The sequence below is a fragment of the Oncorhynchus masou genome, chromosome 16, assembly GCF_036934945.1.
Source record: "Oncorhynchus masou masou isolate Uvic2021 chromosome 16, UVic_Omas_1.1, whole genome shotgun sequence".
NCBI classification, from domain to species: Eukaryota; Metazoa; Chordata; class Actinopteri; order Salmoniformes; family Salmonidae; genus Oncorhynchus; species Oncorhynchus masou.
The window spans coordinates 5,497,237-5,569,325 of record NC_088227.1 but is presented as its reverse complement, the minus strand read 5'-3'; the positions used below and the strand labels follow the sequence as shown (position 1 = coordinate 5,569,325).

Genomic DNA, 72,089 nt, shown 5'->3' with positions numbered 1-72,089 from the left:
CTTAACCTAGGCCAGCCGATTGCAGGTGGACTCTCCCGCCAACATGAGCTTCCTGCTGCTCTCACCCCAAATACACACACACCTACACACACACACTATGTTTGTTATGTGTGTTGTGTGTTTGAGAAGAGGCCTTCTGGTGTGAGTGGATGACATGTAGATGACCTCCCAAGTTCTTGGACAGAAAGATCACATGTTAGTGGTTTAAGCTTTACTCTTAAAACCACAAGCCCTGAGTTTCCAACATGACCTGACGTGTGTGTGTTACAGGCGGAGTTGAAGGCAGAACTTGTAACAGCGGCAACATCTGGAGCAGTGGGTGACTTCTGACTTCCTGTCACTACGAGGAACGAGAAACGTCTTCATGTTCTCCCCATTTGCCTCCCACCGACCCCTGGGGGTCAACCCTCAACCTTCAACCCTCGTCACCTTGAGGACACACACTGGGGCTGCATCTCAATAGTCTAGAAGCGTCCTCTCATAGGCACTTTAGTGAGGACTTCTTCTGGTAAGCACTTGTCACTAATATGTAGAGGCCCTTGAATGTGTTCATCAAATATGAATGCTTTTATGGATGTTTATTTTACAATATTGTTTTTGCTGTCTAATGTTTTTGTTTGTATTAGCTTCCAATCAACTTTGTTGAAATGGTAATCGCAAGAATTGCAGTTATGTGAGCTTGTGTGAATTAAAGAACATTTATTATTTAATGTCTTGTATATTTCCATGTTTTATTTATATTGAGAACTTTATCCTCAAGTGTAATAATTCCAGTAACTGTAATTTTGCTTTGACTGATGTGCCCACCCCATCATTTCTAAGATTGAAGTGATTCATTAAATTAGGCTCATGGTTCTCTGACTCAACAAGTAATGCTATTGTTGCTTTCCTGACTTCCTACAGCTTGAATTATTTTCACCACAATTGAACAGCATTGTGTACATGTTCCTGTGGTTTGCATACATCTGTAATGCCCCCCCATCTGTAATGCCTCCCCATCTGTAATGCCTCCCCATCTGTAATGCCTCCCCATCTGTAATGCCTCCCCATCTGTAATGCCTCCCCATCTGTAATGCCTCCCCATCTGTAATGCCTCCCCATCTGTAATGCCTCCCCATCTGTAATGCCTTCCCATCTGTAATGCCTCCCCATCTGTAATGCCTCCCCATCTGTAATGCCTCCCCATCTGTAATGCCTCCCCATCTGTAATGCCTCCCCATCTTTAATGTCTCCTCATCTGTAATGCCTCCCCATCTGTAATGCCTTCCCATCTGTAATGCCTCCCCATCTGTAATGCCTCCCCATCTGTAATGCCTCCCCATCTGTAATGCCTCCCCATCTGTAATGCCTCCCCATCTGTAATGCCTCCCTTGAACTACTGGGGGAGTCAGTCACAGTGACATCTCAGTAAATTTACTCAATGCATATGTCTGTGAAGGTGTTGTTTTTTTATTTATTATTATTCTTCATTTTTTTGGACTGACTTCTTGCACTGGATCTATGCACACACACTAGACTCTACCCACAAACTCATGCATACTACACTGACTGACACACACACACACACACACACACACACACACACACACACACACACACACACACACACACACACACACACACACACACACACACACTCTTCACATACAGTGCATAGATAAATGATTCAGACCCCTTCCCTTTTTCCACATTTAGTTACTTTACAGCATTATTCTAAAATTGATTTTTTTATTAAATCATTTCCTCAATCTACACACAATACCCCATAAAGACAAAGTGAAAACAGTTTTTTGACATTTCTGCAAATATATAAAAAATGTAAAACATAAAAACCTTATTTACATAAGTATTCAGACCCTTTGCTATGAGACTCGTTGAGATGTTTCTACAACTTGATTGGTCCACCTGTGGTAAATTCAATTGAATGGACAAAATTTGGAGAGGCACACGCCTGTCTATATAAGCTCCCACAGTTGAGTCCCACAGTTCCTGTTTGGCCCTGTCTGGGGGTGTCCTCGGATGGGGCCACAGTTCTCCTGACCCCTCCTGTCTCAGCCTCCAGTATTTATGCTGCAGTAGTTTGTGTCGGGGGGCTAGGGTCATTTTGTTATATCTGGAGTACTTCTCCTGTCCTATTCGGTGTCCTGTGTGAATCTAAGTGTGCGTTCTCTAATTCTCTCCTTCTCTCTTTATTTCTCTCTCTCGGAGGACCTGAGCCCTAGGACCATGCCCCAGGACTACCTGACATGATGACTCCTTGCTGTCCCCAGTCCACCTGGCCGTGCTGCTGCTCCAGTTTCAACTGTTCTGCCTTATTATTATTCGACCATGCTGGTCATTTATGAACATTTGAACATCTTGGCCATGTTCTGTTATAATCTCCACCCGGCACAGCCAGAAGAGGACTGGCCACCCCACATAGCCTGGTTCCTCTCTAGGTTTCTTCCTAGGTTTTGGCCTTTCTAGGGAGTTTTTCCGAGCCCCCGTGCTTCTACACCTGCATTGCTTGCTGTTTGGGGTTTTAGGCTGGGTTTCTGTACAGCACTTTGAGATATCAGCTGATGTACGAAGGGCTATATAAATAAATTTGATTTGATTTGAGTTGACAGTGCACTTCAGAGGAAAAACCAAGACATAAGGTCGAAAGAGACAGGATTATGTTGAGGATCAGATCTGGGGAAGGGTACCTACAAATTTCTGCAGCATTGAAGGTCCCCAAGAACACAGTGGTCTCCATCATTCTTAAATGGAAGAAGTTTAAACCACAAAGACTCTTCATAGAGTTGGCCGCCCAGACAAACTGAGCAATCGGGGAGAAGGGCCTTGGTCAGGGTGGTGACCAAGAACCCAATGGTCACTCTGACAGAGCTCCAGAGTTTGTCTGTGGAGATGGGTCAACCTTACAAAAGGACAACCATCTCTTCAGCATTCCACCAATCACACCTTTATGGTAGAGTGGTCAGACGGAAGCCACTCCTCAGTAAAAAGCACATGATAGTCCACTTGGAGTTTGGCAAAAGGCACCTAAGGGACTTTCAGACCATGAGACACAAGATTCTCTGGTCTAATGAAACCAAGATTGAACTCTTTGGCCTGAATGCCAAGAGTCATATCTGGAGGAAACCTGGCACCACCCCTATGGTGAAGCATGGTGGTGGCAGCATTATGCTGTGGGGATGTTTTTCAGTGGCAATGAGACTAGTCAGCAATGAAGAAAATTGAACTGAGCAAAGTACAAAGAGATTCTCCATGAAAACCTGCTCCAGAGCACTCTGGAGAGACCTGAAAATAGCTGTACAGCGACTCTCCCCATCCAACCTGATAAAGCTTGAAAGGATCTGCAGAGAAGAATGAGAGAAACTCCCCAAATACAGGTGTGCCAACCTTGTACCTTTACACCCAAGAAGACTCAAGGCTGTAATCGCTGCCAAAGTACTGAGTAAAGGTTCTGAATATTTATGTAAATTATTCATTAATTTGCTAAAATATCTAAAACTAGTTTTTGCTTTGTAATTATGGGGTATTTTGTGTAGATTGATGAGGGACATTTGTTTTTAATGCATTTTAGAATAAGGTAACGTAACAAAATGTGGAAATGGTCAAGTGGTCTGAATACTTTCTGAATGCACTTCATACTATTGATACTCTGCTTATTATATATCCTAATTGCCTGGTCACTGTTACTGTCATGTTCTGACCATAGTTCCTTTGTTTTGTCTTTTGTTTTGGTATGGTCAGGGCGTGAGTTAGTTTTTCTATGATTTTCTATTTCTTTGTTTGACCTGGTATGGTCCTCAATCAGAGGCAGCTGTCAATCGTTGTCCCTGATTGAGAACCATATTTAGGTAGCCTGTTTTCGATTGTGTTTTGTGGGTGGTTGTTTTCAGTCTTTGTGTGTCTACACCAGACGGAACTCTTCCGGTTGTTTCTTTGTTTTGTTATTCAGTATTCAGTTTACTTTATTAAAAAGATAAACACATACCACGCTGCGCATTGGTCCTCACCTTATTCCACCGACGACGGCCGTTACAGTTACCCCTACCTACAAGTACATGTGTATATACAATACCAGTCAAAAGTTTGGACACACCTACCCATTTAAGGGTTTTTATTTATTTTTACTATTTTCTGAGCACTATATGCTGAACACTTTTTGGATGCTTTTCCTTCACTCTGTGGTACAAATAATCTCAAACCATAGTTGGGTGATAGTGGAGGTAAGGTCATCTGATGCAGCACTCCATCACTCTTCTTCTTGGTCAAATAGCCCTTACACAGCCTGGGGGTGTGTTGGGTCATTGTCCTGGTGAAAAACAAATGATTGTCCCACTAAGCCCAAACCAGATGGGATGGCGTCGCGCTGCAGAATGCTGTGGTAGCTATGCTGTTTAAGCGTGCCTTGAATTCTAAATAAATCACTGACAGTGCAACCAGCAATGCACCCACACAACATCACACCTCTTCCTCCATGCTTCACGGTGGGAACCACACATGCAGAGATCATCCGTTCATCTACTCTGTGACCCAAAACACACCTTCTGGCTGTGTAAGGGCTATTTGACCAAGAAGAAGAGTGATAAGTGAGGCATCAGATGACCTGGCCTCCACAATCAACTGGCCTCAACCCAATTGAGATGGTTTGGGATTCCACAATGTAGATAATAGTACGAATGAAGAAAAACCCTGGAATGAGTAGGTGTGTCCAAACTTTTGACTGGTACTACATATATATTATTATTTTTATTTATTTTTAAATATATTCTCCTTCATTATTTTCCATTAAAACTACCACCCCTCCCCTAATGGAGTAAACTAATGGACAACAACAGTTACACGGAACCTAAATCGTGCGCTATCGTGCATAAATTTATTTTGTCCCCCTACACCAAACTTGATCACGACACGCAGGTTAAAATATCAAACGAACTCTGAAGCAATGACATTAATTTGGGGACAGATCGAAAAGCATTAAACATGTATGGCTATTTAGCTAGTTAGCTTGCACTTGCTAGCTAATTTGTCCTGGGATATAAACATTTTGTTGTTATTTTACCTGAAATGCACAAGGTCCTCTACTCTGACAATTAATCCACACATAAAACGGCCAACCAAATTCGTTTCTAGTCATCTCTCCTCCTTCCATGCTTTTTTCATCTTTGAACTTATATGGTGATTGGCATCTACACTTTTACCACTACAACCGGCAAAACATTTGTCTTTCAATCACCCACATGGGTATAACCAATGAGGAGAAGGCATGTGGGTACCTGCTTCTATAAACCAATGAGGAGATGGGAGAGGCAGGACTTGCAGCGCGATCTGCGTCAGAAATAGAAACGACTTCTATTTTAGCCCTTGGCAACGCAGACGCTCATAGGGGCGCGCGAGCTGTGTGGGTGCAATAATTGAATAACATCGACTTCTAAATGTATTTTGCGAAGCTCGCGCACGCAACGTGTCTGGTCCGTTATGTTTCTACTTCGAGCTTATACATACAATATACATTTTACGGACAATGTATTTTACAATAGTTACCTTTTGTTTGTTTTTAATCCCATCCTTCAGCTACCCTGACCCCCTCCTATCTATCTTTGAAGACCATCCAGTTTGATTTCTATTTGCCACATTTTTTTAACTGTGCTGTTTCACATAAGTTCTGAACCTATATACATTTCACTGACACAGTATAGTTGTCGCCCTACTTTATATACTTCTTCTTATTATTATTATTCCGCCGGCTACTCCTCCTACAGCATTTATGCTAGAAACGCCGTTCCAACTTCAGAATGTGCAGAATGGTCTGGATCGGGTTGCTTGTATACAACTTCTTGATACCTGCTATACTTTTTACGTTATTCATTTTTTTGTCTGCTTTTTGTCCCCCCATCCGCTAACATGGGATTTCTCAAGATTTGAATCCTCCCCATTGTGACATCACTTCAAACTGTCATTTTCTCATGCAACTTTTGACGCAAATCATTGCATTTGGCAACCACTTAGACAGAAAATTAAAGGCCTATCAGCTTTGTGCACTTCTCTGCTACTCACACCAGGCGTGTGGACACAAGTAATATTTGCATCAACAATACTTTCTGTAAGATTTTTGCAAACAATGTCCATTTTGACCAATACGCAACAAGTTAGACGAAAAGTTAGAGTGTATGGGATATTCGCCTACTTCTCTGCTATTCAAAGCTGTTTGCGGAATTAAAATATTCACTACGGAACTTATGGTACAGCTGTTTTTGTAACTGCCTTACCACATAAAAAAAAAAATAAAAAAAATATATCCCATTTAGCAGACGCTTTTGTCCAAAGCGACTTACAAGTCGGCTGGGGCCACTACTTTTACATATGGGTGGCCCCAGCGGGAATCGAACCCACGACGCTTGGCGTTGCAAGCGCCATGCTCTACCGACTGAGCCACACAGGACCCTGTTTTTCAAACGTTCCCAAACAGCTGCCATTTTGACCACAGTCGCAACATTTTGTTTGAAATCTTCGCCCACTTCTCTGCTTTTCAAATCGAAGTCGGATTTCAAATCGGGGCTACCAATCTGTAACTAGAGCTGTTTTCGTAACCCATCGCCTGTCTTTCAAGCATCTGTAAATCATGTCAGAAGCAAGGAAGTCCCTTACTTTCCAAACAACTATCGTTTTGACCACTAAAACAAACAGTTAGACAAAAGTATTTCAGACTAAAATCGTCCTCTTCCGATTTGTAAATCCGGTGTACCGTTGGAGGGAGAGCGATTTAAGTAACCCCTCTCCTGTACTTTGCTCAAGGCTCTCTGTGTCAATACTGAGATCCCAAAACGGAACCGTTGCTAGGATACTCGCAGACAATGTGGGTCAAATGATGAGGAGAGAGAATAGAGGCTCCTCCTACACAGTTTAAGCAATAAACGTCTTTACAACTTCAAAAATTCCGGAACGGTTGCTTGTATACAACTTTTTGATATCTCTTATCCACTGCGACCTGTCTGCTCTCGTTGGCTGGCCCTCGCTTCATATTCGTCGCCAAACCCACTGTCTCCAGGTCATCTATAAGTCTTTGCTAGGTAAAGCCCCGCCTTATCTCAGCTCACTGGTCACCATAGCAGCACTCACCCTTAGCACGCACTCCAGCAGGTATATTTTACTGGTCACCCCCAAAGCCAATTCCTCCTTTGACCATCTTTCCATCCAGTTCTTTGCTGCCAGTGACTGGAACAAAGTGCAAAAAAATATAAATAAATAAATAAATAAAATAAAAATCACTGAAGCTGGAGACCCATATCTCCCTCACTAACTTTAAGCACCAGCTGTCAGAGCAGCTCACAGATCACTGCACCTGTGCATAGCCCATATGTAAATAGCCCATCCAACTACCTCATCCCCATACTGTTATTTATTTATTTGTTTGTTTATTTATTTGCTCCTTTGCACCCCGGTATCTCTACTTGCACATCCATTTTCTTGCACATTTATCACTCCAGTGTTTAATTGCTAAATTGTAATTATTTTGTCACTATGGCCTATTTATTGCCTACCTCCCTTATCTCACCTCATTTGCACTCACTGTATATAGACTTTTTCTCTGTTGTGTTATTGACTGTTTGTTTATTCCATGTGTAACTCTGTGTTGTTGTTTGTGACGCCCTGCTTTGCTTTATCTTGGCCAGGTTGCAGTTGTGAATGAGAACTGGTTCTCAACTAGTTTACCTGGTTAAATAAAGGTGAAATAAAAAATAAATAATTTAAAATCCACAAGTTTCCCATGTCCCATGATGCCTTGCGCGAATTATGGGTGTTATTTCCAGTTCGAAGTAAACAAACTGTTTCTTCATTCATTCATGCCAAACTAATAATGATGTGAGAACACAACCTGACGGAGATCAAAAAGGCCTACCTTTACCGTAATTGTTGGTTGTAAATTAATGTGAATAAGTGGCCTTGTATCAAACGGTAGCATATTTACTTACTTTGTCAAATCAGTAGCTTGCGATGGTAAGGCGATGAGCAACTTAAAAAGTTTGGAGGCGTACCAATACCGACACAGTAACAAAGTCGGTCGGGTGTTATTGAAGGATGTTGGAGATGACCTTGTCTACCTAAAAGCAGACAGAGCCGAGTCAGAGCCTGAGTTATTTTCGTCAATGTAGGTTGAGAGTGAGGTCAGGCCAGGCGAAACAGGAATGGCATGCATCAATGTGCAAAGAAAGTGGAACTCAGGTGTGAGGAAGAATGTAGGGCTGCAGAAGGCAGGTGTAACAGTACTCTTCTTGCGTTGTGTACAATCAATCATCGATACGAACTCCAACTTGTAGCACCAGTCATCGAGATTTATTCTGATAGAAACAGCACAAAATTGCACGTCATGCAAGGCACGGCTCACCATCCAACTCTGCACTCGTGCACTGTACACGATATACGAACCCACCCACCAAATACAGTAAGTTGCTAGCTAGTATTTGCTGGAATTCTCTAGAACTAAATGCACAACAAATATGCACCAAAAAAACCACTGCATCTTATGTGTGATGTTCAAATAACATTTACAAACTAATTGATAGAAATTGTACATTTAAATCATCACTTGGGAGTGCTTTGCAACCAACAACTTACCGCTGGTTTGGTGCTTGTTCACTGGGACGATTCCAACTGGAACATCCCCCCTCGTAAGCAATCTACGCAAACCAGCCAATAAGATGCTGAGTAGGTGAAGGCAAGACAAAACTAAAACCAAAAACCCATTGGCTTAACATTAAAGTGGCATTGGGAATCACCAATATAACCCTGTTACACTCCCCATACTGAATTCCACTTGCAAACAAAAATAATAAAAATACAAAAAACTGCACTGTGCAAACATATCAGGAACAAAAGTCACTATATCTACAGAATATCTACAGAATAATCCAGAGAGAGAAAAAAAAAGTATAGGCGCTCGTCTTTGCCGGCCTACTAGCTGCCACCGATCCCCTTTTCTGTTTCATTTAGTTGTGTCTGATTAGTTGCACCTGTTTTGTGTTTAGGTTTTGATTCTGGGCTATTTAATAAACCCAGTAATAAGCCCGCCGGCTTTTGTGCGGGTTGGTTTCTCGTTTTGTGGCTGTGATATTTTTTGTATTTCTCCGGACTGTTTGTGTCCAGTCATTGTATGCGCCTGGTGTTTTGGCGTGACCTACTTTTCTTCAGGAAATAAATACAGTTGTCCTTTACTCTCTGCGCCTGACTCCGCACCCACTACTCCTAGAAGTCGTAACAGATATATTAGATAAAAAAATATAGATATATTTTTATACCTAATAGGGAAAAATAAAAGGTAAAGCTGTGTATATCGAGGATGCTTTAAATCAGTCACTAAATATTCCAGTCACAGTCAGACTATTCTCCTTGAGAATTAGAGTGAAAAGCGGTTGATCAATCCCCTTAGCCCTCATAGGTAAACATGCCTGTCACATGTTAAGTACACTCAGTGACTTTAAAACATCCAAGTAATAAAATAAACCACCATAAGAGACTTTATCATATGTCACATTACCATCCTGCAACCTCTAATCATGGTCACAATGATGTAAAAGCAAAACAATTCAAAGATGTCAATACCATTGACCCTCTATTCACATATTTAACCTTCAAGAGCTAACTTTCTGCTGATTCATAATCTCAATCAGTCTTGACACTGGTTTAAATAGCCTTCCTGCCCTTGACCTAATATGACCCCGACTACCTTCAACTGCATAAGGGGTAACAGTGTTGTGTACTGTTGCAATAGTGTGTCCGTCAACACAGTCAGTACGTAACTGATCAGGTAAGGAATGGTCCGCGTTTGGTAGGTCAGTACGGATATGGTAAGCAGACTGGTCAATTAGCTCACTCACTACACTGTTACAGTCTCGGTCAGACTCTTGAAGACTCTCTGATCGAGGCAGACCTTCCAGCTGCAGTATATCATCCACGGAATCCAAAGGTGGAATATCCTGAGCATCCACGGATCGCACATCACCCTCCAGGCTTGTGTCACCTGTTCCTTCAGAAGACAACTCTGACACCCACACTCTGGTTCTGTACTCAACACCATCATCCACTGCAGTGTCCATGGCTGCTGAGACCACAAGGCTGTCATTCATGTCCTCAGGGAAGAGGAAGAAAGTTGACTGGCATTTTCAGGTTGTGATGTACTGTCTTCTCCTGTCCAGTGGAGCTGTTCTGAATCTTAAAAGTGTGACTGTCAGCATTCAATCCAGTGACAAGGTAGACCGTATCCTTCCAACGGTCAGCGAGCTTCCGCTTTCCTCGCTCCCCCTTGTTGGACAGCAACATACAATCCCCAATCTCCACTTGTGCTCCTCTGACTCTTCTGTTATAAAGGTCAGCATGCCTCTTCAACTGCTTCGCGGCAGATGCCTGAGCTGTATTCATGGCTTCTTTCAGATCTCTCCTCAAAGACTGAACAAACTGGTCATAGTCGACAACTTCTGGGTTCTCTATGACAGAGCCAAAGACTATGTCAACAGGCAGTCTTGGCGTCCTCCCAAACATTAGCAGGAAAGGGGCAAACGCCTGTGGTCTCGTGGATTGTACAATTGTACGCAAACCTGAGGGACTTCAGCGACTGAGGCCATCTGTGCGTTGCTCTCGTAGGCAGGGCCCGGATCATGTTTCCCAAAGTCCTATTCATCCTTTCCTTTCGCAGGACCCGTTCCCCATCGGATGGTACGGCGTGGTGTGAGACTTCTGAACACCTGCAACACTCAGCAGTTTGGTTATTAAAGCGCTCTCAAAGTTGGCTCCCTGGTCTGAGTGTATACGGCGAGGCATCCCGTAGACAGAGAAATAGTTGTTCCACAACTGATGAGCTACAGACTTAGCACACTGGTTCGGACACGAGAAGGCATGAGCCAATTTGGTAAAGTGGTCAGTAACAACAAGCACATCCAAGGACTTGTTTGAAGAATCTTCTGCAGACCAGAAGTCTATGCACACTAGTTCAAGAAGCTCAGTTGTTATTATGCTCTCAAGAGGAGCTCTTGCTTCCAGATCAGGAGTCTTGCTCACCACACAACTCCTGCAGCACTTCACATAAGCTTTTACCTCCCTCTCCAGGCCATGCCAGAAGAACTGTCTTGTCAGGTAGACTGTCCTCTGTTGGCCCTGGTGGCCAGCTTCATCATGGACACCCTTCAACACCATTGCTTTCATGGAGGCTGGAACCACATACAGATAAGTTTCTCTTTGTAACCACATTCTTCGAAACACGATACCGTACACCCATCTTCATGGTCAACTTGTCCCAACTTCTGAGAAGACACAAAACCTCAACACTCTCATGGGCACGCTCTCTCCGGGATAGTCTTCTCCCCCTCTCCACAAAGAAGATCACTCTGCTGATCATGTCGTCATCACGCTGCTTACTCATCAGTAGGTCTTGTGGCAGAACATCGACATCGGTCTGCTCTGATGGCATAACAGCCTGTGGAAGCTGTGGCAACAGCAGTGCATGTGAGCCTACTTCACCCACCCAGCACCTGTGTGAATGAAGAACAGCTGCTACTTCATGTCTTGATTAAGCACCAGATGGGGGGGTCAACAGTAGCCTGACAGCTAATGACCACTTCATTGGAGTCAGAGGCTTTGTCAAAGGGGTGGCTGGACCAGCGAAACACATCTTGCACTCTGTCTGTGCGCACAGTGTTAGCTTCAGCTAGTAAAGTTTCGTACCGGACCCTTGTCAGGCGATGGAGTGCACTAGGTCGTACGAAGGGCTCTCTGCTCAAAGCATCTGCAACAACATTTATTTTTCCAGGGATGTACTTGATGTCAAACTCGTACGCTGCCAGCTTGGCGACCCATCTCTGTTCACAAGCATCAAGCTTTGCTTTGGTCAGAATGTATGTCAGGGGATTATTATCCGTCCATACCGTGAACTGCTGTCCCCGTAGCCAGTGGTGGAACTTGTCACAGAGCCCATTTCATGGCAAAGAACTCGAGCCTGTGGGCAGGATACCTCGACTGTGCATAACTGAGGGACTTGCTCGCGAAGGCTATGGGTCTCGCTGTAGCTCCCTGCTCCTGCATCTGGGACAGCACAGCACCTAAACCGTTGCTGGACGCATCCACTGAGAGTAGAAAGGGTTTGTCGAAGTTGGGGTGGGCCAACAAAAGCTGGTCCAGTAAGGCTTGCTTTAGCTGGAATAAGGCCTGTCTGCATTCTGTTGTCCAGTAGGCAGCCGTCAACTTCCTGACAGGTGAGCGTCACTTATTTTTCCAGCGTGGAGTCTTGTGTCTAGTAGTCAATCCAAAGAGAGGATTTGCGATGGTCGAGCAACCTTCATTGAGCTGTCGATGATACACCACCATCCCAAGGAATGACCTCAATTTCTTCTGAGATGGAATGTCATCTTTCATCAGATCAGCTTCTGTTACTCCTGTAATTGCCCTCACCTTCTCAGGGTCTGTAGCTACACCATCCGCACTAATGATATGCCCCAGAAACTTCACAGACCTCTGCAGAAAGTTACACTTTTTTGGCGCCAACTTCAGGTTGTGAGCCTTGAGACGCTCAAAAAACATTTCCAGGCGCTGTATAGCCAGATCTTCAGTGGGTGCATAGACCAAGACATCGTCAAGGTAACCCAGCAGGCTAAGAAAGTTCTGATCCCCAAAGATGTTTAGCATCATCCTCATAAAGGTTGCAGAACTATTATATAACCCCTGTGGCATACAAAAGCCAGAGATAAGGTCCATTGTCGAGAAAAAGGCATTTCCACCTAAAGCAGCCAGCGCGTCAGCCTGGTGAGGGAGTGGGTGGGCATCTTTGATGGTGCGAGCTTTGATCAAACGAAAATCAGTACAGAGTCTCAGGTCTCCAGACTTCTTCCATACAAGGACAAGGGGAGAGGCGAACTCACTACTGGACTTCCTTATGATATCACGTTCTTCCATCTCATTCAATGCTTGTTTGAGCTTCTCATAATGATTTGGTGAAAGGCATCCGAAAGGGTTTCTCATCACTCAGTTGAAAGACATCCGGAAGCTTTTCAACAATCCAACTTTTGCCTGAAAAAATGGACTGGTACTCAGCTATGAGCTGGATGTGTTTCTTCTTACCAGCAGGAGACACTTGACAGGAGGAGACATCAGTATCAGTCAAACCTAAGTCACGTAAGACCGCAGAACTGCTTGAACTGTTTGGTCCGTCAGTATCGTGAAGTTGGCTGGAACCGTCATCAGTCAGTGTCAAGTCATCTTGGCAGTCAGTGAGTATATCAGCCGTTCTCTGCACTTGCTGCTGGAAAGCTGCTGATGAGTCATCATTCACACACGAACAGTCAAAGTCCTCTAGAGCCATGCAAGGAAAGAGTGCCGTTTCGTCTCAATGTCACTGTCTTCTGAGAAGGGTTTATCACTCTAACGGGGAGCCACCCATCCCCCCGCAATAGAGCTACTGTCCTCCCTACCAGGATTGGCCTTGATGTTGACCTTGAACTGCTGGGCAAAATCAAAACAGCACTGCCCACTGATAGATTCTGAGTGTTTCGTAGTCTGCCCCAGACTAAGTGCTCCTGCGTAGGCTCTAGGGTCACAGCCCCTTTTAGTCTCACAGTTCCAACTTTGTCAGGTACTTCACTGTCTCTCCATCTCTCCACATTAGCCATCATATCGATTAGCTTGCTCTCCTCACCCCCGTCACACACAGGAGTATAAACCCTCTTCCAGAGATCTCCATCCGTCTTCAGGTGGCGAATCAAGTGCTTTAGGAGATTGCTGCCCAAGGTCATCACTCTGGCCTTCAACCACCAGTGTAGGCACGGCAACACTACAGCCATCTCAGCTCACATACTCCCAAAGACCTCATCTTCAACCCACCACAACCAACCAAGACTACGTCTGTAGGACTCAATGATGGACTTTTCAACACTCCTGCATGCAACAGTTCAGCTAAGACCCTAGAGCTCAAGGTACAAGCCATGGATCCACTGTCAAGCATAGATCTCACTTCTACTTCTCCTCCTATTAACACCTTGTTATAGAATAAATCCTCATACGAGGAAAGTCTGTGTTCTGCATTATGATACTCTTCTCAGTCTCCATTTCGTCACAAACACTTTTATATATAGACTCCAAATCAACAGCTCTCACCGATGGGGACTCTACAAAAGGCCCAACACTCTCCCCTTCTACATGCAGGCCTACTAGTTTTCCGGGAGCTGAGCAGTGGTTACTGTAGGGACTCCACCAGCTGTGCTCAGAGCTGCGGCCCTGGGGCACTGAGAGTGTGCCTGGCCAGCTACATGACAAAGAAAGCAGAGTTGATTGGCCCTGCAGTGAAAGTAAGTATCATGTCCGTACACGTTACATGGCCCATTTCAGACTGTTGTGGCCTCTGCTCCAGCACACGCTCCAGCATTGCAAGGATACGCTCCATCGGCTCAGCTGAGCCCTGAATAGTCTGGGCTGGGTAAGGCAACGCCTTAAGTACTTCCATGTGGGGACTCACAGCAGGCATGGTGATTGGCATGACATCACCAACTTCCTGCTTCATTGTTGCGATGGCTGGGGTCACCTTAGATAAGTGGGAGTACCTCTGCTCCCTCCTGTATTCATCCAACCTCATGAACATCTGCAGCGGTCCTTTGCTGTAATGGCTTGCACTTAAAGATAAGGGACAGTTCAGCGTTAGGGCAATGTCTGATGAACATGACTGTGAGCTCACGAGATGGGTCTTCAACACTTTTTTCCTGTCTCTTTAGACAATCTTCAGCAACCTCCATAGCCCTGTTCAGTCTGAGCCAATATTCAAATGGTTGTTCATCAGTCAGAGGTAATGTGGCATAAAAGTCAGCGAGGGGCATGCTTGAAAAAGCAGCATCACTAAAATGTTGTTTCAGTATGTCAAATAGATAAATCAACGCAGGGATTGCTGCGGTTGCCCACTTTAACAACATCGCGGGCCCTTCCCATAAGCCTACCCAAAACCTCAACTGCTTGGTATATCACAGATACGCCCCTCTTACGCATGTAAACCATGACCATATCCTCCCACTCATGCACTGTGCACTTTTCAGAGCCATCCCCCCAAAAGTACACCGGCTCCCTGATAGACTTCAAAACCAGGTTCAGGCCTGACACATCCATACCCCTAAATCTGCATGCATTCCCCATAACATTGTCCCCAACATGTCCAACAATTGCCTTTGACTCCAAACAGGAGGAAATGTTCTCCCCAGACAATGGGAAATCAACACACTAATAAAACTGTAAATAGCAAAAGAAAATGTTTTAACCTCACTTCAAAATCTAACGTAAATCTAGTACACTGGTAAAACTCACCCTACTTACATCAGATACATGTTAGAATTGCAAATAAACAAGTGATACAAAAGTTATATCGTTTATCTGTGAAGAGAGTCTCAGCCAGAGAAATCATCAATTCTTGATAATAAAACGTTGCAAATGTGATATCGCCATAAACTGCACCGGCAAAGTCTTATCTGATTCTTCAACGGCGAAGTTCTGAGATGGAAATCCAGCGACGGATGATCCGATCCAGGAGAACGGTCACGGAACCACTGTAACAGTACTCTTCTTGCGTTGTGTACAATCAATCATCTACACGAACTCAAAATTGGACAGAACCTACTTCACCCCAATGGAACAGATGGATACTACCGTCAGGTGGGTAAAATGGACAGCACCTAATTCACCCCAATGGAAGAGATGGATACTACCGTCAGGTGGGTAAAATGGACAGCACCTAATTCACCCCAATGGAAGAGATGGATACTACCTTCAGGTGGGTAAAATGGACAGCACCTAATTCACCCCAATGGAAGAGATGGATACTACCTTCAGGTGGGTAAAAATGGACAGCACCTAATTCACCCCAATGGAAGAGATGGATACTACCTTCAGGTGGGTAAAATGGACAGCACCTAATTCACCCCAATGGAAGAGATGGATACTACCTTCAGGTGGGTAAAAATGTTTCCAAGAAAATAGATGATTAGCTGTATTATTTCAAGTATTGAACATTGTAAACTCATACTAATCAGAATTCTTAGTCCTTCATTCAGACACAAGTGACCATGATGTCACAACTTGTGGACTTGTTACGTGCTGCTGTTGTGGTTTGTTACTAACGTTACTTTGTTACCTGCCAACTTTTCGGTTTTTACTTTTTAATTACCGTTTTATATTTTTATTTTTTCCCCCTCGCTCAACTTTTTTCTTTCAACTTTTTCACCCTGGATGCTTTATCCGGACATGGTTCTATACAACCTTCACCAGCCGAAGCTAAGTAGTAACATTAGTATTATGCCTTCTAATTGCAGTCGTTGTACTCATAATATACAGGAGAACGATCGCCTTATGGTGAAGATAGCTGTGCTGCAAGCCCAGCTTCAGACGTAATCGTTAGGCAGGGTAACTTCAGTGTAGGAAAGGATGAAACAGCGTCTGTGCCACCAGTAAGTACAGATAGTAGTATGAATCCCATCGCAAGGCGGACAACTTTCTCGTGGCTTCTGGAGCGAAATGCTGTAGGAATATTCAACCAGTGTCATTCATTCAGCCGATAGAAACTTTCAACCGGTTTTCCCCATTAAGCAACTGGTCGGAGTCAAAGGCCAAGCCTTCTCTGGTCTCTCCTCCACCTGTTACGGAGTCTGGAACACTGAAGCCTCCGACCATTAGCTCTGACAAATTGAAAACCCTACTAATTGGTGACCCCATTACCCGCAGTATTAGACTTAAAATTAATCATCCAGCGATCATACACTGTTTACCAGGAGGCAGGGCTACTGACGTTAAGGCTAATCTGAAGATGGTGCTGGCTAAGGCTAAAACTGGCGAGTGTAGAGAGTATAGGGATATTGTTATCGACGTTGGCACCATCAATGTTAGGATGAAACAGTCAGAGGTCACCAAGCGCAACATAGCTTCAGCGTGTAAATCAGCTAGAAAGATGGGTCGGCATCGAGTAATTGTCTCTGGCCCCCTCCCAGTTATGTGGAGTGATGAGCTCTACAGCAGTCTCATAACTCAATCTCTTGTTGAAAACGGTTTTCCCAAAAGATAGAATTTGTAGATAATTGGCCCTCTTTCTGGGACTCACCCACAAACAGGAACATGCCTGGCCTGATGAGGAGTGACGGACTCCATCCTAGCTGGAGGGGTGCTCTCATTTTATCTATGAACATAGGAGTTAGAGCCCGGTCTCTTGTTCCACTATGAGATAGGGTGCAGGCCAGGGTGCAGGCCAGGCAGCAGGCTGTTAGCAAGGCCTGCCAGCTTAGTGGAGTTTGACACTAGCACAGTCAGTGTAGTCAGCTCAGCTATCCCCATTGTGTCTGTGCCTCGATCTAGGTTGGGCAAAACTACACATGGCGGTGTTTGCTCTAGCAATCTCACTGGAATAAAGACCTCCATTCCTGTCCTTATTGAAAGAGATTTTGATATCTCACATCTCCAAATAGGGCTACTTAATGTTAGATCCCTCACGTCCAAGGCAGTTATGGTCAATGAACTAATCACGGATTATAATCTTGATGTGATTGGCCTGACTGAAAAATGGCTTAATTAAGCCTGATGAATTTACTGTGCTTAATGAGGCCTCTCGTCCTGGTTAAACTAGTGACCATATCCACCACTCATCGCGCAAAGGTGGAGGTGTTGCTAACATTTACGATAGCAAATTTCTTCATTTTATTTTTCAAATTTACAAAAATAAATGATAGCATTTTCGTCTTTTGAGCTTCCAGTCATGAAATCTATGCTCACTGCCACAGTCATACTCTGGACCTAGTTTTGTCCTGTGGAATAAATATTGTGGATGTTAATGTTTACACAAGCCCTGAAGCAAGCTTCCAGAAAATTGGAATGGAAATGGCACTACACCAAACTGGAAGTCTTCCGATTAGCTTGGAAAGGCCGTACAATGCAGTATCAAAGAGCCCTCACTGCTGCTCGGTCGTCCCGTTTTTCCAACCTAATTGAGGCGAATAAGAACAATCCAAAATGTGTTTTTGAAACTGCCGCAAAGCTAACTAAAAAGCAGCATTCCCCAAGGGAGGATGGCTTTCACTTCAGCAGTAATAAATTCATGAACTTCTTTGACGAAAAGATCATGATCATTTGAAAGCAAATGACAGACTCCTCTTTAAATATGCATATTTCTCCAATGCTCAGCTGTCCTGAGTCTGCACACCACTGCCAGGACCTAGGATCAAGGGAGACACTCAAGTTTTTTAAAATTAAGACACAAGGTTTTTTTTTATTAATACTATACCTCTTGACACATTAATGAAAATAGTAATGGCCTCTAAACTTTCAAGCTGCATACTGGACCTTATTCCATCTAAACTACTGAAAGAGCTGCTTCCTGTGCTTGGCCCTCCTATGTTGAACATAATAAAACATCTCTCTGTCAACCGGATGTGTACCAAACTCACTAGAAGAGGCAGTAATAAAGCCTCTCTTGAAAAAGCCAAACCTTGACCCAGAAAATATAAAAAACTATTGGCCTATATCTAATCTCCCATTCCTCTCAAAAAAGTTTGAAAAACAATGTATATGAAATGCTTCAGTCTTGTTTTAGACCCAATCATAGCTCTGAGACTGCAATTGTGAAAATTACCTTTTAATTGATGGTGTCAGACCAAGGCTCTGCATCTGTTCTCGTGCTCCAAGACCTTGGTGCTGCTTTTGATACCATCCATCACGACATTCTTTTGGAGAGATTGGAAACCAAATTTGGTCTACACGGACAACTTCTGACCTGGTTTAGATCTTATCTGTCGGAAAGATGTCAGTTTGTGGATGGTTTGTCCTCTAACAAATCAACTGTACATTTCGGTGTTCCTCAAGGCTCTGTTTTAGGACCAGTATTGTTTTCACCATATAGCTTACCTCTTGGTGATGTCATTCAGAAACATAATGTTAACTTTCACTGCTATGTGGATGATACACAGCTGTACATTTCGATGAAACATAGTGAAGCTCCAAAATTGCCCCCCCTGGAAGCCTGTGTTTCAGACATAAGGAAGTGGATGGCAGGAAATGTTTTATTTTTAAACTCACAAAACAGAGATGCTAGTTCTAGGTCCTAAGAAACAAATATATCTTCTGTTGGATCTGACAATTAATCTTGATGGTTGTACAGTTGTCTCATATAAAACTGTGAAGGACCTCGGCGTTACTCTGGAAGCTGATCTCTCATTTGACGAACATATCAAGACGTTTTCAAAGAAAGCTTTTTTCCATCTACGTAACATTGCATAAATCAGACATTTTTTGTCCAAAAGTGATGCAGACAAATTAATCCATGCTTTTGTCACTTCTAGGTTCGACTACTGCAATGCTCTACTTTCCAGTTACCTGGATAAAGCACCAAATAAACTTCAGTTAGTGCTAAACACGGCTGCTAGAATTTTGACTCAAACCCAAAAATGTGATCATATTACTCCAGTGCAAGCCTACCTACGCTGGCTTCCTGTTAAGGCTAGGGCTGATTTCAAGGTTTTACTTCTAACCTACAAAGCATTATATGGGCTTGCTCCTACCTATTTTTCTGATTTGGTCCTGCCATACATTCCTACACGTACACTACAGTCACAAGATATCGGCCTCCTTATTGTCCCTGGAATTTCTAAGCAAACAGCTAGAGGCAGGGCTTTCTCCTGTAGAGCTCTATTTGTATGGAATGGTCTGCCTATCCATGTGAGAGACGCAGACTAGGTCTCGACCTTTAAGTCTTTATTGAAGACTCATCTCTTCAGTAGGTCCTATGATTGAGTGTAGTCTGACCCAGGAGTGTTAAGGTGAACGGAAAGGCACTGGAGCAACGAACCACCCTTGCTGTCTCTGCCTGGCCGGTTCCACTCTCTCCACTGGGATTCTCTGCCTCTAACCCTATTACGGGGGCTAAGTCACTGGCTTAATGGTGCTCTTCCATGCCGTCCCTAGCAGGGGTGATTCACTGAGTAGGTTGAGTCACTAACGTGATCTTCCTGTCCAGGTTGGCGCCCCCCTCGGGTTCGTGCCGTGGGGGACATCTTTGTGGGCTATACTCTGCCCTGTCTCAGGATAGTAATTTGGTGGTTTGAAGATACCCCGCTAGTGGTGTGGGGGCTGTGCTTTGGCAAAGTGGCGGGGTTATATCCTGCCTGTTTGACCCTGTCCGGGTGTATCGTCAGACAGGGCCACGGTGTCTCCCAATCCCTCCTGTCTCAGCCTCAAGTATTTATGCTGCAATAATGTTTCGGGGGCTAGGATCAGTCTGTTATATCTGGAGTATTTCTCCTGTCTTATCCGGTGTCCTGTGTAAATTTAAGTATTCTCTCTCTAATTCTCTCTCTTCTCTCGGAGGACCTGAGCCCTATTTTCTTTATTTCACTAGGCAAGTCAGTTAAGAACAAATTCTTATTTTCAATGACGGCCTAGGAACAGTGGGTTAACTGCCTATTCAGGGGCAGAACGACAGATTTGTACCTTGTCAGCTCGGGGATTTGAACTTGCAACTTGCAAGTCCAACGCTCTAACCACTAGGCTACCCTGCCACCCATGTTATTTTTCATATATCATTTATAAAATAGCCTCCAACACTACTCAACAAACTGGATGCTGTCTATCACAGTGCCATCCGTTTTGTCACCAAAGCCCCATACACTACCCACCATTGCGACCTGTACGCTCTCATTGATTGGCACTCACTTCATATTCGTCGCCAAACCCACTGGCTACAGGTTATCTACAAGACTCTGCTAGGTAAAGCCCCGCCTCACCTCAGCTCACTGGTCACCATACCAACACCCACTCGTAGCACGTGCTCCAGCAGGTATATCTCACTGGTCACCCCCAAAGCCAATTCCTCCTTTGGTCGTCTTTCCTTCCAGTCCTCTGCTGCCAATGACTGGAACGAACTGCAAAAATCTCTGAAGCTGGAAACACTTATCTCCCTCACTAGCTGTCAGAGCAGCTCAGAGATCACTGCACCTGTACTTAGCCCATCTATAATTTAGCCCAAATAACTACCTCTTCCCCTACTGTATTTATTTAATTTATTTTGCTCCTTTGCACCCCATTATTTATATTTCTACTTTGCACATTCTTCCACTGCAAATCTACCATTCCAGTGTTTTACTTGCTATATTATATTTACCTCTCCACCATTTTTTGCCTTACCTCCCTTATCTCACCTCATTTGCTCACATTGTATATAGACTTACTTTTCTACTGTATTATTGACTGTATGTTTTTTCCATGTGTAACTCTGTTGTTGTATGTGTCGAATTGCTTTGCTTTATCTTGGCCAGGTCGCATTTGAAAATGAGGACTTGTTCAACAACCCTACCTGGTTAAATAAAGGTTAAAAAAAATCAAGGTCAAGGATCGGTAGGATGGTCAGTTTTACGAGGGTATGTTTGACAGCATGAGTGAAGAATGCTTTGTTGCGATATAGGAAGCCGATTCTAGATTTCATTTTGGATTGGAGATGCTTAATGTAAGTCTGGAAGTAGAGGTTACAGTCCAATCATACACCTCGGTATTTGTAGTTGTCCACGTATCCTAGGACAATGCCTCAGGGCTTCCTGGCATGATGATTCCTTGCTGTCCCCAGTCCACCTGGTCGTGCTGCTGCTCCAGTTTCAACTGCTCTGCCTGCGGCTATGGAACCCTGACCTGTTCACCGGACGTGCTACCTTGTCCCGGACCTGTTGTTTTTGACTTTCTCTCTCTACACACCTGCTGTCTCTAACTTTTAGGTCTGGCCACAGCACTGTTTCAGCAACATTGAAGGTTTTAAATGACATCCACTGTGCTCTTGATAAGAAGTTGCATTGTGTGTCTGTTTTTATTGATTTGTCGAAGGCTTTTGACACCGTGGACCATGCTGTGCTAGTGCAAAGGTTAAAATGTTGTGGAATTACTGGTCAGGCTCTAGATTGGTTTATAAATTACCTATCAAATCGTACACAATGTGTAATGGCGGATGGTTGTAAATCTGAGTCCATAGAGGTGTGCTCAGGTGTTCCGCAAGGTTCTGTGTTATGAACCTATCACTACATTTTCTACCATAAGCCTCTGAAATCAACAACCATTCCTGATGGAGCAGTTAGATATTTTACTGGCATAGTAGTGACTAAGATTCAGTTCTTGAGTTCAGATTTTTTGCCATCTGCAAAACACTTTGGTGCAGTCAATAACACAGATTGTGTTTTTTTAAATTCTCCTGAAAAACCTGCAGCATAGTAGCCTTTATCATCTCACGAGGCAGCCATGGAATGAGATCCTTGGTGTGCTCAGCAATGACATCTTTCCAGAATTTCAATGTTTTACTGACCTGACCGGAAGACCTTTTGAAGTGTCTTGCTAAATCAGCTATAACAAAGTTGGGTTTCATTAGTGTCAACAGAATTTGGTCTACAACCAGCATTGTTGATGATGTGGGGGCAAAAGCCTGTAAGCAAGACACAAGAGTGTCGAATTCTAATAGTGGAATCCCTGTGTACAGCAGACAGTCTGCATCATCTTTCAATGTAACATCTGCAACAGACAGTGACCTCTCAGGGGCTGGTGCAGGTGTCATGCCACATGTGAGGATAGGTCCTTTGGAGTAGGTGGCGTCCACCTCTGCTGGATCTGACCACTGTGTTTGGGCATCATGGAAGGTCTTTGAAATAGGACCTGGCTCCTCAGAAACCTCCACCACACCAGGCTCATCTGAAGGTGGTGATTAGTTGAATATGAATACAGATGATTAGTTAATGAGATTGGGTAAGGATCTGGAAAAGCAAATTAGGGATACATAGACTAGGTTTAATATTTTCTAAATAGGTTATTCGTCTATTAATATTACTATAAATTGAGAATCATGGATTAAGGTTCCACAAAATGTACCGTATTTATAATGTCAGGTAGCCTACCACTGACTCAGTGTTTACAATTAGAAAGCGTTAAACAAAGATTTCATAAGTGGCAGATTTTTTTAAAAAGTGGCTGGTATAAGTTATATTCATTTCAGACCCTGACTAGAAGCTTTCGTAGTCAGATTCTAGTAACAAAAATTGAAGACAACCAGGCGACAACTAGTCAACATACCTGTTCTTGTGGCATGTCTGTCAACCCTCCCGTTGAGGCGGTGTCTCTTCCCTGGTGGCCTCAACCCAGAAAGAGTGTCCATTTTTCACCTGTTGTGCTGTTAGCTTTTTATTGTATTTTATTTCACCTTTATCTAACCAGGTCGGCAAGTTGAGAACAAGTTCTCATTTACAATTGCGACCTGGCCAAGATAAAGCAAAGCAGTTCGACACATTCGACACTGAGTTACACATGGAGTAAAACAAACATACAGTCAATAATACAGTATCAACAAGTCTATATACGATGTGAGCAAATGAGGTGAGATAAGGGAGGTAAAGGCAAAAAAAGGCCATGGTGGCAAAGTAAATACAATATAGCAAGTAAAACACTGGAATGGTAGATTTGCAATGGAAGAATGTGCAAAGTAGAAATAACAATAATGTGGTGCAAAGGAGCAAAATAAATGAATTAAATACAGTAGGGAAAGAGGTAGTTGTTTGGGCTAAAATATAGGTGGGCTATGTACAGGTGCAGTAATCTGTGAGCTGCTCTGACAGTTGGTGCTTAACCTCTTACACTTATGGTGGCGCTATTTCATTTTTGGAAGAAAAACGTTCCCGTTTTAAACAAGATATTTTGTCACAAAAAGATGCTCGACTATGCATATAATTGCTACTGTTCGAAAGAAAACACTCTGACGTGTCCAGAAATACAAATATCTTCTCTGTGCGTGCCCTTTAACGTGAGCTTCAGGCAAAACCAAGATGACTTGGCATCCAGGAAATGACAAGGATTTTTGAGGCTCTGTCTTTCATGATCTCCTTATATGGCTGTGAACGCAAGAGGAATGAGTCTGCCCTTTCTGTCGTTTCCCCAAGGTGTCTGCAGCATTGTGACGTATTTGTAGGCAGATCGTTGGAAGATTGACCATAAGAGACCACATTTACCACGTGTCCGCCCGGTGTCCTGCGCCGAAATTGGTGCGCAAAAGTCACCTGCCAGTATTTTTCCATGGGGCACAGAGAGAGAAGCAAGCTTCCACGAACTGCATGTCAATGAAGAGATATGTGAAAAAACACCTTGAGGATTGATTCCAAACAACGTTTGCCATGTTTCGGTCGATATTATGTAGTTAATCCGGAAACAGTTTCACGTTGTAGGTGACTGCATTTTCGGTTCGTTTCGGTAGCCAGGCGCAATGTAGAAAACGGAACGATTTCTCCTACACACAGACGCTTTCAGGAAACACTGCGCATTTGGTATGTGGCTGGGAGTCTCCTCATTGAAAACATCAGAAGCTCTTCAAAGGTAAATGATTTTATTTATTTGGTTATCTGGCTTTTGTGAAAATGTTGCGTGCTACATGCTACACAAAATGCTATGCTAGCTTTGCATACTCTTACACAAATTAGTCAATTTCTATGGTTCAAAAGCATATTTTGAAAATCTGAGATGACAGTGTTGTTAAGAAAAGGCTAAGCTTGAGAGCAAACGCATTATTTTAATTTTATTTGCGATTTTCAGAAATCGTTAACGTTGCGTTATGCTAATGAGCCTGAGGCTTAGTCACAATCCCGGATCCGGGATGGGGAGTTTCAAGAGGTTAAAGCTAGTGAGGGAGATAAGTGTTTCCAGTTTGAGATTTTTGTAGTTCGTTCCAGTCATTGGCAGCAGAGAACTGGAAGGAGAGGCGGCCAAAGAAATAATTTGTTTTGGGGGTGACTAGAGAGATATACCTGCTGAAGCGTGTGCTACAGGTGGGAGATGCTATGGTGACCAGCGAGCTGAGATAAGGGGGGACTTTACTTAGCAGGGTCTTGTAGATGACATGGAGCCAGTGGGTTTGGCAACGAGTATGAAGCGAGGGCCAGCCAACGAGAGCGTACAGGTCGCAATGGTGGGTAGTATATGGGGCTTTGGTGACAAAACGGATTGCACTGTGATAGACTGCATCCAATTTGTTGAGTAGAGTATTGGAGGCTATTTTGTAAATGACATCGCCGAAGTCGAGGATTGGTAGGATGGTCAGTTTTACAATGGTATGTTTGGCAGCATGACTGAAGGATGCTTTGTTGCGAAATAGGAAGCCAATTCTAGATTTAACTTTGGATTGGAGATGTTTGATATGGGTCTGGAAGGTGAGTTTACAGTCTAACCAGACACCTAAGTATTTGTAGTTGTCCACATATTCTAAGTCAGAGCCGTCCAGAGTAGTGATGTTGGACAGGCAGGCAGGTGCGGGTAGCGATCGGTTGAAGAGCATGCATTTAGTTTTACTTGTATTTAAGAGCATTTGGATGCCACAGAAGGAGAGTTGTATGGCATTGAAGCTTACCTGGAGGGTTGTTAACACAGTGTCCAAAGAAGGGCCAGAAGTATACAGAATGGTGTCGTCTGCGTAGAGGTGGATCAGAGACTCACCAGCAGCAAGAGCGACCTCATTGATGTATACAGAGAAGAGTCGGTCCAAAAATTGAACCCTGTGGCACCCCCATAGAGACTGCCAGAGGTCCGGACAGCAGACCCTCCGATTTGACACACTGAACTGTCAGAGAAGTAGTTGGTGAACCAGGCGAGGCAATCGTTTGAGAAACCAAGGCTGTCGAGTCTGCCGATGAGGATGTGGTGATTGACAGAGTCGAAAGCCTTGGCCAGATCAATGAACACGGCTGCACAGTAATGTGTCTTATCGATGGCGGTTAAGATATCATTTAGAACCTTGAGCGTGGCTGAGGTGCACCCATAACCAGCTCTGAAACCAGATTGCATAGCAGAGAAGGTATGGAGAGATTTGAAATGGTCGGTAATCTGTTAGTTGACTTGGCTTTCGAAGACCTTAGAAAGGAATGGTAGGATAGATATAGGTCTGTCGCAGTTTGGGTCAAGAGTGCCCCCCCCCCCCTTTGAAGAGGGGGATGACCGCAGCTGCTTTCCAATCTTTGGGAATCTCAGACGACACGAAAGAGAGGTTGAACAGGCTAGTAATAGGGGTGGCAACAATTTCAGCAGATAATTTTAGAAAGAAAGGGTCCAGATTGTCTAGCCCGGCTGATTTGTAGGGGTCCAGATTTTTCAGCTCTTTCAGAACATCAGCTGAACGGATTTGGGAGAAGGAGAAATGGGGAAGGCTTGGGCGAGTTGCTGTGGGGGGTGCAGTGCTGTTGACCGGGGTTGGAGTAGCCAGGTGGAAAGCATGGCCAGCCGTAGAAAAATGCTTATTGAAATTCTCAATTATGGTGGATTTATCAGTGGTGACAGTGTTTCCTATCTATAGTGCAGTGGGCAGCTGGGAGGAGGTGTTCTTATTCTCCATGGACTTTACAGTGTCCCAGAACTTTGAGTTAGTGTTACAGGAAGCAAATTTCTGCTTGAAAAAGCTAGCCTTGGCTTTACTAACTGCCTGTGTATAATGGTTTCTAGCTTCCCTGAACAGCTGCTTATCACGGGGGCTGTTCGATGCTAATGCAGAATGCCATAGGATGTTTGTGTGTTGGTTAAGGGCAGTCAGGTCTGGGGAGAACCAAGGGCTATATCTGTTCCTGGTTCTAAATTTCTTGAATGGGGCATGTTTATTTAAGATGGTTAGGAAGGCATTTAAAAAAAATATCCAGGCATCCTCTACTGACGGGATGAGATCAATATCCTTCCAGGATACCCCGGCCAAGTTGATTAGAAAGGCCTGCTCGCTGAAGTGTGTCAGGGAGCGTTTTACAGTGATGAGTGGAGGTCGTTTGACCGCTGACCCATTACGGATGCAGGCAATGATCGCTGAGATCTTGGTTGAAGACAGCAGAGGGCAAGTTGGTTAGGATGATATCTATGAGGGTACCCGTGTTTAAGGCTTTGGGGAGGTACCTGGTGGGTTCATTAACAATGTGAGATTGAGGGCATCAAGTTTAGATTGTAGGATGGCTGGGGTGTTAAGCATGTTCCAGTTTAGGTCGCCTAGCAGCACGAGCTCTGAAGATAGATGGGGGACAATCAGTTCACATATGGTGTCCAGAGCACAGCTGGGGGCAGAGGGTGGTCTATAGCAGGCGGCAACAGTGAGAGACTTGTTTTTAGAGAGGTGGATTTTTAAAAGTAGAAGTTCAAATTGTTTGGGTACAGACCTGGATAGTAGGACAGAACTCTGCAGGCTAACACCGCCCCCTTTGGCAGTTCTATCTTGTCTGAAAATGTTGTAGTTTGGAATTAAAATTTCAGAATTTTTGGTAGTCTTCCTAAGCCAGGATTCAGACACAGCTAGAACATCTGGGTTGGCAGAGTGTGCTAAAGCAGTGAATAGAACAAACTTAGGCAGGAGGCTTCTAATGTTAACATGCATGAAACCAAGGCTATTACGGTTACAGAAATTGTCAAAAGAGAGCGCCTGGGGAATAGGAGTGGAACTAGGCACTGTAGGGCCTGGATTCACCTCTACATCGCCAGAGGAACATAGGAGGAATAGAATAAGGGTGCGGCTAAAAGCAATAAGAATTGGTCGTCTAGAACTTCTGGAACAGAGAGTAAAAGGAGGTTTTTGGGGGTGATAAAATAGCATCAAGGTATAATATACAGACAAAGGTATGGTAGGATGCGAATACAGTGGAGGTAAACCTAGGTATTGAGTGATGAAGAGAGATATTGTCTCTAGAAACATCATTGAAACCAGGAGATGTCATTGCATGTGTGGGTGGTGGAACTAATAGGTTGGATAAGGTATAGTGAGCAGGACTAGAGGCTCTACAGTGAAATGAGCCAATAAACACTAACCAGAACAGCAATGGACAAGGCATATTGACATTAAGGAGAGGCATGCTTAGTCGAGTGATCAAAAGGGTCCGGTGAGTGGAGAGGTTGGTTGAGGGTCACGGCGATTTAGACGGCTAGCCAGGCCATCGGTAGCAAGCTAGCATAGGATGGACGTCTGTTATTAGCCACCTGTTGCGTTCCATCAGTAGATTAGTGGGGTTCCGTGTGGTAGAGGGGATTAATCCAAATCACACAACAAAAATAAAAACAATAGATATAGTTAGAGGCCCAAGAAAAAATAAAATAAATACATTGTCTGATTGTCTATTCAGATAGCAGTCGATAAGACAGCTTACGGTTAGCAGGCCGCAGATGGGCGTTCAGGTAACGTCGTGACGGAGGAGCCAACCGGATAACTCCTTCGGGTAGATAACGTTGGCAGTCCAGTTGTGAAGGCCCGGTGGGGCTCCGCGTAGGCAGTAAAACGGGTCCGGATAGGTGACTGCAGCCCAGGAGTGATTGATGGAACTCTTCAGCTGGCTAGCTCCAGAATAATTGATGTTTGCTCCGGAATCGACGAAAGCCGATAGTCACACGGATAGCAGCTAGCTAGCTGTGAGATCCAGGTATGAATATCCAGAGTTAGCGGTAGAAATCCAGGGACATGGAGAGAAAATCTGGTCCGGTATGTTCCGTCCTGAGCCGCGCCGTACAAAACTGGCGATAGATTTGAGCTAAAGGATAGCTGATGACCACAAACCGTGGTTAGCTGAATACTAACGTTTTGCCAGTAAAGAAGCTAACTAGCTTCTGACCTAGCTTCTGATTAGCTTCTGGCTAGCTCCTGGCAAGTTTCTTGGAGGATTACAGATGAGGTAAATAATACTTTTTTATAAATATAAATTTGTGAGGCGGGTTGCAGGAGAGTGTTTTGAAGATGAGTTTATGGAAAATTAAAGAGATATAGATATATATAATACACACACACGACGAGGACAAAAGACGTCTGAACTGCTATGCCATCTTGGAACCAAGAAATGCAAAGTCGGGACAAAACTATAAAAGAAACTAACCGTTCTATTGCTAATCAACAAGAGAGAAACGTGCTAATAGACACCTGCCATAACTACGCTTGCCCTGTGGATAATATCATGCTTTCGATTGCTGTTGAAGATGACAAATTCCCCACTTTACCGGTTACTCCGTGCAAACCTCCACCCGCCAAAAAACCCAACATGAACTCTGACATCATGGCTACCCTCTCCTTACTCATCAACTCCAGGTCTGACGCCATTGACAAAATGGTTGGCGCGAACGCCATGGTTATCGAAGGCTTGAAAGACTGGAGTTTGCATGTGGTGAAATCAAGGATGTGAAAACGAGAGAGTGGCAAAAGTTTTAAAATGTAGAAAAGAATAAAAATGTCTACCATAGACGTCTCACTGATCTGGGACAATACACAAGAAGATGGAACCTGAGACTCTACGGCTTGCCAGAGGTGGAGAATGAAGATGTGCGAGGAGTGGCTATCCGCATCTGCCAAGACGTTTTGCCTGCAGAGAAGAACAAAGTTGGTGATACCATCGACGTTGTGCATCGCCTCGGCAAGAAGCAACAGCAAAACGATTCAAGACCAAGGGGTATCATCATCCTCTTCACTGCCAGATTCTACAGGGATGCTGTCTGGAAAGCTGCGAGGAAGAACGCCTTCCTACAGAGCCATGGTATGCGTTTCACCGAGCATCTCAGCCACGGAGGACATAGAAAGAAGGAACGGGTTGTGGCCAACGATCAAGATAGCATGAAATAAGGGAAAGGCTGCTTACTTCGTCAGAGGATGATGCTTCATCAACGGTTCAGAAATCCATATTCCTCCCTAAAATCTCACCAGAAGGGACAGGTTGATGGTTTCAGCCATGGTATTCTCATTTTCCTTATGTTGTTTACCTAACAAGCATCAGGTGACAATTTCAGTCTACTCAGGTACTTCAATTTATTAGTTTGTTCTTGTATGACCAGAAGACCTATTTTGTTTACAAACTCGAAGAAGATTGACAGCTGTATTTATTTATGTATACAGTAACTAAGACACTGTTTTAAAGGGCATACAGGTCTGCTCTGACTTTACACGGTTATTGTTCAATTTGGTTATTAATACTTATTTCCAGGTAAAAAAAGGTCTTAGGAACGTTTATATGTAAAACATTTTTAATTCAATTATTTTATGATCAGTTTTCAAATGCACTTAAAATAGTAGGAACTTTTATATTTTAATTATTTTGTATTTTATTTCTCAGAATAGTTCCTGACACTAAAGGAGGTTTTTAGTCTCTTACTACAGAGAACCCTTGGTTTGGTCTTGAACATCATTTTCTGTTGAGGTGAATTTCAAAAGCCGGATAACTACCTCAGAGTTTATGGTATAAGCTATTTTCACTTTAAGTTGACTTAATGGGGCAGATCTCGGTTCCTTGTCGCTTACGTTCACTGCTCCTACGTTTTACTCATCCTACAATCTGTTGTTTTGTCTTTGTCTATAGTTTCTCTTAATGCTAGGGGGTTACAAAACAACGTGAAGCGCAAGGTCTTATTTTTATTTGATAAACAATTTCGTACAGAGTTTTGCTTTTTTAAGAGTCTCACTCAATTTCGGCTGATGCCAGCTTCTGGAGGTCAGTGGGGCAACGATATTTGTCTTTCTCATGGATCTGAACTGGTGTCACTACAATGAAAAATACCTTTGGTAATATTCTACACTCTGAATGTGACCCCTTTGGTCACTATTTGTCTTGTGATCAGTTACAATGACATTACACTCATTACTGTAAACTTCTACGGGTACAACACCAAACATGAGAATGATGAGTTGCTTGAATCTACAGTATAGAGAAACAGACTTCATTGGTTGTCTAAATTTCCAAATCCATTATTATTTAGAGGGAACTCTAACATTACTATAGATAATTCAACTGATAGATGTCCACCAGGTAGATTTGGGTTTAATACTTTATGGAAACATTTGATCTTACTGATATGGAGAGAGACGTTTCCGGCCGACAGATCATTCACTTGGAGTAACAAAACAGGTTCCAGACAGTCCAGAATAGATTTTTGGCTTATGTCCAAATGTATTGATAGTGAGGGTGTTACTACAAATGTGTACTACTCCCCTCACAGACCATAGGGCTATTTACATTGATATCAAAATATTTACCCCTGATACTAACCTTGGTAGAGCATCCTACTGGAAGCTAAATGGCTCATTATTAAATAAAGATATAGTTAAATGTGGTTAAAGATCTGCTCCCACACTTTTGGGAAAGGGCATGTGAAGAAAAATCTTATTGCAAGAACTGGGAGCTCTTTAAATTTGAGGTGTCCAAATACCTTAGAAAATATGGTAGTAATCTTGCTAAAACCAGAAGAGCTGAGGAGGAAAAGGTGATCATTAAGATAACTTCCCTTTCTCAGAGGTCACCAGCCGGCCTCTTGGGGGAGGAGAAGATGGAACTGATTGAGTTACAAAATCAACTGGATAATACATATAGATTAAAGCAACTGGATAATATATATTTTAATTCCCATATTGATCAATGTGATCAACATTAATGAATGTGAACTCTTGGCTGTCAAAGATTGTGGCACCTTCATATTATGGTATTGCAGTGAAAGAAGACCTTACATATGTCAGGAACGTCATCAGGGAAATGACCAGACCAAGGTGCAGCGTGGTGAACATACATTTCCCTTTAATGTTATAAATGTCACCAAAACCCACCAGTGACTCTGACTAGGGCTATACAGGCCACTAACACAGACAACTACCCACAACTAAGGTGACAAAATAGGCTGCCTAAGTATGATTCCCAATCAGAGACAACAATAGACAGCTGCCTCTGATTGGGAACCACACTCGGCCAAACACACAGAAATACAAAACATAGAATGCCCACCCCACATCACACCCTGACCTAACCAAATAGAGAAATAAAACGGCTCTCTAAGCTCAGGGCTTGACAACATATTTAGGCATAACCATTACAAAGGATCAGAAGTCTAGAGGCTTACTAAATGTTAACCCTCTCATTAAAAAAACTCAGAGAAGAAGCTAAATCAATGGCTACAGAGGGACTTATCTTTAAAAGGAAGAGTCTTAATAAAAAAGGCTGAAGGTATCTCTAGACTAACATACGACGCTCTATCTTTATATCTTGACAGTAAAATAAGATAGACCAGATGCTTTTCAACTTTCTGTGGAGAAACCGTACCCATTACACTAGGAAAACTGTTGAAAATGAACACAGAATGGAGGGCTGAAATGTCTGGACTTTACGACCTTAAATAATCATTTGAAGATCAATTGGATAAAACAATTCCTAAGAAGACCCACTTCTATGTGGAATTTTATTCCATCCTTCTCTACTTTTGGTGCCCTTAACTTCATGTTGGTTTGCAATTATAATATTGACAAAGTTCCAGTGAAACTTTCTGCTTTTCATCTGCAGGTTTTCTTGTCATGGTCCTTAATTTATAAGCATAACTTTTCTCCACACAGATATTATATATGGAATAATCAGGATATATTGTAAAAAAAAATACTTATTTGTTTTTAGAATATGGTTCTGAAATAATATCCTATTGGTGAGCCAACTGGTAAACGCAGAGGATCTATTATAAGGAATTCTTATCACTTTACAAGGTCCCTGTAACACCTAAAGATTTGCAATTGTTTTAGATGCCATTCCCTCAGGTGTTGCTTTATTATTCAGGAACGTGTCAAGACCTGACCCTCAGAGCCTACCTTCCATTGACCCTGTTGACTCATCAGTAGGAAAGACTTGTTTCTCTTTTGGTCCATTCAACAACAGAGCGATAGGAACCTTGTTTCAGCAGGATGTTGTATCTAAATGTCATGCCTTATTGGAATGGATTTATTGATAATATCTGTTGGAAAAAAGTTTGGATGATGCCACACACATACCTACTTGTTAACAAAATTAAGGAAGTTTCCATTAAAAGTATTAATAAATATTATCCTGCCAACCATTACATGAAGAAATTTAAGAAAAACACAAAGTCAAATTGTACCTTTTGTAATGACTACCCAGAAACGGTGTTGCATTTTTTTTTTTTTTTACATTTTATTAAAGTCAGAAAACTGTGGCAAGACATCAGTAGATTTATAATTTAACACATTTATGAAAATGTTACACTATCGTGGAGAGATGTACTGCTTGGATTGTTTACCTACAAAAGAAATAATCTGAAACAATTTTATGTAATTTATTTCATTATTCTTTTGGCCAAATTTCATATTCACAGATGTAAAATCAAAAACAAAACACCACATTTTCTTACCTTACAAAAATAAATTGAACTGTATTTTAAGGCAATTAAATACTCTACTAACACAAAGCTGTTGGAATTATACAGTTGAAGTCGGCAGTTGACATACACTTAGGTTGGAGTCATCAAAACTCATTTTTCAACCACTCCACAAATTTCTTGTTAACAAACTATAGTTTTGGCAAGTCGGTTAGGACATCTACTTAGTGCATGACATAAGTCATTTTTCCAACAATTGTTAACAGACAGATTATTTCACTTATAATTCAATGTATCACAATTCCAGTGAGTCAGAAGTTTACATACACTAAGTTGACTGTGGATTTAAACAGCTTGGAAAATTCCAGAAAATTATGTCATGGATTTAGAAGTTTCTGATAGGCTAATTGACATAATTTGAGTTAATTGGAGGTTTACTTGTGGATGTATTTCAAGGCCTGCCTTCAAACTAAGTCACACGTTGCTTGACATCATGGGAAAATCAAAAGAAATCAGCCAAGACCTCAGGAAAAAAATTGTAAACCTCCACAAGTCTGGTTCATCCTTGGGAGCAATTTCCAAATGCCTGAAGGTACCACGTTCATCTGTACAAACAATAGTACGCAAGTATAAACACTATGGGACCACGCAGCCGTCATACCGCTTAGGAAGAAGGCACGTTCTGTCTCCTAGCGATGAACGTATTTTTGTGTGTTAAAGTGCAAATCAATCCCAGAAGATGCTGGATGAAACGGGTACAAAAGTATCTATATCCACAGTAAAACAAGTCCTATATCGACATAACCTGAAAGGCCGCTCAGAAAGGAAGAAGCCACTGCTCCAAAACCACAATAAAAAGCCAGACTACAGATTGCAACTGCACATGGGGACAAAGATTGTACTTTTGGAGAAATGTCCTCTGATCTGATGAAACAAAAATAGAACTGTTTGGCCATAACGATTATGTTTGGAGGAAAAAGAGGGAGGCTTGCAAGCCGAAGAACACCCATCCCAACCGTGAAGCACGGGGGTGGCAGCATCATGTGGTGGGGGGTGCTTTGCTGCAGGAGGGACTGGTACACTTCACAAATTAGATGGGTCATGAGGAAGGAGAATTACAGTGGGGCAAAAAAGTATTTAGTCAGCCACCAATTGTGCAAGTTCTCCCACTTAAAAAGATGAGGCCTGTAATTTTCATCAAAGGTACACTTCAACTATGACTGACAAAATGAGAAAATAAAATCCAGAAAATCACATTGTAGGATTTTTAATTAATGGATTTGCAAATTATGGTGGGAAATAAGTAGGCCTACAAACCTGACTCGATTACACCAGCTCTGTCAAGAGGAATGGGCCAGAATTCACCCAATTTATTGTGGGAAGCTTGTGGAAGGCTACCCAAAACTTTTGACCTAAGTTAAACAATTTAAAGGCAATGCTAGCAAATACTAATTGAGTGTAAAAAAACTTCTGACCCACTGGGAATGTGATGAACAAAATAAAAGCTGAAATAAATAATTCTCTCTACTATTATTTCACAGGGACAGGGAATCTTTACAAGGAATAAATGTCAGGAAATGTGAAAATCTGAGTTTAAATGTATTTGGCAAAGTTGTACAGTGCCTTGCGAAAGTATTCGGCCCCCTTGAACTTTGAGACCTTTTGCCACATTTCAGGCTTCAAACATAAAGATATATAACTGTATTTTTTTGTGAAGAATCAACAACAAATGGGACACAATCATGAAGTGGAACGATATTTATTGGATATTTCAAACATTTTAACAAATCAAAAACTGAAAAATTGGGCGTGCAAAACTATTCAGCCCCTTTACTTTCAGTGCAGCAAACTCTCTCCAGAAGTTCAGTGAGGATCTCTGAATGATCCAATGTTGACCTATAGACTAATGATGGTAAATACAATCCACCTGTGTGTAATCAATTCTCCGTATAAATGCACCTGCACTGGGATAGTCTCAGAGGTCCGTTAAAAGCGCAGAGAGCATCATGAAGAACAAGGAACACACCAGGCAGGTCCGAGATACTGTTGTGAAGAAGTTTAAAGCCGGATTTGGATACAAAAAGATTTCCCAAGCTTTAAACAACCCAAGGAGCACTGTGCAAGCGATAATATTGAAATGGAAGGAGTATCAGAAAATCTACCAAGCAAATCTACCAAGACCTGGCCGTCCCTCTAAACTTTCAGCTCATACAAGGAGAAGACTGATCAGAGATGCAGCCAAGAGGCCCATGATCACTCTGGATGAACTGCAGAGATCTACAGCTGAGGTGGGAGACTCTGTCCATAGGACAACAATCAGTCGTATATTGCACAAATCTGGCCTTTATGGAAGAGTGGCAAGAAGAAAGCCATTTCTTAAAGATATCCAAAAAGTGTCATTTAAAGTTTGCCACAAGCCACCTGGGAGACACAAACATGTGGAAGAAGGTGCTCTGGTCAGATGAAACCAAAATTGAACTTTTTGGCAACAATGCAAAACGTTATGTTTGGCGTAAAAGCAACACAGCTCATCACCCTGAACACAACATACCCACTGTCAAACATGGTGGTGGCAGCATCATGGTTTGGGCCTGCTTTTCTTCAGCAGGGACAGGGAAGATGGTTAAAATTGATGGGAAGATGGATGGAGCCAAATACAGGACCATTCTGTAAGAAACCTGATGGAGTCTGCAAAAGACCTGAGACTGGGACAGAGATTTGTCTTCCAACAAGACAATGATCCAAAACATAAAGCAAAATCTACAATGGAATGGTTCAAAAATAAACATATCCAGGTGTTAGAATGGCCAAGTCAAAGTCCAGACCTGAATCCAATCGAGAATCTGTGGAAAGAACTGAAAACTGCTGTTCACAAATGCTCTCCATCCAACCTCACTGAGCTCGAGCTGTTTTGCAAGGAGGAATGGGAAAAAATTTCAGTCTCTCGATGTGCAAAACTGATAGAGACATACCAAGCGACTTACAGCTGTAATCGCAGCAAAAGGTGGCACTACAAAGTGTTAAAATAAGGGGGCTGAATAATTTTGCACGCCCAATTTTTCAGTTTTTGATTTGTTAAAAAAGTTTGAAATATCCAATAAATGTCGTTCCACTTCATGATTGTGTCCCACTTGTTGTTGATTCTTCACAAAAAAAATACAGTTTTATATCTTTATGTTTGAAGCCTGAAATGTGGCAAAAGGTCGCAAAGTTCAAGGGGGCCGAATACTTTCGCAAGGCACTGTATGTAAACTTCCGACTTCAACTTTATATTAATTTGGGGACAGGTCGAAAAGCATTAAACATTTATGGCAATTTATCTAGCAAGCTTGCTGTTGGTAGCTAATTTGTCCTGGGGTATAAACATTGAGTTGTTATTTTACCTGAAATGCACGAGGTCCTCTAGTCGGACATATACTCCACACATAAAATGGTCAAACTAATCATTTCTAGTCATCGCTCCTCCTTCCAGGCTTCTTTTTCTTCATATGGCAATTGGCAATAAAGGTGCATTACCACAACCAACCTCAGTTCATCTTTCAATCAACCACGTGGGTATATCTTCCTAAACAACCAATGAGAATATGGCATGTGGGTATATGCTTCTAAAAACCAATGAGTAGATGGGAGAGGCAGGACTTGCAGAGTGTTCTGTGTTACAAATATAATTAACTTCTATTTTAGCGCCTGGCAACGTAGATGCTTGTTGGCACGCGCAAGAAGTGTGGGTGCAATGATTGAATAACGTGTGTACATTTATTTTGCAATGCTCGTGCACGCGACGTGACCCGTGTGGTCAGCATGTTAGCCTAGTCCCAGATCTGTTTGTCTTGCCAACTCCTATGGCCATTGACGTGGCAGATCTGGGACCAGGTCTAATTCTTGTCTCATTGACATTTCAGCCCATTTGGAGCAGAACCTTCTTCCAACCATTAACAGATGTATTTCTCAGATTGAGTGAAACAGAGAACAGTGATATTCATCCATAAACACTGTTGCCTCAGTTCACAAGTATCTCATCTAAGATTTGTACCCATAGTACAACCACCCACATTGGTAGCCAACTCTTATGACCTCTTGTCTTCGTCTCTCTTCCTCAGTTTTCAGATACCGCTTTGTGCTGACCACTACATGCTAAAGTACCTGGAGTCCATCTCAGACCAGATCCCCTCTCACACCATGACCTCCCTGAGGCTCGGCCTATAGATGGCTGACCAACGAGCGGAGACCCACGCTGGCCCTCCCTCAGTCAAGTAAGGGCCTACATTTCAACAGCTGTTGCCAGGGTGACACATTAACCTGGATTACTTGATTTGGGATTATTTTGTCAGATGAGTGTGTGGGTGCATTCATATACAGCAGACTCCTCCAACAGTATACTCATTCATCTCCCTTCTGTCTTCAGATGACATCAGAGTGGAACCCTCTTCTTGATGTCATAAAACATTACTCCCCTACACATTTTCTCCACAACAGAACTTACTACCTTCCCTCAGACTATGAACCAAGGTAAGTATACCATTGTGGCTTTGACAAAGTCATTTCTGAAGATAATGAATCACTACCCACGTGTAATAAATTAAGGTAAAAAAAAAATATGAACTGTCCAACTCCCCCATCAGACCTCCTCCTCCAATGAGCTATCAGACAAATTGAGGAAGCAAGGAGGGAGGTTGCAAGGATTTGACAGCCACACAAAACAGATTTGCATCATGGCAATTGCAAATTATCAGTTATTTTAATATTTTAGTGTGTAGTGTAACACACATCAGTTTTATGGTTGAAAGATTCAATCAATGTAAAAAACAAAATAACTGTCCAGACCATCACAATTGAGAAAAAATGCATTATTTAATTAGATAATAGATACCTCTTTAACAAAAACAATGGGAATGGCATGCGGTATTATCCAACATACATGGTCATCAGGATGGGCATGGTTTGTGTCAAGTGATCACAGCATGAGCACAACGCGGTCCGAGTAACACCGACCATGACCAAGAAGAAAGGGCAAAGGAGTAACCAGAGCCCCATGATTGGTCCAATATCAACCTTGTCCCGCCCATTCTACACACTACCCATCACTGACTGGGTAGCATCAAAGCCAGCACATTTGGATGTCCCTCTAGGGCCACCGTAGTATCAGCAACATCCTTCCTGCACCACATTACCAGGGTCGTATTTACTAGGACACGAAACATTAAAACATTTATCAACGGAAACCGAAAATGTGCGTTTCTTATTGGACAAGTCCAGATAGTGCCTCAATGTTTCATTCCATTTGGTGCCTAATGAATACAACCAATGTTAAAAACAGAAAGCGAAGCCTGCTCATTCAACGGCGACAACAGAGCTCAAAATCAGCTGCGGTGACATTTCTACAAACACTACACCAGTACAGTACTTAACGCATGAGGCATCACATTCAATATGACACGTACAGTGTGCCAAACAAACAACATATTCATCGTTCTGTATACAAAGGTCCAAAAAACAGAGTGGCCATAGCAGGCGGTGTGGGTGTATAAAAAAAATACTGATATTAGAGTAGAGAGAGAGAGAGAGTAAATGTCTGTTCAGGGCTCATGGGGGGGTTTGGTTTTTGGATTTTCATCCAGCATTTTTAAAGCCGTGTTGTGTCCATAGCGACAGACCCAGGACCCCGCATCACCTCTGGAACACGCAAAACAGGAAGAGGATGAACCGTGTGGGACCAGTTTCCTGTTCCTCTGATTGATAAGCCATATAAATCAGGGCCACTGTTAGGGCCCATTCCGGGTAGAGCCATTAGGGGGCCTTGATCTTCTTGGGCCGAGGAGAGGCTCCATTCTCGGCTTTGATCACGCCATTTTCATGGTGGCCAACTGGAAGAGGGAGGGAGGAGGGCATACACACATTAACATGTTATTGTTGCTGCAATAGAATGGCTTCAACTCTTACCATTGACCATCTTCTAACTTGAAAACTGTTATAAATCCCCTACTGATCTTGAACAATGGCATAAGAGGTGCTATAAACCCATTCTAAAGTGTGTGTACACTCACGGGAGTCTCTCTTAAGAGGTCGGGGGGTTTGCTTGGCAGCGGCCCTCTTCCTAGAGGCTTGTTCGTGTCTGAACTCTCGCCACCGCCTCAGCTGGAAACGGATAAACTTCCACAGGAGCCAGGACTGGGTCAGACACACCAGCAACAGCACAGTCATCCTATACAGAGGGATGATAGAGAGAGGGTTAGGGAGATAGTGGTGTGTCTGCGTTTGTGTGAGAGAGGGAGAGACATCGTATTAGCGTGCACACACACACGTGTGTGTGTGTGTGTGTGGAGCAGTTTGTGTACATTAGACATAAGTACGCTGTTCAAGACAGCCATCAAAAATGTCTTACCGTATCAGCACAGTGTTAAAGTTGCCCAAGTCCCAGTCCAGTCCCTGGTTTTCAGCACGGGCCAACCCAAAGCCCACAGCCAGGAACATAAGGGTAAGGGTCACCATCCGCGTGAACACAAAGCACACCGCCCACACGTCAAACCTGGACACACACACACCGAACACATCAGTGTTACATGACATAAGTGGATTGTGATTATGCTAGGATTGATTGCATTAAAGGTAGAGTCAGCAATAAGATGGCATTATACACATCAGGGAGATTCACAGCATTTTTAGAAAACAACCAAATTTGCCAAGAATGTAGATATTGGGAAGAGCCAATAGTGAGAGTCTTGGCAGGTTGTATTTCAGGAAGTCACCCCACTGTGTCTGGTGATGTCACATTGCATAGTTTAGCTTTAATGAAGTGCTGTTTATACAGATGAAGTCGGAGGTGGACATAAACGATTTTTAATGACTCCAACCACTCCAGAAATGTCTTGTGAACAAACTGTAGTTTTGGCAAGTCGGTTAGGACATCTACTTTGTGCATGACACAAGTCATTTTTCCAACAATTGTTTACATACACATTTCACTTAATCACAATTCCAGTGGGTCAGAAGTGTACATACAGTAAGATGACTATGCCTTTAAACAGTTTGGAAAATTCCAGAAAATGATGACATGGCTTTAGAAGCTTCTGATAGGCTAATTGACATCATTTGAGTCAATTGGAGGTGTACCTATGCTTTGACATCATGGGAAAATCTAAAATAAGCCAAAACCTCCAAAAATAAATTGTAGACCTCCACAAGTCTGGTTAATACTTGGGAGCAATTTCCAAATGCATGAAGGTACCACGTTCATCTGTACAAACAATAGTATGCAAGTATAGTATGCAAGTATAAACACCATGGGACCACGCAGCCGTCATACCGCTCAGGAAGGAGACGCCTTCTGTCTCCTAGAGATGAATGTACTTTGGTGCGAAAAGTGCAAATTATTCCCAGAACAGCAGCAAAGGACCCTGTGAAGATGCTGGAGGAAACAGGTACAAAAGTATCTATATCCACAGTAAGACGAGTCCTATATCAACATAACCTGAAAGGGCACTCAGCAAGGAAGAAGCCACTGCTCCAAAACCACCATTAAAAAGACAGACTACGGTTTGCAACTGCACGTGGGGGGACAAAGATCGTACTTTTTGGAGAAATGTCCTCTGGTCTGATGAACCAAAAATAGAACTGTTTGGCCACAATGACCATCGTTATGTTTGGAGGGAAAAGGGGGAGGCTTGCAAGCCAAAGAACACCATCCCAACCGTGAAGCACGGGGGTGGCAGCATCATGTTGTGGGGGTGCTTTGCTGCAGGAGGGACTGGTGCACTTCACAAAATAGATGGCATCATGAGGGAAGAAAATTATGTGGATATATTGAAGCAACATCTCAAGACATCAGTCAAGAAGTTAAAGCTTGGTCGCAAATGGGTCTTCCAAATGGACAATGACCCCAAGCATACTTCCAAAGTTGTGTCAAAACGGCTTAAGGACAACAAAGTCAAGGTATTGGAGTGGCCATCACAAAGCCCTGACCTAAATCCCATAGACAATTTGTGGGCAGAACTGGAGAAGTGTGTGAGAGCAAGGAGGCCTACAAAATTTACCCAACTTATTGTGGGAAGCTTGTGCAAGGCTACCCAAAACTTTTGACCCAGGTTAAACATTTTAAAGGCAATGCTACCAAATACTAATCGAGTGTATGTAAACTTCTGACCTACTGGAAATGTGATGAACAAAATAAAAGCTTAAATAAATCTCTCTATTATTCTGCCATTTCACATTCTTAAAATAAAGTGGTGATCCTAACTGACCTAAAACAGGGAATTTGTACTAGGATTAAATGTCAGAAATGGTGAAAAACTGAGTTTAAATGTATTTGGTTCATGTGTATGTCAATTTCCAACTTCAACGGTATATCACATTAAAATATGAACAGCACTTCATTAAAAGGTAGACCCCGCAACATGTTGTTAAGAAGTTGGAAGTAAAAGTAAGTAGCCATAGGCTCCTGCGCGCTCTTATTCTGTAACGTGAAGCAGCATAATGGACAGGACGATCGGGCACCATTTTTACAGTCTTTGGTATGACTCAACCAGGGATCAAACCCCCCAACCTTCCAATCTCAGGACGGACACTAAGCACAAGGACACTGAGATGGAAGTATGAACTCACATTTTTTGGTGGCTCTCATCAGTGAAGTAGAACATTCTTGCGATGTGGAAGCCCATCTCAGACAGGTACTGGAGGCAGAGGAGCACCAGGCCCACACGACTCAAACTGAGGGAGGGGAGAGAGGGGGCGGAGAGGGAGAAGGACATGGTTATGGAGCACCAGGCCCACACGACTCAAACTGAGGGAGGGGAGAGATGGTTATGGGGGCGGTGAGGGAGAAGGACATGGTTATGGAGCACCAGGCCCACACGACTCAAACTGAGGGAGGGGAGAGAGGGGGCGGTGAGGGAGAAGGACATGGTTATGGAGCACCAGGCCCACACGACTCAAACTGAGGGAGGGGAGAGAGGGGGCGGTGAGGGAGAAGGACATGGTTATGGAGCACCAGGCCCACACGACTCAAACTGAGGGAGGGGAGAGAGGGGGCGGTGAGGGAGAAGGACATGGTTATGGAGCACCAGGCCTACACGACTCAAACTGAGGGAGGGGAGAGAGGGGGCGGTGAGGGAGAAGGAAATGGTTATGCATGTGTTATGAAGTCCTTATGCAAGTACACATTTGGAGTAAATATGAATATGGCAGGTGCTCTTAATTAAGGTGTTTATATATGCTAATGTAAAGTGCCATCAGAAAGTTCTCATACCCCTTGACTTATTCTACATTTTGTTGTCTTGACAAAGATTTTCTAGCTGATTTAAGTCAAAACTAACTAGACCACTCAGGGACATTCAATGTCATCTTGGTAAGCAACTCCATGTATAGGTTATGCATGTGTTATTTAGTCCTTAAGCAAGTACAACTCCATTGTTAGTATTGTGGAGTAACTACAATGTTGTTGAGCCATCCTCAGTGTAATGGATGTGATAGGAGAAAACTATGTAACTGTTTTAAAGTCACCATTGGCCTCAGTGAAATGCCTGTATCTTTGTATAGTTACTGGGTATATTGATACACCATCCAAAGTGTAATTAATAACTTCACCAGGCTCAAAAGGGATATTACAATGTTACAATGTCTGTTGACCCATCTACCAATAGGTGCCCTTCTTTGCGAGGCATTGAAAACCTCCTTGGTCTTTGTGGTTGAATCGGTGTTTGAAATTCACTGCTCGACTGAGGGAACTTACTGATTGTATGTGTGGGGTACAGAGATGAGGCAGTCATTCAAAATGAATGTAAAAACACATGTTGCACACAGAGTGAGTCCATGCAACATGTGACTTGTTAAGCACATTTTTACTCCTGAACTTATTTAGGCTAGTCATAACAAAGGAGTTGAATACTTATTGACTCAAGACACTTCAGCTTTTCATTATTAAATGAATTTGTAGAAGTTGTGAAAAACACAACATAACACTTTGATATTATGGGGTATTGTATGTATACCAGTGACACAAAACCTCAATGTAATCCACTTTAAATTCAGGCTCGAACAACAAAATGTGAAAACAATTAAGGGGAGTTAATAAATTCAGAAGGCACTGTATGTGTTTATCTATGTGTCTTTGTTTTGGGTGCTCATGCGATTATATATGCATTTGTGCTAATTTTAGGAGCTTATGTACACGTGCTTCTATTAGGGATGTCACGTTTAAATTAAATTGTTAAGGTTTTAAAAGAAACGCTAACCGAAAAACATTCAAATCACAGGGCAGTTACCAAAAAACTAACAGGTCCCGATCATCATCAAAGAAAAAAATAAACATTCAACAAATGCCTAACAACAATGCTGTAATGAACAGAGATATTCATCTTTCAAATGATTTGCTCAGCAAGTTAACCTCGTTAACAATTGAAAAAGATTGCAGCGTGAGACAAGGAAGTGACTGCAGCAAAGTCCTGTAATGGCGATACTTTGAGAAGTTAGATAAGAAGGTTGTGAAATGCAAACTTAGTGAGGTGGAATTGAGCTACAGTGGCAGTACAGGTGCTGAAAGGGAGGCACCGCGAGACCCAACCGGTTGTCCTGTAATGGCGATACTTTGAGAAGTTAGATAAGAAGGTTGTGAAATGCAAACTTAGTGAGGTAGAATTGAGCTACAGTGGCAGTACAGGTGCTGAAAGGGAGGCACCGCGAGACCCAACCGGTTGTCCTGTAATGGCGATACTTTGAGAAGTTAGATAAGAAGGTTGTGAAATGCAAACTTAGTGAGGTGGAATTGAGCTACAGTGGCAGTACAGGTGCTGAAAGGGAGGCACCGCGAGACCCAACCGGTTGTCCTGTAATGGCGATACTTTGAGAAGTTAGATAAGAAGGTTGTGAAATGCAAACTTAGTGAGGTAGAATTGAGCTACAGTGGCAGTACAGGTGCTGAAAGGAGGCACCGCGAGACCCAACCGGTTGTCCTGTAATGGCGATACTTTGAGAAGTTAGATAAGAAGGTTGTGAAATGCAAACTTAGTGAGGTAGAATTGAGCTACAGTGGCAGTACAGGTGCTGAAAGGGAGGCACCGCGAGACCCAACCGGTTGTTGGCAGCAGTGCGATAAGGGATGGAATGAGAAATCACACCGCACTGATTACAGAAAGGATTGCGGTTGATATGCAGCCATTGTCAACGGCATGTCTAGAACCAGACTACAAGATGCCATGTAGGAACAATAAAAATAAAAAATATTTTTAAAAAAGTGGCAGTTTTAAACATTAAGAAGATTTGTCACATCCCAACTGTAGCTTGTACATGTGCTTACTTGAGCAGGTATGCTGCAGAGACGTGCAGCAGGTAGAGACAGATGTACTGCAGCTGGCGAGGGATCTCCTCCTGAGGACAACAACACAGAGCAGTCACATCAGGAGAGGGTTCCCAACCTTTTTGGAACCATGGCACAACGTGATGGGATTTAAAATTCTGTATTTAGTGGTAATGGCCAGGGGTTGGAACCGGTTCAGGGAACAGAACACCAGAATATAACAAAAATGTCATGAAACAGATTCAGAACCGTGAAGGAGATTGATCTATACAGTTCCAGAACAGAACCGTTACTTTAAAAACAGGGGAAATCAGTTAATAACGTTATTTTACTTTCCGGCAACAAAGTGCCGATGATCTGAAAAGTCAGTCAATCGATCAATAATATAATAATACTTCAGCAAAAATATTTATTTTCAATTTACAATCTATAGGAACAATGAGAATGGAAAGGTTCAGAGCTTTTGTGAAACATCACAGCACAGTTGAAAAAGATATGGCAAATAGAAATCCAATAAGGTATAAAGAGATAGATGGGAGGGGTTGAATGGAGCTGAAGGTTGGGACAAATAACAACTAATGTAAAACATATATTATGCCCGTAAAACATATATAGGTTAGGTTAACTTTTTTGAAAGACTACAGTTTGAAAGATATGAAAAATAGAAATCTAACTGGATGGGCATCATAAATATATGGGAGAGGTTGAGGAAGGACGAGTTAAAAACAAACAAAATAAAACTATTGTAAAATAAACTGTATATAGCATGTACAAGCTGGGAATACAGGCCTAAATGTTGTTGTTCACTAGTTTGCTCCAATAGGGGGAGGGATGGGTAATAAAGGAAATAAATAAACTCAAAAAAAGATACTTCCTCTCACTGTCAACTGCATTTATTTTCAGCAAACTTAACATGTGTAAATATTTGTATGAACATAACAAGACATAAACTGAACAAGGTCCACGGACATGTGACTAACAGCAATGGAATAATGTGTCCCTGAACAAAGGGGGGGGGGGGGGGTGGGTTCAAAAGTAAGTCAATGCAGCTAGTGGCCACACCAGATACTAAGTACTGCAGTGCATCTCCTCCTCATGGACTGCACCAGATTTGCCAGTTCTTGCTGTGAGATGTTACCCCACTCTTCCACCAAGGAACCTGCAAGTTTCCCAGACATTTCTGGGGGGGAAATGGCCCTAGCCCAACAGGTCCCAGGCATGCTCAATGTGATTGAGATTTGAGATCTTCGCTGGCCATGGCAGAACACTGACATTTCTGTTTTGCAGGAAATCACGCACAGAACGAGCAGTATGGCTGGTGGCATTTTCATGCTGGTGGGTCATGTCAGGTTGAGCCTGCAGGAAGGGTACCACATGAGGGAGGAGGATGTCTTCCCTGTAATTCAGAGTGTTGAGATTGCCTGCAATTTAATTTTTTGATTTTACCTTTATTTCACTAGGCAAGTCAGTTAAGAACAAATTCATATTTACAATGACGGCCTAGGAACAGTGGGTTAACTGCCTGTTCAGGAGCAGAACGACAGATTTGTACCTTTTCAGCTCGGGATTTGAACTTGCAACTTTCCGGTTGCAAGTTCAGTCCGATGATGCTGTGACACACCGCCCCAGACCATGACGGACTCTCCACCTCCAAATCGATCCCGCTCCAGAGTATAGGCCTTGGTGTAACGTTCATTCCTCCGACGACAAACGGGAATCCGACCAGCGTTGTCCAGTTTAGGGATTGGCCGGGGTAGGCCATCATTGTAAATAAGAATTTGTTAATCGACTTGTCTATTTGAATAAAGGTTAAATCAAATATTTTATTTTTTATGGGGGATTGGGTGATGCAAACAATTACATTGATGATTCTAATTGGACAAGTTCGGGTAGGTCCCTCCCCGTTTCTGCCGGCTTGCTTCCGTTTGGTTCTTATGGAATGCAACTTGGTTACATCATCCTACTCTCAATTCATAAAGAGCGTCTGCATCTGGTTCTCTGTCAACGGGAATGTTAATGCTCAGAATGAGGTTGTGTGGGTGCAAACTAAATGTTGTATTAAAAGGATAGTTCGCTCAAATGACACATTCACACATGTGTTGCCTTACCTTCAAAGCAAAGCAGTCTATGGACAAGGATGGCAACTTTCAAGGTGAGGAATATGTGATTTCGGTCAAAAAGCACTTGAGAAAAAAAGAAACCTGCACACCGCTCTTTAATAAACCTTACGTATCGGCCCCACAGCCTTCATCAGAGCTTTTGAGAGTTAACTTTTTTTTTTTGCACCCTTATGTAGACCTAGACCCACCCACATCCATTCCACACATCGAATGGAGTTGGAGTTGAGGTTTTACCTACATAGCACAGCCCACGTGGACATGCAATAATGTAGATAACATGCAATAATGTAGATAACATGGGTGATGGAGTAATAATGTAATTTATTTGGAACCGTTTTCCTGTGTGTGGGTGGCAGAAATATTCACACATCATCATATTGTTGCACTGTGCGCATCCTCTGCATCTATAAGAGGGCGTAAAAGAGCCTGGCTGATTATCTTTTGTGGCTGGCAGTCGGCATGGACCAATTATTGCAACCTCTCCTATAAACAATAAGTGGTGGATTCTTAAATTCAGCTGGCAAGGCTGGGTCCGCAAAGAAGAGAGCTCCAGGGGCCTTTAGAATGGTGAAAAAGCCTTCACATTTGGGTGGAAAATGCTTTTCATGAGGAATATGATGTGACAGAATTCCTTATTCAGACTAAAGGAAGATTTCATTCATTTTCACACCAGTATCAGTCCTCCGTTTCTCACAGCCTCAGCACTGACCTTGCGTACTTTCTGGAAGTAGAGCTCAGGAAGGGCGTGTAGCCAGTAGGCCAGCTGAGTGAGGTAGAAGAACTTCACCTGAAACCTGCAGTGCACACACACACACACACACACACACACACACACACACACAGGGGTTGTTTAAGGATATGATGCAGAGCAGGGTTCTCCTGACAACTCTGGTCCTGGAGAGCTATTGGGTGTGCAGGCTTTTGTTCTAGCCCTGCAGTAACATACCCGGTTCAGTGTAGAGAAGGGTTGTTTAACCCATCATGAGGCCTACTAATAGTTACACCAGAGAAGAATACAATCTTACATTTTTACTGCACTGGAAGATAAACTATAGGTTACATTGCCATTTTACTAATTGTTATGGCTATCACAAGACATCTTGTTCGTGTCTGCGCCCTACAGATCCTGGTCGAGAGTAGTGCACTACACAGGGAATAAGGTGCCATTTGAGACACAGACAGGAACTGTACCCCTGTAATAGTGCCGAGTCATCATACCTGAGATGGACATGTGGGTAGTTCTCCCAAAGGCTGCTAGGGTGGAACAGGTATCCTTCCTGAAAAGGGAGACTTTAGTGGAAGTCTTCATGATGATTTGACTTTACGTGACACTTTGGTGTGTGTGTGTGTGTGTGTGTGTCTTTGTGTGTGTGTGTGTGTGTGTGTGTGTGTCTTTGTGTCTTTGTGTCTTTGTGTGTGTGTGTGTGTGTGTGTGTGTGTGTCTTTTTGTGTGTGTGTGTGTGTGTGTGTGTGTCTTTTGTGTGTGTGTGTGTGTGTGTGTGTGTGTGTCTTTGTGTGTGTGTGTGTGTGTGTGTGTCTTTGTGTGTGTGTGTGTGTGTGTGTCTTTGTGTGTGTGTGTGTGTCTTTGTGTGTGTGTGTCTTTGTGTGTGTCTTTGTGTGTCTGTGTCTTTGTGTGTGTGTGTGTCTGTGTGTGTGTGTGTGTCTTTGTGTGTGTGTGTGTCTGTGTGTGTGTGTGTGTGTCTTTGTGTGTGTGTGTGTGTCTTTGTGTGTGTGTGTGTGTCTTTGTGTGTGTGTGTGTGTCTTTGTGTGTGTGTGTGTGTCTTTGTGTGTGTGTGTGTCTTTGTGTGTGGGTGTGTCTTTGTGTGTGTGTGTGTCTTACTGTTATGAGTATGTAGAAACTCCACACGCTAGACACCAGGTGAAACACACACAGCTGGCCTGACTCATTAAACTTGGTGTTCTTGCTTTTTGAGAGATGGAGACGCCTATTCACTTTCTGAAAACAGAACAACAAAAAAGCATTTGATTACGAATAGGTTCCAGATATCGTGGGAGACAGGTTGTGTCAAAATGGGGTTCATTTCCTGGTTCCATAGAAACATTGTCATAATGATACACAAGGAAGTGTATAGAAACTAAAGATGCAAAGTGCCATCTTTAACCATTCTGACGCACATTGAGCAGAGACGTACCGTACAAGTGTTACCCCAGGGGGGTCAGGGGGACTCAGTCGGTCTTCAATGAGCTCCGGGGGGCCACATTGATAGTGTGTTATATTTCCTCGCTGTCAAAGTTGGGGGAAAAAACGTCCGCTAGCCATATTTTGGGATTTTTTTTATGCTCCCTGATTGTCTTACTTTCATTTTGGTGATTGTTAGCGAGCTGAATAGTCAAGAAACTGTATGAATGTAGGTCCATTCTTTCAGAGTTTCGATTTGGTTTTATTCATAAGATAAATGTCTTAAACCACAGGTTTGACACCCGTGTTAACCCATTGTAGAACACAGTTGATGATAGAGTGTGAAATAATATTACAATCCTTTTCCTGTTAGCCAGGGTCCCAGATCTTTTTGTACAGTCTTGCCAACTCTTATATTTAGCATGGCAGTGACCATAAGAGTTGGCAAGACAGCACAAACAGATCTAGCACCAGGGCCCCTAATCACAAAGCACTCCTACTCGGAAATGCTTTGTGAATACGGCCCCAGGCTACATCCCTGTATTCTGGAGGTTTTGTATAGGAGAGGAGACATAAAAATTTGTAAGTCGCTCTGGATAAGAGCGTCTGCTAAATGACTTAAATGTAAATGTAAATAAAGACAACCCCATTTGACCTTGTGACCTCATAATGAGTATGTGTGCAGTAGGCCCAACAACCTTGATCTAAGGTCTGTTTTGCATTTCTAATTTAAATGGTTCATGCTACATTTGGCTGATCTTAGCTCTGTGCATACAAGGGCAACTTCTACTCAGATCAGTCAGTCTCCTTTGTTCCAGGGTTTAATCTCCATTTTACCCATCGGTGTTCCCTTATCTACCACTGTATCGACAAGGCGGGCCACCCCACCTAGCCCTATTGCCTCCAGTCTACAAGATTTTGGCATCTATTGGATTTAAATTACAGACAGTTAAGATGCCAGAGTTTCTGGATGTTGCATTTAGAACACAAATACCCACAATGCAGTGAGGCTTGGTATTACTCACATCCAGGATGTACTCCTGCACCACAGCGTGGAGGATGATGGTGATGAAGAAATAGAAGAGGATGGTGGCCCAGTCCCGCCAGCCATACTGGTACAACGTCACCTCTCCCTCTGGACAGACAGACCGTGGAGGGCAGGTAGGCATAATGAGTGACAAAGTACACACAAAGCAGGCTACAGCGAAGAATGCACCAATGACGACAGGTATGACAGAAATGGAAGATAAGCCTACTCTGATAAACAGGCTATGCGTGTATCCCAAATGGCAACCTATTCTCTACATAGCGCACTACTTTTGACTAGAGCCCATTGGGCCCTGATCAAAGTAGTGTACTATATAGGGTATAGACTCATAGCTGATGTGGTAGTGTTGAATGGGGGTTGTGGCACAAACCTGGTGACTGGGTGCTGATGTTGTACTGGGGTTGAATGAACAGGATTGCAGTTTTTGCTGTTGCCTAGAAAAGAGAAGCATAACCACATTGAGGTTAGATATATGCTGAGATTAGATATCTAATGTTTTATGAAACTGCCGAGCGGCTTGCCTATGAATGACTTTCTTGTTTACGAAAGCAAGTAGACAGACAAATACGGAGTGGATACATTTCTGTTAATGGACATTTGTGTGCGTATGGCTGTCTTTTTACAGATTGTTTCCATATAGCGCCATGTAGTGACGATTGACACAATTGGCATGCTGACTGCAGGAATGTCCACCAGAGCTGTTGCATGAGGATTTTGTTAACTGCTCTATCATAGGCCACCTCCAATGTTGCTTTAGAGAATGTGGCAGTGTGTCCAACCGGCCTCAAAACTGTTACACGTGTAACCATGCCAGTGGGGAAAAACTCATTCTGATTGGCTGGGCCTAACTCCCAAGTGGGTGGGCCAATGCCCTCCCCCGCCCATCCATGTGAAATCCATAGATTAAGGCCTAATTAATTAATTTCAACTGAATGATTTCCTTAAATGTACTGTAAAATCGTTAATTGTATTGTATTATATTTGTGTTCGGTATAGTTCGCGTGCACAAGCTACCTAGCATGTTTTAGCTGGCTAGCGTGCATGTAGTGACGCAGAGCGTCGTGGGCAAGGCACGTAGAGATCGAACGCTAATGGGCGTGGTACTGTTACAATAACCCTCAATGGCAGAGGGCGAGTAGTTACTGCAGTCCACAGATACTTTGGGAAAGGAAAGCTCTCTTAAAAACCTCACACGTTTGGGGCGGTAATTTGACGATGTTCTTCTAAAGTGAATTCAGAGGGGAACGGTGCTGTGTGTATATATATATATAAAAAACGAGTCGTCTCGCCAGGACGAAGGGATACGCCGTTTGTTTTACGGTAAACTCGAGCGCACTAACAGGTTGCCAACATTCCACGCGCGCCAGGGACACCTGGTGTCAAAACTAAACCCCACCGAGTTCTAGTTCGCATGGGTCAGAGTCAACTGTTACCACAGTGACTTTCCGAGACGTGAAAGCTCAAGGAAACCCCCTCCATAGTCTATATGTAGCCTACACACCAAGGCCAACAGCGCGAAGGAACTGAGAATACCGGATTGATACCTGAAACAGTCACAGCAATGCAAACGACTTCGCCAAACCAACCGTAGACTAGGTTGTTTATGACAGATTAGACTACAGCAAGTGTTTCCTTACGTGCGAATTCATCAGCCGGCCTATGACGACCATTTTTTTGTCGAGGCATTCAATGATCTACCCAAATCGAAGGGGTACCACGCTAATCTAACATTTGTAATTGAATTAAGATGACAGGTCGGGCGCAAGTAGAACGCAATTCGTGTCACGGTCAGTACACGGAAAAACAAACACGTCCACTCTTTCACTGCAACACAACCCGCTGCAGCAGCGCTCAAACATTGAGACGTGGCAGTTAACGCGATCAAATTGGTGCAACGGGCTTCCTTCGTCGAACAGCTTTGTCAACGGGAACTGGAAATGTAACGTTATTCGTTTATGGCAATTAGTTGTGCCTTAAAATGAGCCTTTCCTTGATTTCAAATACACCGAACTAGTTTGTTCAAGTTTAACGTCAATTAAAAAAAGTACCATACTCTTACATTTTCAATTCTTACCAAACACACTTTAAATTGGTTACTCGTAGGCTATGCAAAAACGTCTACATTTCAGACTGAACGAGTTCCGTTGCAGCGGACAAAATGAGCTACTTTAGATGGACTACTGTAGCCTAGAAACAGAGCGATGTCGAGATGAAGGAAATGATAGGAAGTTATGCTGTAAAAAATGTCCCGTCTTTCACTTCCACTTCACCGCTGTCAACTTGCACATAAACCGTGATCAAACCACGATAAATTGTGACTTTGCAACCCTAGGTAGTCAACGCTATTGTGTTAACAAAAACTGCAACATTGTATCTACCAACCACCGCCATATCGGCATAACACAATGATTAACAGTGTAGCCAACAGCGGCAGTCAAAGTTAGTTGCAACTGCTTTCACATGAAACAGATGAAAGATATTACATGACGTTCAACTACATGTCATGGGAATATCTCGTGGTTGAATCTGTAGCGGACCTGCCAACAAAAAACAGCTGAGGTAGACGAGGGAAAATTGGAATCAGAATTCATCTCACCTCAAACATCAATCCAATCAGAATGAAAATGACCAAACTAAAGACGATATCGGCATGATTCTGTATTAAGAATTCCTGGCTGAAGAAGGGATAACTCTTGTTTCTCCTCCGGAATGCCATTTCAGCAGAATGACTTTTTCCCGACTTTTTACTTTATCCAACAAAAAAAAAACTGACTGCGAAGTTCAGGAGTTAACTTTCTCCTTGCTCTGCGCATGTGCACACTCTAAAAGGGGACGTTTTGAGAATTCCTCATTAAAGGTAAGGGTAAGTGAAATTCCTTCCTTTCTAGCAACTTCAGAATTACATAATGTTGCTGGAACATTCAAAGTATTTTCTTATTTACAACAAAAACAACATGCCTGAAGTGATTTGAATGTAAAAATAGTTCGATGATCGAGCTTGTTTAAGTCACCCGCCTCTTTTCATAGGACACAAAAGTTACCCCATATTACCAATGCATTTCTATGTAATGCGTACATGCATACCATAACTAATTTGCTCTTACTGTAGATATAAAATTCTAATATAATTCATAGATTGATTTGTGTACATTGAATTAAATGAAAGTTGAAATAATTACAACACATTTTTGCATCAAGTCCACCCAATATAACCTTTATTGCTTGTTCGTTATTACATCAACTGTGGCCTTGACCTATGTAACAAAATGTTGAATAGGCAAGCACCTGAGAGGGGGAAAGTATGAAAACCAGCATCATTTCAGTGTTCTGTACGTGTTGCCTATGTAGTGCCTTCCGAAAGTATTCACACCCCTTGACTTCATCCACATTTTCTTACAAAATGGGATTAAAATGGATGTAATTGACTTTTTTGTCAACGATCTACACAACAGTCTGTAATGTGAAAGTGGAAGAAAAATGTTAAATGTGTAAAAAATGTATGAAAAATAAAAACACTAATATATCTTGATAAGTATTCAACCCCCTGAGTAAATACTGTACATGTTAGAATCACCTTTGGCAGCGATAACAGCGGTGAGTCTTTCTGGGTAAGTCTCTTCAGTTTTCCACTCCTGGATTGTGCAACATTTGCCCATTTATTCTTTTCATCTTTTTTCAAATTCTATCAAATTGGTTGTTGACCATTGCCTGACAACCATTTTTAGGTCTTGCCATAAGTTTGCAAGCAGATTTAAATCAAAACTGTAACTCACACACTCAGGGATATTCACTGTCTTCTTGGTAAGCAACTCCAGTGCATATTTGGCCTTGTGTTTTAGGTTATTGTCTTGCTGAAAGGTGAATGCATCTCCTAGTGTCTGGTGAAAAGCAGACTGAACCAGGTTTTCCTCTAGGATTTTGCCTGTGCTTAGCTCCATTCCGTTTCTTTCTTACCTTGAAAAACTCCCCAGTCCTTAATGATTACAAGCATACCCATAACATGATGCAGCCACCACTATACTTGAAAATGTGGAGTGGTTCTCAGTTATGTGTTGTATTGGACTTGCCCCATAGTTAAATTGCTTTGCCACATTTTGTGCAGTATTACTTTTGCCTTGTTGCAAACATGATGCATGTTTTGGAGTATTTTTAATTCACTCAGTCAATTAAGTTATTACTGTGGAGTAACTGCAATATTGTTGATCCAGGCTTAGTTTTCTCCTATGCAGCCATTAAACTCTGTAACTGTTTTAAAGTCACCATTGGCCTCATGGTGAAATCCCTGAGCGGTTTTCTTCCTCTCCGGCAACTGAGTTAGCATGAACGCCTGTATCTTTGTAGTGACTGGGTGTATTGATACACCATCCAAAGTATAATTGATAACTTCACTATGCTGAAAGAGACATTCAATGTCTGCTTTTTTTCCTTTTTTATTAAACCCATCTACCAATCGGTGCCCTTCTTTGCAAGTCATTGGAAAATCTCCCTGGTCTTTGTGGTTGAATCTGTTTCAAATACACTGCTCGACTGAGGGACCTTACAGATAATTATATGTGTGGGCTACAGAGATGAGGTATTCATTTAAATATCATGTTAAACACACAGTGAATCCATAATTGTTAGGACATTTCTTTACTCCTGAACTTATTCAAGCTTGCCATAACGAGTGGCGTAGCAGTCTAAGGTACTGCAAGGCGTCACTACAGACCTTGGTTTGAATCCGGCTGTATCGCAACCAGGCCGTGATCGGGAGTCCCATAGGGCAGCGCACAATTAGCCCAGCGTCGTCAGAGTTAGGGAAGGGTTTGGCTGGGGTAGGCAGTCATTGTAAATAAGCATGTGTTCTTAACTGACTTGCCTAGTGAAATAAAGGTTAAGTAAAAACAAAGGGGTTGAATACTTAATGACTCAAGACATTTCTGCTTTTCATTTTTAAATCATTTGTAAACATTTCAAAAACGTAATTTGTAAGTCGCTCTGGATAAGAGCGTCTGCTAAATGACTTAAATGTAAATGTAATTCAACTTTGACATTATGGGGTACTGTGCGTAGACTAGTGACCAAAAACATCGCAATGTAATTGATATTAAATTCAGTCTGTAACAACAATGTGGAAAAAGTCAAGGAGTGTGAATACTTTCTGAAGACACTGTACCCTGGGTCATTTATAGAGCATTTCATCAACAATACAATGATCCCTTAGAAGAGATGAAAAAATGAGCACAGCAAAACATTGTCACAAAATATGTCTTGGATATCCCTTATTCTTCCACTTACCTTCACATGTGAGGTGTGAAAACTGTTTAAAACACAACCACGCGCCTGAGACAGTACAAAACATATTTTAGAGTTTCTCAATTGGAAAAACTGCATTTAGCAAGTTAACATGTTCAACATGTCTTTAAGACAAAGATTTTTATTTTATATCTTTGCAACAATGTACCTTAAAAATATTAATTAATTAGCTCAATAAATACGTTTGTTAATATGAACAACTTCGCAAAAGGCAAAATGGGACATATAAAATGTGGGACAACTGTCTGATTTCACCATCAAACAGTTTTGTCGAGTTGACTATGAAGCCCTGTCTGTCCTAAGCGGTGTCAGCAAATGAGTGTATACGTTCACCTGGGGTGTAGTCATTAGTGCACAGCACACCGTAGCAAATGATAGATAAACATTTTGCAAAGGACAAGTTCAGTTTAGTCCTTCCCCGTTTTGGTCGTTTGGTTCCTAGTGAACCCTTGGCCTGTTCAATGTGTTCATTATGTTCATTTTGGGGTTATGGGGAGTGAGTATCTTTTCAAAGGAATAACAAAAACACAACAGGAAAGTTCAGATACCAAGCTGACATATTGCAGTGAGTATCTTCACTTTTGCCAAGATCATGTCACCACTTCTTAGAATTATTTTTTAGAAGCATTTAAATAGGTTTTTATGTGGTATTATTTGTTTATTGTATTATATTTGGTTGATTAGGAGGTAGCGTTGATTGAACTGGGTTAAAGCTACTGATGTAAAAAGTAAGTACCGGTACTCGGCGGAATATGAAATCCCCAATAGAAAGTACTTGGTACTCGGAACAATCAGCAAGAAATGGTAACGGACAGCTTTATAGGAAATGTATATTACTTAAGATACTTGTGCTTCAAATGAGCTAGCTTTGAGCTGGGCTTGTGTTTGATTTATGCTTCCTCTCCATTGACTTTTCAATCTCTTTCCACCATCTCTTTTTTTTTCTCCTCCCTCCCTTGTTCTTAAAATCCATCGTCCTGGTCTCGCCGTGACAGTATCAGCTGCCTCCTGGGACCACTCAGATGAGGGATGCTGGGCAGTGCGTCCCCCTGCACCCCAGAGTCCAGTTTGGGTGTGGAGGTGTAGCGAGGCCCCATCTGCAGTCCCCTGACGTCCCTGTGCAGGGCGGGGTCGCTGGGGATGGAGCCGAGGCCTGCCATGCCCATGGGGGGGCTGGCCCGGTCCAGGCGGGGGTTGCTGGTGCTGCTGGGGGACTGGGGGTCAGCACTGAAGTACAGTGTGGAGCTGGACAGGGTGGTGCTGGGGCAGAAGTATGGCTCGGGGCTGTCCCCGAACACCGATTTGCCCTCGGGCGAGCTGCGCTTTAAGGAGTCAGACACCGGCGACTCCAGTGGGCTCTGCATGTCCTCCAGGCTGTCCTCGCTCTCCTCCTCGCCAGGCGTCTCGGCGGATATGGGCTCATCGCTGGCGCTCTGGAACTCCTCCTTGCAGTCCGAGAGGGGTGCTAGGCCCACCTTCGTCCCCTGCGATTCGGACACCGAGGCCCCGTCGTAGTTGCCCCCACACGCCGTGGTAGTCCTGCCGCCACCTGTACCCGTGGCCTCCGAGTTACAACAGTAATCGTCCTCGTCCAAGTTGGCCACCACGCCACCGGAGCCATAGGCCCGGTTGATCTTTCCTACGTCACCGGTTTTTAGTGCCAAGCGAATCAGGAGCCAGTGGTGGTGGCGGCAGAGGCACGAGTTACCCAGCCTGGGACCGCAACTCCCAGGATGCTCCAGGAGGGAGCCGGCCACGCCAGAGAGGGAGAAGCTGCCGTGGTTGTGCAGGGAGGAGGGTGCTGTCTGGGGGAGGCTCTTGTCACCTCCCCCACCCCCCAGGGAGTAGGAAGACTCGCCCTGCTCTAGGCCCTCCAGGCAGGTGGAGCCCATGTGGTGGTTGCGGTGGCCGAGGCCATGGCCTGTGGCGATCTCAGTGGACTTGGGGTGGAGGAAGCGGTAGTACAGGACTAGAGAGGTGGCGCCTGGTGTAGGGAGAGATAAGAGGGGGGGAGACTTAGAAACTCTCTCTGTGTGATGCAGAGTATTTGAATGGCCAGTGACGTACAATACTGAACAAAGTATAGTATTCTTTAAAGGTTAAGGTGATGGGATTGAAAGTTCCTTATGGGGTTCAGTTGCTTGTGTCTGAAGCTTGACATGGTGCCTTAGATAGATAGACAATGTATCCCTTACAGCCATGAACATGACTAAATATGTCATATTTTAGGTTTCTCTTGTATCAAAAATTTGCCTTAAATGAAATGTAAATATGCATTTTAGAAGTACTTGTTTTCTTTTAACACAATAGGTTTTTAACATCCTCTTTGTTCTGTGCACAGGCATCAGGCATAACAGGGGCTTAAACTAAATGCTACATAAGGGGGAGAATCCAAAGAGTGACTCACCAAGCAGGAAGCTGCTCAGCACAGCGATGGGGAGGGTCATGCTTTCCCATGATTTCTCACTGAGGAAGTCGGACGCTGCCACTAGTAGGGTGGTGTTCTCCAGTAGCATGGCCTATAGGAGAAGAGGTCAGAGGGAGGTCAGGAGAAGTCATGTCAGGACTAAGACGGGACAAAGGAATGCAAGGACAGAAAGTGTGTGTGTGTGTGTGTGCGCATCTGCAGCTGTGTGTGTGCCCATATGAACATGAGTGAAATAATAGGCCCCCCCAAAAATACAAAACATACAACTCGTCACAAAGACACAGGGGTGAACGCATAAGACAACGAATGACACCAAGCAGCAGGAGATTCAAACAGAACTCAATTAAATTCGATAGATCTTTATTGTCCCTGAATGGCAGTCCTCGTCCTCCTATTCATCATATGTACCACTTAGAAGCAGGAAATTGAATCGGAACATGCACAAAAATCTGAATGAATAGAATTAAATTAAACAGATCCTATTGTCTCCAAAGGGCAATTCAGTTGCAGAATACTGAATTTCTCCTCTACTGAATTCTTTCTTCCTGGCAACTGAATTCTTCCTGGCAACTGAACCTTTTTTGGAACACCATTATTTTTTGTCTTACTGAGATTTACTGTCAGGGCCCAGGTCTGACAGAATCTGTGAAGAAGATCTAGGTGCTGCTGTAGGCCCTCCTTGGTTGGTGACAGAAGCACCAGATCATCAGCAGACAGTAGACATTTGACTTCAGATTCTAGTAGGGTGAGGCCAGGTGCTGCAGTCTCTCTCTCTCCAATTAAAGTCCAAGGGATTTATTGGCATGGAAAACATATGTTTATATTGCCAAAGCAAGTGAAATAGATCATTAACAAAAGTGAAATGGAATGGCAGCTCAGTTTCCACCTCATTTTGTGGGCAGTGTGCACATAGCCTGTCTTCTCTTAAGAGACAGGTCTGTCTACGGCGGCCTTTCTCAATAGCAAGGCTGTGCTCACTGAGTCTGTACATAGTCAAAGCTTTCCTTAAGTTTGGGTCAGTCACAGTGGTCAGGTATTCTGCCACTGTGTACTCTCTGTTTAGGGCTAAATAGCATTCTAGATTGCTTTGTTTTTTTGTTAATTCTTTCCAATGTGTCAAGTGATTATCTTTTTGTTTTCTCAAGATTTGGTTGGGTCTAATTGTGTTGCTGTCCTGGGGCTCGGTGGGGTCTGTTTGTGTTTGTGAACAGAGCCCCAGGACCAACTTGCTTAGGGGACTCTTCTCCAGGTTCATCTCTCTGTTTGTTGATGGCTTTGTTATGGAAGGTTTGGGAATCACTTCCCTTTAGATGGATTTACAATTTAGAGTCTCTTTTCTGGATTTTGATTATTAGCGGGTATCGGACTAATTCTGCTCTGCATTAATTATTTGGTGTTTTATGTTGTACACAGAGTTCTGTATGCAGAGTCTCAATTTGGTGTTTGTCCCATTTTGTGAATTCTTGGTTGGTGAGCAGACCATAGAACTCACAACCATAAAGGGCAATGGGTTCTATAACCGATTCAAGTATTTTTAGCCAGATCCTAATTGGTATGTTGAATTTTTTGTTCCTTTTGATGGCATAGGCCTTTCTTGCCTCGTCTCTCAGATCGTTCACAGCTTTGTGGAAGTTACCTGTGACAGTGATGTTTAGGCCGAGGTATGTATAGTTCTTTGTGTGCTCTAGGGCAGCGGTGTCTAGATGGAATTTGTATTTGAGGTCCGGGCAACTGGACCTTTCTTTGGAAAACCATTATTTTGGTCTTACTGAGATTTACTGTCAGGGCCCAGGTCTGTCAGGGCCCAGGTCTGTCAGGGCCCAGGTCTGTCAGGGCCCAGGTCTGACGGAATCTGTGCAGAAGATCGAGGTGCTGCTGTAGGCCCTCCTTGGTGGGGGACAGAAGCACCAGATCATCAGCAGACACTTGACTTCAGATTCCGGGTGCTGCAGTCTCTGTGTCTCTCTGTCTCGTACGTACGTACGTACCACGTAGAAGCCGGCCATGCGAAAGCGCGAAGGTCCGTCTTTGACGTTGAGGAAGAGGAAGATGTGGACCAATCCCAGCGCGACGTTGAACAGGCGCCAGCGCCAGGGTCCGGTGCAGATTTCCGGTTGCTGGGCGACCAGCCAGAAGGAAGCCGTGAGCCAGTGGAAGCCTGGAGGTCAGCGTAAAAATAGATAACAAGCTGAGATTACTGGTTAAAGTTGATTCTGATATGATTAAGATATATATTTTTTATTATCCCAATTAGGGTGTGGTGCCTGGCCACAAACAAATGGAGATTTTAAAAAGGATGTGCAGAGAGAGAGAGAGAAAAGAAGGAGGAGAGAAAGAAAGTGGACCGTTGTTATTTTGTTGTGTTTACTCAGGGAACTTGGTTGTAGTAAATAATGCATCAATGCAGATTCCAGATCCTTTACAATCATCTGACAGCACAGCCAATCAAAATGGTCAATTATAATCAACTGATTTAATAAACTCATTTGACCTACAATTGACCTCTACGTGCATTATACCAAATTTACAAAGCCTCGGGTTAAATTAGAAATAGATACATATATATTAAGTAAAAACAATAAAAGGCATCTATCTTCTTGATGCAACACATGTTGTCCTTCAAAGCTTGTTCCTTGGCAACCAGTTTTCACCATCATGACTAACTAGGCAAGTCAGTTAAGAACAAATCCTTATTTAAAACGATGGCCTACCAAAAGGCAAAAGGCCTCCTGTGGGGACGGGGTCTCAGGAGTCTGGTGGGAGGAATGGACTAACCCCCTTTTCCTGGGCAGAAGTCTAATTAGCATGATACAAAAATCCCTATACAAATCTGTCAGTTTAAGCTATCTGTTTTTTTAACATTGGCTGCGTCTCAATCCACCACATCCGCCGACGTCGTCCTTCCGCAGCTGTGGTGAAAGGTGACAGAGCTGTTGTCAAACCATGAGACATCCTGAAAATCAGTCTGCTCACAAAGTCCTCTGTAGCGTCCGAACGGTTTGGAATACGAACTACAATCGCAAACACGACGGTGTTCTCTGTTTTGCTCGACGACCCCCACAAGCGTCTTGGGTCTCGTCTGAAGTCGGTTCAGCCGATCTGCCAACTGCTGTCTGTAGCGTCCGAGCAGTTTGGGCTACACACTAATATGACCTCTCTGAAGAAAGGTGAGACTCTCAGGATGTTGGTTGTTTTGCTGTAGGAGCCCACGGGCCCCACAAGACTTGTCTGAAGGTCCCTCAGTACTAGTTGACAAAATGAATGGAAGTATACAGTATATGGAGACTAATCTATCTTATATCTCTCAGATATGGGATAGACACTTCGGAACAAACTTCCAATCAATTTTTGGGGGGGGACTATCTGTTCCATGTAGTGAATATGTTATTAAATGCATTTGTATGGGCTAATAGCAGTAAGGCCAAAAATATTTTTTTATTCAAATTTTTTTTTTTTTTTATACTTCAAGGGGTCTTAAAATTCAAAAACAAATAGAAAAATGATCCTTCTTAAATAATTCTCTACCCTCCCTCCCTCGTTCTCTTTGTCTCCCTCCCACCTCGCTCTCTTTTGCTCTCCCTTTCTCTCTCTCACCTGCCACTCCGCAGGTCCACCAGTGGAAGTAGCGGGCGAAGGACATGAGGCTTGCCACGCGGGCGCCCAGCATGCCCGCCCTCCACAGCAGCTGGCACAGCAGGGCGGCCGGGGGCATGGCCAGGTGGCCCGGGCGGATCAGGCAGCATGCCCGGCTGAACAGCACCAGCGCCCAGGACAGTGACAGCAGGCACAGGCCTGCGCACACCGCTACTGTGGAGAGGGATGGGTGGGTAAGGGATTGGGGGAGAGAGAGAAATTTAAGACACCTGGCCGTGCTGCTGCTCCAGTTTCAACTGACCTGAGCCCTAGGACCATGCCCCAGGACTACTTGACATGATGACTCCTTGCTGTCCCCAGTCCACCTGGCCGTGCTGCTGCTCCAGTTTCAACTGTTCTGCCTTATTATTATTCGACCATGCTGGTCATTTATGAACATTTGAACATCTTGGCCATGTTCTGTTATAATCTCTACCCGGCACAGCCAGAAGAGGACTGGCCACCCCACATAGCCTGGTTCCTCTCTAGGTTTCTTCCTAGGTTTTGGCTTTTCTAGGGAGTTTTTCCTAGCCACCGTGCTTCTACACCTGCATTGCTTGCTGTTTGGGGTTTTAGGCTGGGTTTCTGTACAGCACTTTAAGATATCAGCTGATGTACGAAGGGCTATATAAATAAATTTGATTTGATTTGATTTTTGATTTGTTTTAAGGCATACAGACATTTTTGGGTACAAAAATGACAAGGTATTTACTAAGAAAATGGCATGCATATTAATAGAACATGTGGTTTAAGTGACTGGCTGTAACAGCCTTCTCAAAGGGTCCCGGCCTAATTCTATAAGTCTATGGTCCCAGATGAGCTGGCACAATCTGATGGACAGTACAGTTTACTGCGATTTCAATGAACATTCAGGAGTCATCAGCTCTTGAGGATATGAAAATATATTTACCCAACATTATTACATCATCACAGACATATGCAGGGAAAATGTTCTAAGTAATTATTCAGGACAGGGCTAGTATAAACTACAATAGTACCTCACCACAGGTTACAGACAGCTTTTTCATTACCCCCAATCCAACTCAACCCTAGATCTGGGGCCGTATGCTTCTGAGAGTGCTGATCTAGGATCAGCTCCCCCACTGTCCATGTAATCTTATTCATGGTGATATAAAAGGCTAAACTGATCTTAAATCAGCACTCCTACTCTACGGCACTTAAAAAACATACCAGTTAGGAGACCAGGGTTGTATGTATCAAGTGTCTCAGAGTACGAATACTGACTTAGGTTCAGTTTTAACTTGTGGATCATAATTAACAAGATCACAGTGATGGGACCTGATCTTAGATTAGCACTCTTACTATGAATACCAACCCACTAAGAGATGGTAAAATTGTAATTATTACATAGTAATTAATTAGATATGATGTAGGCTACATGTTTGTTTCTTTGTAATGAATGAAATGAAGCATCCCCTGGGTGGTGTCTTACCTGGGGAGTGGAGTTCCACGTCGGTGACAGCTAAGACGTAGGTCTGCAGCAGTGTCTGAGGGAGGGTGAGGACCAGGGCCTCCAACAGGCGGAGGGCGGACACATCGGCCTGCTGCATCACAGCCGCCCCGAGCTCGACCGCACTACCCTGCATGTCCCATACTGATATCATGCAGTCCCACAACCTGCCAGACGGGGGAGACAAAGAGCAACGGCTGTAATAAAGAGCTGGTGCAATGGGGGCAGCGCTAGAAGGTAGTTGGTTATGTATAGTGGATGATGATGTGTGTTGGTGGGATTGTGTGTCTGCAATTTAGATATGTAGAATTCTAAAGATGATCTACACATAAAATGCAAAAATTGTAGGTTAAATGACGTGAACCTCTCAAGGTAACCTCTAATGCCCATCACTTACAGTATAGTACTAGAGGGCAGATAGGACAGGAGATCTTATTTATCCAACTAAGTAAATCAGTGGCTGGTTTCAAAATGATTGTTACTTTGAAATATTCTGAGCTGAAAGCAACTTCTCCATCAATTTATAATTCTGAGGCAGATCGTTCTGTTGTCAGGGTCCTGTTTTTTAAGGCACACTGTAACAAAACGTTCAAAAGCACTTTGCAACAGAAAACAAAAGCGGACATTTCTAATCGGTCAAGTTCAGCTAGTAACCTACATTTCAATTAGTTTTCTTACATTTTGTGCCTATGTAACAGTATAACTTTACACCGTCCCCTGCCCAGGCGCGAACCAGGGACCCTCTGCACACACCGACAACAGTCACCCTTGAAGCATCGTTACCCATCGCTCCACAAAAGCCGCGGCCCTCGCAGAACAAGGAGAACCACTACTTCAAGGTCTCAGAGCAAGTGACGTCACCGATTGAAACGCTATTTAGCGCGCACCGCTAACTAAGATAGCCGTTTCACATCCGTTACACCTATTGAACATACCCAGGTGTAGCGATTGTTCAGGTGGGCTCACCTTTGGAAGATGCCCAGTTGCAGCACATGTGTGAGGGTCAGGAACCAATAGTGGTCTTCCCCATCGTCACGGTACCACCTGAGACTCAACACCTGGACCAGTATCCCCGGCAACAGGAAGGCGAGGGTCATCCCCGCCCACTGCGTTTCTTCATTCCATAGGTAGAATCCTACACAATAGATCACTTTATAGATCACACACACAGAGGGAAGAAATAGGTCTATTATACATTTATATCAATGTAATAGTGTATCAGTGGTACTACAAGGTCTATTTACCTACATACAGAATATATTGGTTACATTCTGTACAGTCTATGGTGGGAGTGAATGGTGATACATTCCATTGCACACAATGCCAGCTACATAAATGAACAAGTGAGGTGAGTGACTTAGTGAGCTGGAATAATGAATGAAATGGTATATTTGGAGACAATCCCCTCAAGCCTTTATTTCACAACAAAAACAGACATGTCGAAGCCATATCATATGTATTGATGATTGTTAATTAAATGCTGTTTATGTGTATATGCCTCTTGGCCACACACTTGGCAAGGGGAGAGAAGAGCTCTTGATGGCTAGATCTGGATTCTTTCTGTTTTATCCATCTGACTGTCTCTGTTGGTGGGGCCCTAGAGAGGCTCTCAACCTAGTTTATTTGGATCCACATTAGCTACTGTACATGCAGCAGCACCTCTTCCTGGGGTCAACATAAAACGTGCAAATACATGACAAAGTACAGAACCGTTATAGACGAGCATAAGATATTAAATTCCCTTGAAAATAAATATGAGTTACATATTGAAGGCACGGTAGTTTTATCCGGTGAATGCCATCTGTGTGGAGGCCAAAGTTGCTTCGCGTGCAGTCCGTTGCCTTCGCGGGGGCTCTCTGACTTGTGCTACTTGTCCATTTGGGTTTCCAAAGCCACAAAGGCAAAATTGTCTATCGTAAAAATGTATGGAAGCAAAAATGTGCTTTTTGGTCTTAAGGTAAGGTTAGGAATACGTTTAGCAGTGTGATTCGGTTAGGGTCAAGGTCAGGGTGAAAATGACATTTTTCGAACGCAATTGTAGAAATGGGAGGGGTTTGTGACTTTGTGGCTGTGGTAACTAGTGACGACCTTGTCATTGATCTGCTTACTCTACACAAGGATGCACGGCGCCCCTTTCCCGGATAACGGCGCGGAGGAGACCTAAATCTCTCCGTGCCCTTCGATTGATCCGCGTGTGATATGCATACAAAAACTAAAAACATCTCGTTAGATATAAAGGCTAGCCTTCAACTTACAACACCGCAATGAAACTGGCTATACACGTATAGAGAATGAAACAGAAAGGTCGGTGGTAATTCGTGCAATGTTACCGGGCCACATTCACATTAACGTATGCACATACAGTAGCTAGCTAGCTAACGTGGCTAACGTTACTAGCCTAATGTTAGCCAAGTGATGCTGAACTGTACTAGACGTGTAACGTTAGCTTGCTAAATACGCATTCCATGAAGTCCTTAATAACACATTTCCCCGGAAAAACAAGAGCTCTACCATTGCATATAACTAATTGAAGGTCACTAACGCAGTCCAATGCATGACTGAACATGCTGTGAATGAGGCAGAATACAGTGGCTAGGCTACTGTAGCGTTTGGTATCCACTTACGCGCGGTCCTTTCAGCCAGTATCACCAGCCCCGACACACCAAAAAGGATAGCCTGGCACCACGCAATCCAGGACCCACTCCGGGCCGCCACGGGCATCATATGGGCGACAGGCCCAGTGTTTATCATGATACGGAGACTTGGGCGCCGCGGGAACCAGCCGGGGACATTATTATAGTCATCCTTCTCTCTTGGTGGATCCCGTTACCTACCAGTACTCGTCCTCCGGGCTGGCTCCCGTTAAAAATATTTGACGTCACTGCAGTTTTTAAAGAGGCAGTGCACTACACGGTAAAGTAAGTGTTGTTGAAACTCCTTATTGTCACATTGACGTTGAGACGTTACACCTTTTCATCTGGTGGCTATCCTGATTTAGACAGGGCCGGCCCTGGACGTTGGACCATTTTAGCACATCTGGTTAGTAGGCTATATAATCAGTTCAATGTCAATAATATAGCCTAATATGTTCAATCTAATTACGTTGTTAAAATCACCAATGTCCTGGACGTTCTGCCGCCCCAGGCCAGACAAAAAAGAATTACATCTTAGACATCCTTATGAATCTAAGCATGGCACTTTCAAAAGTGACCTTTCCACCCAGACAGAGGCTCTACTGAGGCAGAAAACGGTAAGCTTCAAATGCTGGCTACTGGCTACAAATGTTGTATAACCCAACAACAGAAGTGCTTCCCTAAAAGTTGCCTGGGTTTAAACAAACATATTATATTTTCAGAAAGAGAAAAGCTCAATTAATAGGGACAGAATAGCAAAACGTTTTTTTATCTCCTCGAATAATACAGGCTGCGGTTTAGCTTCAGATTGTCATAGAGAGGAATCAATATATCCTCATATGCATCGGAGTCCCGTCTTTCGCGGGCATTTTAGAGCTTGTTTCTACCATAAGGCATCGTTATAGATCGCTTGCTATAATCTGGATACGTTATATGTATTTATTTAAAATACACAAAACAATATATATCCTTTTTGCCTTTTTCTTTAACCAAGGGTATGTGATACCCTCACTCAATTCGAGCCCTGGTTTTAGTCAAACACACCAAGCCCTTCCCAGACACGGAGTTATTTAATCAGTACATGCGACAGTATTGGATTATTTGGCTCTACCGACATCTATGGACAGGATAATTGTGTCTGTCAAACAGGTAGACTGAACACTTATTGTTTGGAAGATGAAGAAATAAGCTCCAATTATCTATGTCATTCTATGTTTATGCCCATAAACATTTTTGGTGCACTTTAACCCCTGCATCGGAGAGTTACATTGTTGCTATCATTATGCAACCTATAGTTGGAAAACTACGTTTTTTATGAATAATATCCCACCTGTTATCACACATGGGACGACCCCATAATTGTTTCATTTGTTAGTTTATATAACATATTTAACATATATTTTATATTACTGTAGAACTGTAAAACAGTAAGATAATTTGAGCTTTGGAAACAACTGCTGTCAGATATTCATGGCGGGCATCGTTTCGCTGGAGCAGTGTAAAATAACCTTTATGTCAATGACCCAGCCTTAATGAATTTAGCTTATTTACATATCGAATGTTATTGTCCAACATCAGTTTCAGAATGTATTTATTTCGTCTCCACCGAGAGAGGCCTCTTTCCTCTGCTGTGGTGCTGCATTGCAGTCAGCGATGTGTCCTCTCGGTAGCTGTCCATGGTCCTGATTCTTCCTGTCCCTGGTTCCATCCCCTGGTTCCATCCCTAACCAGCGCAGATTTGCACTCGTGAAAAAAGTTTGCAGCAAAAACAAAATGCTGCATCGTTTTGCTTGGAATAGACTAGCCTTGGTCACTCCCCGCTCGCCATCCTCCTATAGTAGTGGGCCACCGAATACTTTCGTTGCCCCTCATCTCTTGTGAAATTCCCCTCCTTATGCTGATGTGGCCCTGCTTGCCTGCACTAACATATCCTGTAAAGATCCACTCATTTATTTTGGCCACTCACTGGTCTCTTTAATGTTTTTTGTTTGGGAGTCAGATTTAGTAGCAGCACTACCACTGTCATCGGGCGACGAATCTGAGTGTGGGTCCAAGATAGTAGGGTCTTCGCCGGCATTGTTTGGAGGTGTGGCTAGGCCTGGTGCGACCACCTGTTCTTTTCCAGCCAGGGAGCTGTCATCATCGGTGGAAGTGCATGGCTCGGACTCCTCCGGTTTGCCCTCTTCGAGCAGGGGCTCGTCGTTCTCGGCGAATGAATGGCCTGTCCTCGTAGGCTGGTCATTCTCCACACCGGCTGGTGGACATTGTTGCCCACTGATACATTTCACCAGCAAATTTCTTTGGTTTAGAGATTGTGCCTCTTTTCCCATTGTTTTTTTTAAATATTCGCTTCCTGGTCGTTTTTGTCTCTGAAACATTATAGCAAATGGTTTCACATCTCTATAGATTACTTTTAGTTAAAATGATATCCACTAGTAGTTGCTAGCTAACTTTACAGGCTACTGCCTTAGTCACCAATCGTCTTCGTCACATATAACATAAAAAAATCCAATTATTTAATTGGCAGATTCATTTTGATTAATGTTTCACAATTGGATAATCCCATATAAACACACACATCATCACATAGCTACCAAGGACCGTGCGAGTGAAGCGGGAGGGGGCGGGAACTGCAGCCACGCTATAAGCTGGTGGCTGGGTGCCGCGGGCGGTGAAGCAGTGATGCCAATTTAACAATTTTGTTGCTAGATTTAGCAACTTTTCAGGCTACCCTGGCAACATTTTTTTAAACAGCACCTAGCAACAAATTTAGCTACTTTTAAAAAATGTATTTGGAACTTTTAGCAACTTGTGAAAAGTGACAAACGCTAAAATGCACACATTTTCCCTCTAAATGACACAAACACGATTCTCTGTCACACACTCAGTCACAACACACGTGCCTGGCTCAAAGGTGCACTGTGAGTAACGTCAGCAGCAGGCCCTCAGCTCGGGCACGGCAGCAGCAATTTCAGGTAGGTGAAACACTCGATGTCCAGCATGTGCACCACGTCCACAAACAGCACCCCAGGGACCAGCTCAGCCACACCCTGGTCAATGTAGCGGTTTACCACCTTGTTGATCTCAGCTTGCAGCTTGTCTGTGATCTCGGTCTTCTTGGGCTTCATCAGCTGTCCCATCATAGACAGGATATCTTGACCTCCCTGTGGTCTAGCATTGGCAATATCCACGTCGTGTAGCGTGACGTCTTGGATAATCTCATTCTTCTTGTGGACGTCCCCCTTAGGCAGCGGCACGTACTCCTCAGCCTCCAGGTCAAACTCTGTGGCAAATGTGTCACACCGACCTTGTCTCTTGACGGCGCCACTGTTTGCTTCCATGTAGATGATGTCTCCCGCTTCCATACGCTCCTTCTGCAGGCTCTCATAAATACTGGGGTCCAGCTTGAGCTGCTTGGTGCCCTTGCCGGTCTTCAGTCCGATGATGACGTAGTTGATGGTCTTCCCGTAACCACCCATGGGTTTCTCTGTCTCACAGGGGGTCAGCTCTGTGACCTCCCCTCATACACCTCCTTGGTTTCCTTAATACGCAACCCTATGGCCCTCCTGAAGTTCTCCATTAGCACCTGTTTTCTTGATCTCAGAAGAGTAGACCTCACTGCCCACCATGGGGCAGAAGGGCACCTTGTTGCCGAGCTCCTGTGCCATAGCCCCCCCCCCCAAAAAAAATCATCCTGCTCTTTCTTGTTTCTCTCATTCCAGCCTTCCTCTCATCCTTTTGTTCCGAGCCCCCATCAAGCTGCCCCATCTGTGCATCATCCACTGTAGTAGTTACGTTCAGGTAAATACATTGTTTTAAAGGTTCTTTGCGTGTTAATAAAATGTGATTTTTTTCAATAAAACTGAAAACTTGGGGGGGGGGAGAACGGCAGCAACAATTTCAGCAAATTGCAAATCATTGTTGGCTGACTGCAGTAGCAGTCGTACTGGTCCGATGAGCCAAACCCAATGAATGTAGTTGGTCACGAATGCTGGATCTTGAACAGAACTTACAACATCAATCAACATGTCTCAATCAAAATTGTACAGCCAGAAGTACAGAAAAGAGTGGGAGTCTGTAATCTAGAGATATAATACATTGGGTGCTATGCCCCAGAGAAAACACTCAGGAAAGAAAGATACACTTATTCAAACACCTAAGAAAGAGGATAATGACACAGGAACACAGACAGTGAACCTACAGCAACTTCAGACAACCTGCGTGTGTGTGTTAGTGGTGTGCGTGTTAGTGGTGTGCGGGGTCAGCTTTTTGTTCACCCGAACCTACCTGTAATTGCTAATAACCCATCTGCAACCGCCCGACTGAGCGTACAAAACATTAGGAACACCTTCCTAATATTGAGTTGTACCCCCTTTTTCCCCTCAGAACAGAGTCAATTCATTGGGGCATGGACTCTACAAGGTGTCCAAAGCATTCCACAGGGCCCATGTTGACACCAATGCTTCCCACAGTTGTCAAGTTGGCTGGTTGTCCTTTGGGTGGTGGACCATTCTTAATACATACAGGAAACTGTCACAGCAGCGTTGCAGTTCTTGACACACTCAAACCGGTGCGCCTGGCACGTATTGCCAGTGGTGGAAAAAATATCCAACTGTCATACTTGATTAAAAGTAAAAGATACTTTAATAGAAAATGACTCAAGTAAAAGTCAGTCACCCAGTAAAATACTACTTGAGTTTAAGTCTAAAAGTATCAGGTTTTAAATATACGATCAAAAGTAAATGTAATTGCTAAGATATACTTAGGTGTCAAAAGTAAAATTATAAATCATTTAAAATTCCTTATATTACGCAAACTAGAGAGCTCAATTTTCTTCTTTTTCTAATTTATGGATAGCCAAGGGCACACTCCAACATGCAGACATCATCATGTGTGTTTAGTGAGTCCACCACTTCAGAGACAGTAGATATGACCATGGATGTTCTCTTGATAAGTGCATGAATGGACCATGTTCCTGTAACAAGTACTTTGGGGTGTCAGGGAAATGTATAGAGTAAAAAGTACATAATTTCTTTAGGAATGTAGTGAAGTAAAAGTAAAAGTTGTAAAAAAATCTAAATAATAAAGTATAGTACTACAAAGTATTTTTTACTTAAGTAGTTTGCACCACTGCCTACTACCATACCCCTTTCAACTGCACTGAAATATCCTGTCTTACCCAGTCACCCTCTGAATGGCACACATACACAATCCATGTCTCAGTTCAAGACTTACAAATCCTTCTTTAACCTGTCTCCTCCCCACTGAAATATCCTGTCTTACCCAGTCACCCTCTGAATGGCACACATACACAATCCATGTCTCAGTTCAAGACTTACAAATCCTTCTTTAACCTGTCTCCACCTGTTGGGGAATAATCAGAATTAGTTGGGTAACATAGATAGGATGTTTTATTTTCATGATATGCTTATGAGTTATTTCTCATAAGAATGTATTTTGTTGTACTATAGTGGTGGCCATTGGCAGTTATCTGTTCTCTGTCAGGACTAAGTTGCTTGGGCCGCAGAGAGGTGAGAGGTCAAGGTGTCATCATGTGCAAACATATCTTTTGCTCCACTGTGTCTGTGTGCCAGTCACTCCCTACTTTTCCCATCGGGGAGAGGAGGATGGCAGTGTCTGGAATCATTCTATGCTCCCTCTCTGTTGCCTCTATCTTAACCTATAGCCTCACTCTCCTCTCCGTGAGCTTGTCCAGGATTGGTTGTATTTAGAATTGGTTGTATCTAAATGACAATTTGTTATATATCATAGGGTGGGGGTAATGTCTTGATACCATTTTGTACCAAGGACGAAATAATAGCTTTGTTTAGGAGACCAAACTGAACGATAATTTATAGCCAACTCTGTCTGGCTAGGGGGTACTCCTCTCTGAAGTAAAGTCTTTCTTTGTGTAAGTTCCTGGGACCTGTGGTTTGTCATGTCGTCTAGGGGGGGGGGTGGATTTTTGCTATTAAAGGATCTCAGTTTCAATGTAGAAGGGACTCTCAGAGAATTCATTGATAGACGCTGAATTGATCTGAGAGTCACAGGGTTGTGATAGAGCTCATATAATTAAAGATGGACTAACTCTGACTTGTGTGTGTGGTTTGCTCCCATGATTTGGTAAATAGAGGAAATTTCCACGACACTCCCCACTGAAATATCCTGTCTTACCCAGTCACCCCCTGAATGGCACACATACACGATCCATGTCTCAATTCAAGACTTATAAATCCTTCTTTAACCTGTCTCCTCCCCATTGAAATATCCTGTCTTACCCAGTCACCCTCTGAATGGCACACATACACAATATATTTTTATTGGAATTTCTCAATTATCACCCATATTAAGAGATACAACAACAAAGACAGAGCAAAAAAACAGCACTCACTTACACATACCTGCATATATATGTATACATATACAATGGGGCAAAAAAAAGTATTTAGACAGCCACCAATTGTGCAAGTTCTCCCACTTAAAAAGATGAGAGAGGCCTGTAATTTTCATCATAGGTACACTTCAACTATGACAGACAAAATGAGAAGAAAAAATGTCAGAAAATCACATTGTAGGATTTTTAATGAATTTATTTGCAAATTATGGTGGAAAATAAGTATTTGGTCAATAACAAAAGTTTATCTCAATACTTTGTTATATACCCATTGTTGGCAATGACAGAGGTCAAACGTTTTCTGTAAGTCTTCACAAGGTTTCCACACACTGTTGCTAGTATTTTGGCCCATTCCTCCATGCAGATCTCCTCTAGAGCAGTGATGTTTTGGGGCTGTTGCTGGGCAACATGGACTTTCAACTCCCTCCAAAGATTTTCTATGGGGTTCAGATCTGGAGACTGGCTAGGCTACTCCAGCTTCTTACAAAGCCACTCCTTCGTTGCCCGGGCGGTG

General features: G+C 43.1%; 2 protein-coding genes and 1 pseudogene across 4 annotated transcripts; all 3 read right to left on the bottom strand.

Annotated features, from left to right (window-relative positions):
• Positions 1-37,958: 37,958 nt before the first annotated feature.
• Positions 37,959-52,530, bottom strand: LOC135557371 (translocating chain-associated membrane protein 2-like). The gene is made up of 11 exons (XM_064990585.1): positions 52,318-52,530; positions 50,092-50,155; positions 49,699-49,808; positions 48,374-48,490; positions 47,752-47,810; positions 47,243-47,327; positions 44,414-44,484; positions 41,725-41,829; positions 39,509-39,652; positions 39,171-39,328; positions 37,959-38,990 (listed from the first exon to the last, which is right to left on the bottom strand). The coding sequence occupies exons 1-11, from the start codon at positions 52,435-52,437 to the stop codon at positions 38,914-38,916; spliced, it is 1,110 nt and encodes a 369-aa protein (XP_064846657.1). The 5' UTR covers positions 52,438-52,530; the 3' UTR covers positions 37,959-38,913.
• Positions 52,531-52,912: 382 nt separating this feature from the next.
• On the bottom strand, positions 52,913-65,395 carry LOC135557370 (XK-related protein 5-like). 3 transcript variants are annotated; one of them, XM_064990581.1, is made up of 7 exons: positions 65,173-65,395; positions 63,515-63,698; positions 62,531-62,715; positions 61,039-61,251; positions 59,433-59,602; positions 57,424-57,535; positions 52,913-57,000 (listed from the first exon to the last, which is right to left on the bottom strand). In XM_064990581.1, exons 1-7 carry the CDS (start codon positions 65,297-65,299, stop codon positions 55,979-55,981), a joined length of 2,013 nt encoding a protein of 670 aa, XP_064846653.1. In that variant the 5' UTR covers positions 65,300-65,395; the 3' UTR covers positions 52,913-55,978. The 3 variants fall into 3 exon arrangements, with proteins under 3 accessions (XP_064846653.1, XP_064846654.1, XP_064846655.1); XM_064990582.1 differs by having other exon boundaries at positions 61,039-61,248; XM_064990583.1 differs by having other exon boundaries at positions 63,515-63,683.
• Positions 65,396-68,126: 2,731 nt separating this feature from the next.
• On the bottom strand, positions 68,127-68,849 carry LOC135557146 (ruvB-like 1; annotated as a pseudogene).
• Between the last annotated feature and the right edge of the window lie 3,240 nt (positions 68,850-72,089).

Coding starts and splice junctions, on each gene's coding strand:
- LOC135557370 (XM_064990581.1), bottom strand. CDS start 65,299: ATGATAAACACTGGGCCTGTCGCCCATATGATGCCCGTGGCGGCCCGG. Junction 63,699..65,172: donor ACTGGCTGAAAGGACCGCGC/GTAAGTGGATAC, acceptor TGATCTATAAAG/TGATCTATTGTGTAGGATTC. Junction 59,603..61,038: donor GTGGACCTGCGGAGTGGCAG/GTGAGAGAGAGA, acceptor GCTGACCTCCAG/GCTTCCACTGGCTCACGGCT.
- LOC135557371 (XM_064990585.1), bottom strand. CDS start 52,437: ATGGCATTCCGGAGGAGAAACAAGAGTTATCCCTTCTTCAGCCAGGAA. Junction 50,156..52,317: donor TGATTGGATTGATGTTTGAG/GTGAGATGAATT, acceptor TCTCTTTTCTAG/GCAACAGCAAAAACTGCAAT. Junction 47,328..47,751: donor TACCCACATGTCCATCTCAG/GTATGATGACTC, acceptor TGTGCACTGCAG/GTTTCAGGTGAAGTTCTTCT.